Genomic DNA, 71,487 nt, shown 5'->3' with positions numbered 1-71,487 from the left:
CTCATGTAGATTTGATGGGTGAATTGGAGCTGTTGCCTGAAGAAGGGTCAGAACTGAGCAAAGTCTTTATTTTCACATTACTAAAGTGCTATTGTGGGTCCTTACCTGCTCTCATTGTTACTCACCCTTTACTATTTAGCCATTCAGTTAACTCTGTTCCTGAAATCTCAAAATGAGGAGGCCGGATGCAGAGTTTGTTCAATGTTTACCTCAGCTTATTTTCCAGGTTTAAGGCCTGTGGTCACCATCAGCAATCTTGTACTGGTAGTGCTTGTGACTTAAATTTCACCCTTCTCCTCATCTCCATTACTTACTGAAAAAAATCAATAAGCTGTCACAGGCCCTTTCCCCCCTTTGCTTCCCTCAGCAGTGGTCTGTTAAGTTAGTCTCTTCAATCTATTTTCTTCATTCTTATTTTGTTTGTGTTTTATATTTTTTGGGAAGAAAATAGAAAGGATATCATGTTGTAGCATTAAAACAGTTTTTCGCTCCAAGTTTCTCCTTCACTTAACTGTTGTTGTTGATTGTGCTGGTAGCAGAGGTCTTGTCTCTGCTTGATTTTAATTGGTCAGTGATGGAGAACGGACATTAATAACAGCAGCTCCAGAAGTTAAACTTAATTTGACAAAGATCTCGGAGACAAAAAAAGAAGGATAACACATTTATTTTTTTTCTTCACATGTTGGGCTCTGAAAATACTAAACTCTAACGGTGTTGTATAAAAATGTGCTCTGCCAGCATGCTCCAAAGGATTACACAGCCTCTGCAGCCATGGTGCAGCTGCTTGAAATAATTTTGTTTTGGTTTTGTTACTGATTTTCTCTTTGACCCCAGGCCTTGGGCATGCTCATGTGTCACCAGTTCTCTTTGGCCTGTCGATAATAAGCCATTAAGTATGCATGAAAGCGTTACTGTTCCCATACTTAGTACATGTATTATACATGACCATGTGGTTGTATTTTTAGCTAGCATCTGTTATTCAGATTCCTTCTTTTCATTGACAGTAAACACAAGACAAACAGACAAGCAGAATAATCACTGTGATGTATTGTCTGAGAGGGGTTATGCTGGCCTGTAGCTGTTGTTTCATGTGCTGCGGCTGTCATGCTAACTGTTGTTGTGTTGTTGTATCCGTCTCTCCTGTCAGGAGCTGCGGCATCAGCTGGGCCACAGGCTGCAGCTCAACGACCTGCTCATCAAACCCGTCCAGAGGATCATGAAGTACCAGCTGCTGCTCAAGGTGAAAGGCAGAACACTGCTGAGCTTTTGACACACACTCACACACACACAACACCTTTACACAAACACAAACATTCTGGTGTCCACTGTGCAGCTGTCTGACGCTCAGCAGGGCCAGTCATGAGATTGCAAACATTATAAAACCACATAAAGAACAAACCTTTGTGTAGAAACCATGATGACAGGATGTCTACTTTCCAGCCAGAGAAGAAGGGGCAAATTACATAAGACTCTGATTTAAACAATCATGAGTAATAGTCTTTGAAGAATATCATAAAATGACATCCCTGGAACAAAACGAAGCTCCTGATATAAAACTTTGCCCTTTGGCATTCAAATAAAAGCTGGGTTCAGCCTCCATAAATACTTCACCAGATGTCCTCACATTATTTTGAGTTGTAAAACTGGAATTCTCTGGTGACCATGCTGTGTTTATTTGAGCAGGACTTCCTCAAGTATTACACCAAAGCTGGGATGGACACAGAGGAGTTGGAGGTGGGTGTCCTAATGTAAAATATAAGGATGAATTGCTGTTTAATGTGATTTTTTAAACACTGTTTCTTTTCTGTTCTTGTTTTGAACAGAGAGCAGTTGAAGTGATGTGCTTTGTGCCAAAGCGCTGCAATGACATGATGAATGTGGGCAGACTGCAAGGCTTCGAGGTATGTCTCTGGAATTTAGGCCATCCTTAAAGTCCTCAAAACATTTTTCATGCCAACTATTCAGCTCATTAAAATCGCATTGTAACCGCTTCCTCTCTTATTGTGTTTTAATGTCTTTAATAGGGGAAGATCACGGCTCAGGGCAAACTACTTCAACAAGACACCTTCACCGTCACTGAACAGGACAGCAGCTTCTTGTCCCGAGCCAAGGAGAGGCGGGTCTTCCTGTTTGAGCAGCTAGTTATCTTCAGTGAGCCAATCGACCGGAAGAAAGGTTTCTCAATCCCAGGATACATCTTTAAGAACAGCATCAAGGTAGGCGCCCGCTGAGGATCAATGATCCAGATTCATGAGCAGAAGAAAGTACATTTAACTCCCCTGTTATGAGTTACACAACAGACTGAGAACAACAGAGCCACTAATTCTTGCCTACATCAGCTCACATTGCATAATCCCACAGCAGGAGCGTCTCAGAGGCTTGCACATGTTGGTGAAGTGTTTATCTGATCACAGATGTTAATCAGATGTGATATGTTCTAGGTGAGCTGCCTGGGGGTGGAGCCCAGCGTGGAGGGTGAAGATGCCCGCTTTGTGCTGACATCACGCAACCCAGACGGGAGTGTGGTGCGCTTCCAGATGCTGGCGTCTTCCCCTGAGATCTGCAGAGCCTGGGTCAATGATGTTGTGCAGATCTTGGAATCACAGCGCAACTTTCTTAATGGTAAGTCCCTGCTGAGCTGTAAAGACACAGAACATCCTCAGGATCGATAAATCGTGCTTCAGCCTGACATATCTTCCATTTATTGACTGTGCAGTCAGTTCTCATGAATAAGCAGTTCAGCATCAACTGAGAGATTTTTTTTGTTTGTTGGTAAAGTCTTGTTCTGTGTGATTTAAAAAAATATTAAAGTAAGTGTTCTTTTTTAAAGTTGTGGTTTGGCTACGTTCAGTCTACTGAGTCAAATATTGTGCTTGCTCTTAAATGTTTTTGTGAAAGGTGTAAGGTTTTTTTGTGACACAGACAAACACAGGGTATTCTAATTAAATCTCCTTGCATATGTGAAAAGTTTATTAGTGTCAAACAAATGGTTAATGACATGTCTACTAAAGCAGAAAAAAGGTGTTTGTTGTGTATTTTTGCTCTAAATGTTTCTGCCTTGGTCCATGAAAGTCTACTTCTGCCAAAACTACAACAGCAACAACAAAGTCCTATACAAAAACAAGAAAAACCATAGTTGTGCTCCCAATGAGACAGTGTATTAAAGGGACTGTGGGGACTTTCTGAGTGATATTGAGTGAAGTCTCACTTCTAGCTATATGCCTGATCGTATTCCACAATTTAAAATGAGATTATCAGTGCCAAAGTAAGTTATTTTAAATGCTATCCCACAGCTTCCCAACAGGACCTGATTGATTTATGGCACTAGTTCGGTTTTTCTCTAATGAAAACAGTTTCTTGGATTCTACAACTTTACAATTTCATTTAGCAGACACTTTTGTCCAAAGCTACAAACAATTCAAGCAAGAATGGATTCATTTGAAGTAATGGTGGACAGTGGAGCTGGACTGTCAAAAAGAACTAGGATAGAAAGAAGAGCAGAAGAAAACTAAACTGTAGAGTGATAGAACACGGGCTAAAGGCTTAAACATGAGCTAAGTTGTTTGTGATCATGTGCTTCACAACTCACATGCAGCAGTTATTCTGCAGTGGTCTGTTTAAACTTAGACTATATCACTGAAATGAAGAGTAAGGTTATATTAGCTCTGCGTAGAAGGTGAGTGCTTGTAGGACATAACCAGGCTGTGACTTGTACAAAATATAGCTGGCTACACAATTTTACTACAAACTGTTGCAAAGTTTGTCTCTTTACACATCCTAAACAATAACGCTACGTACTATGCGGGACAAAGTTGTCTTGAACAAAGAAAAGTAGTGTCTGAAAGGAGATCCCCCATTCATTTGCTCAAAGAAAGAAAGAAAGAAAGAAAGAAAGAAAGAAAGAAAGAAAGAAAGAAAGAAAAAAGGAAAGAAAGAAAGAAAGAACAGAAAAGAAAAAGAAAAAGACACGCCTTATTAAGAGTCATGTCCTTGCGACAGCAGTTTGAAGTGGTCATGAGAAACAGAGCCTTAATCTTGGAAAAACACTAGCTTTTCCATATAGTCCTCACAGACCTTTTAAATCATTATAGTAAATTTAACTGAAAATTTCTTTTCCCCGTGGAATAAGTGCTTGAACCCCATCCCATCCCCTACCAGCCAAAAAAATCAGTCAAAGCCATCAACATCAAGCCTGTCTGTTTTTATACAGTTATTTTAATGCCCCGTAAAGCAGCTGGAGGGTAATTGTTTGACAGTGATGGAATGAAGACTGCAGATGTAGCCATTTCTACAATTTCCATGACATGTATTCTGAATCATTAATGCATTTGACTATTTTAAGTAAACATAATGAGATAAACTGAATGCTTACCACAGGAGCTTTAGGGGAAGGTCAGTTAGTGTTGTGTAGTTGTAAGTGGATAAATGTTTCTGAGGGGTTTCGTTTTGACACTACAACTTTCAGTTTTGGTAAAGTGTTGGTAGTATCCTGTATGTCTTCCCAAGAGTCTATAAGAGAATATAACCATGATAAAATGTTGTTCTTGAATTCTTATTTCTTAATTTTTTACATTATAGTAAGTTCTAACTCACTGTTTTTACATATATTTTTGTAGCTGTGTGGGGTTTAGCTGTGTCACTCATGTCATTTCTTGTAAAACTTTCGTAAACAGCTGCAGATCGTAAAAGCATTCTCCTCATCCTCTGTGTACTCCAGCTTTACAGTCACCCATTGAGTACCAGCGACGGGAGAGCAAGTCTAACAGCCTAGGCCGCTGCATGAGACCCCCTCTGTCTGCCGCCAGTGCCCTTCGGCCTCACTCCTCTGCCTCCATTGACCGCCACAAGCTGCCCTCCCTCCACTCCCACAACATCTCCTTACCTACACTCTACCTGCCCAGCCAAGGCCAAAGCCAAGGACCCAGTGAGACGTACCCACCGCAGGATGTAGGTGTCCTTAGGCACAAACTGACTGATAAAAACTTCAACTGGTGATATATGCTCGTAATGAGCAAGGTTATAATAGTTTTAGATTTGTCATTATAGTTTAGTTTTAGTTAGTTTTGAATTTTTTTTCCCATTGCAGTCTAGTTTTAATTAGTTTTAGAGCAGGCGTTCTAGTTTTTATTTAGTTTTGAGTTTTGCAACAAGGCTTAGTTTTAGTTTAGTTTCAGTTTAGTTTAAGTTTTTCATACCCTATTAACCAGGTGCAGGATTGAAAAAGGTGAGAGTAAATATTTTGTAATACTGTTTATTTTCCAGTCCAACATAGTGCTCACTGCTCAGTCAATGCTGATACTGAACTGTTGGCTGCTGCCTTCAACACAAAAAAATAATATAAACTTAATATAAAAAATATATACATAAATTATATAAAAATAATGTTAACATAAATTACATAAAAATAATATAAACAAAAACTATATAAAACAATATAATATGAGCTTAAATACTTAAAAACTTGGACTCTCACAAGAAAGACAGACTTAAAAACAATTTAAGTCTGACTCACATGCAATTAAACAATTACAGATGCTGTGATTCATTGCTCCTCTATGTTTTGTCGCAGCACAGCACACAACCAGTCAGTGCAGTAAACAAGAATGTCCCAGTACGTCGCTATGATGGTGCCGTACAACACTGACAACTGCTGAAAACTGTCGTAAAATTGGTTGGGAAAATGTGTTGGATTAATTTAAATCCTAAAGGCTATTACCATTGTCAGAAACTAAAACTAAGGGCATTTTCTCTATCATTTTGGTTAGTTTAAGTTAGTTTTGAGAACACGAGATACAGTTTTAGTTTACTTATCATTTTTGTTTTCTGTTTTTAGTTTTTATTAGTTAGAGTTAACTGCAATGTAGTTTAAATTTTAGTTTTCGTTTTTAGTTTTGTTTTATTTAACTATTATAACCTTGGTAATGAGTGACTGACTTTTCTTTGCATTTACAGCCCACTGTGGCCCAGCCGTGCCCTGCTGACTCCCACGCTGTTTCTCCATCACACGTCCAATTGGGTTTCACTGATCGGCAAAACTGTCAAGCTGTGTCAAATGGACTGTACACTCCCACCACACAAAGTTCACAGGTAGAAATGTCCACATGGTGGACGCTGCGTGACTTATAACATGTTTTCATTTCCATGTAGCTGAACATTGTGCTCCACGGGCCATCATTATTATCTAACACCAGCAGACTGAGAGTTGGTGAGAAAATAAGCTGCAGGGGGCTTGGAAATAATAGAAAAATAATGGACCATTGTAAAAATGTCTGACAGTAATTCTGGTGTTCTCATTATTGTTCATTAAAAGATAAAAGACTTTAGTCATGGTAACCCTCTATTAAGACAAACATACTGTGAAGGGATTTCTGCAATTATGCAAAGAGCTATTTCTCCCCCTATTGGCGAAAAGAGGAATCACTGAAAATCATCTGGCAAAATGTTTGAGGCAATTTATTAATCAAAAAAAAAATGACGCATCTCAGTGTTGTCTAGAAACTATAACTCACATTTCTGTGCTTAATGTTGATATAGATGCATAACTCTAGGTGATAAGGTCTAAAACTAACCACAACATTTGTTTCTTTACAGTTAACAATGCTACAAACACACGAGTACAACTGCCACCTTTTCTTAAACTACAAATAATAACCGTAATCACAGTCCTTTGCTTTAGTGCAGCAGTCAGTTGGGTCGTTTTCTTATATGCAATGATAAATGTTGATTTTGAAGTCTCTTAGTGGGTCTGTTAAACCTCAGAGTTCTGATGAAGCTTGGCCTTCATGACCAGAAATGGGGTCTTTTCAGGCTCCGGGTTTCATACTAAATTCAAGAACGATTACTTTGGCTTTTCTGGTGTTGGGATTCAGTTAGCTTTGCAGATAGTGTCTGGACTTCCTCATTGTAAGCTAATGGATTGTACATCCTGTTGTTGGCCTTAGATTAGCACAAACTACCCTCTGTCATCACTGAACTTTTTCTCCTCTTTGGGACAGGGTAGCAGGCCAGCTGTTGTTGTTCTCCACCTCTCTCTGTTTACTCAGGCTGGATTGATTCAGTTCAAACTAACAGGAAGCAGACAAGGAACTCAAAGAGAGATGCCTATCAGAGGCAGAAACTGTTTCCTATACTCATGCAAGATAGCAGGAGGGTATAGTGTGCTTTCCAGAGCTGTGCACCATAATTTATCTTAAGACTGAAAATACAGTTAAAGATGTTTGTAAATGGAAGTACTCAATAATCTAAGTGTTTTTCCTTTTCACTCCAGCAGAGGGCAGCAGAGGGCTGCAGACGGGGCCAGCCTGCTGATGCCGGGAGCCAGCCACAAATGTTGGGCCCTTTAGCTGGACGGCGCCCCAGCAACCTTGCTCAGCTGGCCGAGGATGACCTATGAACTCTGACATCATGTATGTCCTGGGTCAGGAGGACAGTAGCTAATGCTACAAATGTGGAGACAGTGATCTCCTGTCTCTTAGTGCCAGGCTGGACCTTGACCTGGTTCAGTCAGAATCTATGGGGAAAAATTGAGAACCTGAAGGATTATGAGAAGGAATTGTGGGCTGCAACTATAAAGTGACTTTGCTCCTGTTTATGGAGAACCATTCATTCGGAGGTAACCAACTTTTGCCACCTTTACTGTACATGAACAGCACCCAGTGTGATGTCACTGGGCTCAGAGCGAAAACACTAAGTGTTATTACTTTTTTTTCCCTGAGTTTGTATACCGACCTCTTCTCTCTTTCAAAGGGCGAGGGGGATTCGTTTGACAAAGATTCATTCCTAACCGGGGCAGTCACTGGAGTTGTGTATGTGCCTGAATGCATGTTTGTGTGGATGTGTATGAATGCATGAGAGGGTGCAAGGAGTGGCAGCTGCTCCTCTTGTACCTTCTTTTATTTTCTGATGCCCCATTGTGAAGACAGCACAGTGAGGTACAGCTACTTTAACACATTTTGTCATTCCCCTGCTGACAACTGAGTTTGCTGTTGATGTTGACAACAACGGGAAAAGCAGAACACTTGATGTGAAAATGCCACAAGAACTTGATTCACTTGGACTGAGAGTGAAGAACTTTCTTTCAGAGCTCCTGTGTGCTCTCTTATTCTGTTTGACAGGCCCTCCTTTGATCTGGACAAAAAAGGCCTGATGGTGCCCCCTGGAGGTTTTTGTGGGTATGACGTCATATCAGAATACATTTTTTTTCCTCTTTGGGCTGCTCCAGAGGAGCTGCTGGTGCAAGAAGTGTGTTCAGAGGGACTGCTGTGCTGACCCAAAGTGTTGCATGCAACATCTCCTTGGTGATCGACTGTCACAATACTACTTTACACAGATCCTTCTTTACAGGCCAAAGCAAGTCCTTAAAAGTGGATTGGTTTAAACTAATATAAACTGTTTTGCCATGTCAAGGTTGTGCACCACTTTTATTTCCTCTGTCATTTTAAATTCTGTACTGTACATACCATAAAAGCAATCGTGTACATTTTCAGTGATAAAGAATGACCCGTAATGTTTTATTGTTGGATCAAATGAAGGATAATATGTTGCTGGATGGGTGGTGCTTATGAATCTGCACGCTCCCTCTTATTCAGACAACAGTGCCAAAAACAGATGCTCACCACTCAGAGACTCATGCTCTTTCTTCATATTGAGTTTGCTTCTTTTCAACAACCAAACATAAGTGTTACCACGCCTAAGTGAGAAAAAGAGAAGAAAAGTAGAAGGAGTTCTTCTCTGCGGCCAGTAGAGGTCCCCATGAGGCTTTCACCTCCAGTAGAGTTTGATCACACAGCTTCACCAAAGATCAATAGGCTTCATATTTCAGCACTTGCAACGAATGAAAAGCTGCTCGATAATCAGTCCGAAAAAGAAAATTCATAATAAGAGTTCTGTAAAAAAAAAAAGAAGCACATTCAGTGAGTTGAAACATCACAGAATTGATCTGCGGTTCATGTGACCTGATGTGTTGAACGGGAATGAAACTGATCAGAGGGGGTTTACATTTAAACATTTACACTTAAACCACTACAGGGAACCAAAAGAAGGAGACAAAACCAGGAGAGGGATTGTTGATGCCATGTTTGACTGACTATAAACAGTTGTATCATATCGAATAATAATAATAATAAAAATGTGTCTTTTTGGAGCTGAGTACATTGTTAATCATTCACAAAGTCATTATTTCAACAACACTCTATACTCCAAGTTTTGCACACATTTATTTCTCTTTTATGGCTGTTCTTTTGATCTGAAATTTAGTTCTTTTTAACTTTTTGACTTTATTATATGTGCTCATTTCTTGGCAGCCTTAATAATTAAAATATTAGCACAACTGAAGTATTATCTCGCTCTGGGCCCCTTTAAAGCTGTAGATTCCAGTATTGGAAGCCTCTGATGAAGACAAAAGCAGCGCTTGCTCGGGCATCCCCCCTTGGAGAAAGTTCAAACAGGATTAAAAACAAAGAGAAGAAACCCCTGGATGAGCAGACATCTGGTTGGCTGGCCTCTGAATAAAGCCCCATTCTGGGCAGTAAAGCAGAGCCGATCGTAACACGGCTGTGATATATGGAGGGGTCGGGACAGAGAAGGGGGAGTGAAGGGGTATTAACTTTCACAAGGGTGCAAAATCAAAGGGAGTTCCTGTCACCACCGAGGGGGTCTCGACAACAGGGGTCCCATTCACAGGGAATTCTTCTCCTGTGCTCTCTGTTGCATCTGTTGACTCAATCTTCTCCATTGAGAGAAAGAAAACACTCATTAAAGCCACATGACTGTGAACTTGATTGCAGCAGGCGAGACAAACAACCCCGTCAATGGATTGAGCATTTACTTTGAGGTGTGAAAATCTTTGAACAGCCCACCATGTTAGGGCTTCTTTAGGGGCTTCTTCCTTCACACCCGCAGCACAATGGCAAGCATTTGTATTCTGAATGAAATCAGATTATCATTTAAATAAAATGTTAGATCTTTTGGGAGCCCTGGGGGCAGCAGAGATTCACACACTCATTCAAAGAGCTGAGACATTTGAAACCATTGACTTTCATGAACATTGACTTCACAAGTACGTGTCAAAAAGTAGGAAAATAACACTAATGGAAGCAGGAGGATTGTTCCAGCAAAGACAATGTTTATTAAAATTGACATGCGGCCATAACCCAAATAAAACTGTTCATGAGATTTATACATAATTTACAAAGAAGTTAAAAATTTAAAATGTCTGATAATCATATCACTACTTTAGTGCAGATGAGACAAATCTGCAGATCAAAGACTTACATTTTAGAAATGATCTCTACCTTGAAGTGAGCAAATTAGCTTTGGAATCACATCTAATGGATTTCTGGAGAAATGATTTTTTTTATGTATCAACTCATCGCTGGAGTAAGGCTTACACTTTTTTAAAACATAATGAGAGTTTCAACAACAGAGTCTGGGAATCTGTGTGTTTTGCGTATGTCTGCGGTCTGTTACACCATCAGTTATTTACAAAATTAGCCCAAAAATCATTTTCTGTCATTTTAAATGAAAACAAATCTTCTTTGTTTTGTTTAGTTTCAGGTGAAACCTGTTTGTGGAGCATGTTGAAAGCACACTGAAGTTGGTTAAACTCACAATTTCACAGAAAAATCTTCAAGTTGACTTTAAAAGGTGCCTTGCTTCACAGAGCGCACAACAACTTTAGTTAAAATTGTCTCTTAATATATTTTTATTATTCAACTGAGAGTCCGAAGTAGAACTTTGGAACAGAATATGTTAAGGGAGCTTGATGCTTACCCTCTAGTGCAAACCTGTGTCATGAAGTGAGAGTCACAGTCTGTTCATTGATTATATTTTACGAACACAGCAGAACAGACAGTTTACTCTCTTTTGATGTTTGCGAGCAGAGGGTCCGTGCCCTGAGACGGCGGCCCTGACCGGCTCTTTCTGCTCTGGTGGGTTTTGACGTGTTTGGAAAGATGGTCACTCCTCATGAACCTCTTCCCACACTGCTGGCACCCGAAGCGCTTCTCACCAGTGTGCGTGCGAAGGTGCCGCTGCAGCTCGTCTGAGCGGGTGAAGCTCTTACCACAGAAGAGCCAATTACAGATGAAGGGCCTCTCGCCGGCGTGCCACCGCAGATGTGCCTTCAGGTGAGAAGTCTTCTTGTACACTTTGCCACACTCTGGGATGTGGCAGATGTGCAGTCTCTTCTTTCCAAATTCCAACCCCCCGCCGTTGGCCTGGCAGTTGGGGCACTTGCACCGGCGACAGCGGCGGGTGGAGCTAAGCAGACCCTTGGATGTGCCCTGAAGGAGGGCAGCTATTTGAGGTTGGTGGCCCAAAACCAGCTGCCTACCTATGGAAAAGGGGTGGCTGGATGGGGTGGCGTTGGTTTGTGGAAGGCTCCACCACTGCTGTGATTCCTCCACATGGCCCCCAGACAGGTGATGCCTGGTGGAGGAGTTCTGGAGGAAGCTGGGGAAGTTTTGTCCTACACTGTTGTGCTGAGGATAGTATGCACTGTTCGCCTGCGCCTGAGAGGACAGGACTTTGACGGGTGAGAGTTCAAAGGAGTACGAAGACGGAGGTTCAGCTGGAGGGGTGAGAGGCAGCTCATGGTGGTGGTGATGTGGGTGATGATGATGGTGGTGGTGACCCAGGCTGGACTGCACATGTCCAGGGAACTGCACCTTGGGCACAGTGAAGGTCATCTGGTGGGTGCTAAGGGCAGTACTTGGCGTCATTTCATTGCTCCACAGTTGGAACATTCCAGAAGTGGAGCTGACGGTGCCCTCGTATGGAAACTGGGAGCCTTCTGAGCCCATGGTGCCTCCAACTTGCCAGGCCTGGCTGCAGGTTGTGGCCAGGAAGGAGAGGGCGTTGGGTGCTCCCTCTGGAGAGGAGCTGGGCGTCCGGTCCTGGGAGGAAATACAAAATTGCGTATTAACACATGGGCTACTTCAGTGTAAAATATATTCTTTTTTTGTTTTTCACCCTACTTATTTTTTAAAATGTTTGTTTGTTCTTTTTTCCTTGATAACAGGAACTTGTGAATCTTCAATAAAAATGTTGGTATCTGCCACACTGTCAAGTTAACTTGAGGCTAATAACAATCAGAGGAAACGTCATAAAAGTAACAAGGCATTATACATTTAATTACTTCATCAAAGCTTTTTCTTTTCAAAGTTTTGAGCCAGACTTCTTTACTTTTTGCCTCAAATGCTTATTTGTTTACTAACTCAATCTTACTCTATGACTTGCAGCTCCTTGTAAAAAAAGTTAAACCATTTCAGGGGAGTGAAGCACGTGCAGCATATTCATTCTCTGGTAGCTACAAGAATTACAAAGCGTTTCAGAGAACAAACATTAAAGTAGAAAGGTTAAAACAGGACCTACCTGCAAAAAGGTGTGCAAAAAGTTGTCAGTCCTTTGAATCGCCAGCGCAGCCATCTGTCCTCGCGCTCCTTCACGCACCTGCAACACAAACTGCGCCGAAAAGCGACGACGCACGGATTCAGAAGTAGAGCTCACGAGGAGGAAAAGATGCTCACATTCGCTAATTTGGTGACTCAGACTCTTTGGCAGAGCAAACTGTGAAATCCAGCATCATTTAAATCCCTCTCTGTCCTCTGTGTTTATGTTTTGAGTGCGCTAGCAGTCCAGATAACAAGGTGTCGGAGCAGGAGTGTGTGAAGTTAGAAGCAGAGAGGCGCGCGCAGTAAGTCCTCGCGATCATCTCAAAGGCGCCTGAGCTGCATCTTCTCTTTATAGAGAGAAAAGATCCTCTCAACGGGGTCTCCAGTATGATGCACGAGAGCCAGTCAATAGAGAGGAGATGAGAGGGAGGAAGGAGGGAGGTGGGCTGTTAGGTGAAGGGGTGGGCTACTCATAATTTCAGTGAATTTCAACCAAATGCTGACCTTAAGAGCTGACTCCTCCTCCAATCGTCTTAATAAAAAGTTGTGTCATTCTCTCAGAGAAACTTGTTCGCTTAAATCGTTCGGACTTTTCACGTACTGTTCATTTTAAAATACAACACAGAACTTTGTGTAATACAATTTAAAACTCTGCTTAGTTTTTTAAAAAAGTGTATCAGCAACTATTAATGTGCACATTTAGCTTGGTATTTTGATCATGCGCAAAATGCTTAGTTTGCTAAAAAGATCTAAGTTAATACAGCCAGCTTAGTCAAAATAACTCTCACTCCGGGAGTATTTGCATAGTGCTTCAACTCCACTGTGGGATTTCAAGTAAAGATGGTAAATAGATGGATTTTTATTTTTGGATTTAACTGTTGGTGCATTTTTTAATAAAAAGCTATATTTAAATAAAACTATGACCTCTAGGAAACATATTAAAACAGAAAATCTATTCCCCATCAGTTACTAAAAAAAAAAGCTAACAAGCTGCAATTTGCCAGTCATCTTTAATAACTTAATGGATTACTTTAAGAAATCTTTAACTTTTAAATCTGTGGGTGTGAAAATATAAGATAATTTTGTTGAGATTTATTTCTGTATTTACTCAATTGGAACAAAGCACATAATAAACATTAGTAAAAATATCATAAATGGCATCTTTCCCCTTGGACTGTCTATGACTTATTTTTAGGATTTGAAACTGCATACTCTTAAATGACAAGGAAAAACATTTCACACAGATCACATGGCAAACTTATTGTTTTAACACTTCAGCAGCTTTGCAGGTGTGAAGCTCACATGCGCCATGAAGACAGTCTCAGTGTTTTTCCTCACAAAGGTAATTGATAAAACTCAATCAAAGCCTCTGAGTTCTCACCAGTGGGTGACACGTCAAATAGGCCGCCCTGTGTGACATTCTCACATTTCAGAGTTCAAGTAGAGGCCACTTCAGATCTGCTCCACTAAATGCAGATTGAGGCTTAATCTCATTCTGTAAGTTCTGTTCACCATTACAATGTTAAGAGTTTAAACCCAGGCTGGGAACCTGTTTCTCATGTAAATACAGAGTTCCTCACTGAAGCACAGCTCCCTGTTTCACAGACTGTGATCCTTAAATAAACACACCAAAGGAGAGGCCAACAAAGGAGATAAAAGAATTAATACACAGGTTAAATTTATGAATGAATGAATCGGTGACTGGGGGCATAATTCTGATATTTTTTTGTAATTGATTTACAGATCTGAAGAATATATATGTGGCAGCATAGCTATTTACCAAAGTGTACCTGATGGTCAAAGACTTTTTTAAGACAAAGTTTTTTAGTTTGTCCTTGACAGAGACTCCTCAGCTTCAGATAAAAGATTTCACAGATGTAATGAAGTCAAACTTCAGTTTATGCTGATCATAAATGACTCAGAGTTTCTTATTATTTACATTTTGTGGTAGAACTGGGCAAATCTTTGTTTTGAAATGTCAAACATTTTAATCATGATAAAATTTTATTCATTCTACTACGTAAAAGATGTAAAACCAAATGAATTATTTCATGCATCACTGGATATGCAACAAAATGAGCAAAATGTCCAATAAGTCATTGTAAATAACTTTAAGTTTTTAATTACTTTGGGCTTGAAAATCAGTTTTCTTCAGTTATTTTCAGAAAGGATAACATCTGGAAGATGACCCTGCTTCTGAAAAGTGACGTACATGATACAAATCAGAAAAGCAAATATTGATTAAACCATGATGTAACTCCTACAGCAGTGAGTAAAAGGTTCTTATCCCAAATTAAACTGAACGTTTAAGATGAAAGAGAAGAACAAGAAAAAGACAAGAGCGGAGGACATGAAAACAGGAGTGTATCTTGCAGGGAGATGTATAGGTGCCTGTGGTTTATTACGGAGCAGAAGTTGTTAATTACCCTGATTCTTATTTCCTGTCCCCTCTCCCTCCCAACCACCACCACCACCACCACCACCATGCCACCCCTCCCCCACTGTACTGCCTCCCAGATGAGTGGCTTTGAAGTGCAAAGTACTCTCTCCTCACTTTGAACTGTGAAAACAATGCTCATGTGGTGGTGCTTACCTTCCCCATGTTACCTCATTTAAATAGACCTGGATACGGCTTGCACCGTTTTCAAGGGAAAACTCATTTCCAGAGAAAGAGGTCCCTGTGTTCATTAAACAGCTGGTGAGATTGCTGGTAATCAGGCCCCGCTCCGTCATACGCTGCAAGCTGCTCCGACTGAGCGGCTACTAGGAAAATCAAACTTCAGAACTGACACAGATGAAAGCATCGCAGACACTTTAATATACTTATACATCCAAACAAACTAAATATTAAATACAAAAAAGGGATTTTTGGGGAGAGTTCATTATTCTCAAATCTCTAACAAAAGGGGTTTTGGTTGCAAACATAACCTTCCTCTTGAGCTCCTAAAGTAGAATAAGCAAGTGGCTTTTCAAGCTGTTTTTATCATGCCTTGGGGGCAGTTTTAAAGTCTCAGATCACTAAATTGTCCCAGCTGTCTTGACCATCTGCACTCAAAAAAAGGGCAGCCACAGAGGAGAGCAGCCTTTGTGCTGGTGGCCATGTCAAAAAGCCAATTTTACAGCACTGTGCCGCTCACTCAATGGCCCTCATGTGACAAATGTGGCCTAATGGATGAGACAGACAGCATGTAAAAGCCTGCTGCTAACTGTAGAGACTCAGCCTGTAACCATTCAGCAATCCAAGACAAGACAAGATGGGGCCTAATTACCATGACACTCAGCTTCTTTATCACGAGGAGCAATGCCGACAGCTGGACTTTATAGTGCAGCTATCAGAGAGCTCGTTCAGGAGTCTATTTCCTGAGTCCTATAGAGTCAGGAGGTTGGCAAAGTTTGGAGAGCACCAAAAATGAACAAATCTCAGATCATGAGCCAGGGTTGAAACTTTTTACATCAGGGACTTGGCAGTGGCATTTTTATTTAATCAGGTGTGGTCCCTCATGAGCTACAAATATTTTTTCCATCATTGAAAACTCTGAAGAATGAAAACCTTACTTTGACCTGAGGTGTTTTCTTTCATCTACTCAGGGATTTCAACTCATGGGACTTATTTTGATGTCTTCGCAGATTTCCTTTTGTAATTTAAGTTTCATTCTGGTCTGAGTATCTTTTTTGTGAGCCTTATTTTTGCGCTTGATAAACACACAATTATATATAAAAAAAGATATCTGTAATAGCTTTGAAACCCATTTATGGATTTATCTCAATTGATGTCTTCTTGGAAAATCTGTTCACATATCATCATAGAAAATGCCTTGGTATCCTCGGTTGGAAAAACTTACAAGAGTAACTTTCTTTCTTACCTTCTTAACCAAATCATAAAATCCAGTATTTGGCCTTTAACACTTTTTCATTCTTGAATAAATACCTCAATATACAAAACAGCTTTTAATGTGAATTAAGAATCAATAAATAATTCTTCTTGCAATCAAAGAAGCTTTTTGATTGCAGGATCAGAAAGGATTTAAGACTTTATCTTTATCTTCAAATAACATAAACTGATGATTTCTGTTTCATATAGTCAAGAACTATTACAAAAGTGTAAATAACATAAAAGCAGAATTTGTGTACATCTACTCAGGTATTTTCAAATCTAAGCAGGATTCTGTAGCGTTCCCCTCCCCAGCAGTTTACATCACTGTGTGTGTGTGTGTGTGTGTGTGTGTGTGTGTGTGTGTGTGTGTGTGTGTGTGTGTGTGTGTGTGTAACTATAATGATTCCCTCATCTCTTGTCCATTAGCATGTACGAAAACCCCAAAATCTCCACTCCTGGGCAGACACAGGCAGACAGCGCGCATCTCCACTTGTCAAAGAAAACTTTTATCAATACCAAGAGCACTTGAAGTTTGTTTGCATTTTGTTTTCCAGCACTCTTAACAACTTCAGAAGTCAGATCACAGGAGTATCTGATCAAAGCGCTTCGTGGTTAGTTCTGGAAACACAGGAGTGCTACGCCACGCTTTGATACTCCACATCAATATTTCAATTCAACAATCACTTGACATGCACCCATACTCCCACAGACGAAAGACGAAAGGAGGGTGAGAGGGAGAGAGGAAGAGAGGATGATGGAGGGTTTTGGGAAGCTCATATAAAAGAAATGGATTGAAGAAATCAATGCCTTCTTCACCTTTCTGGCAACATTATATCAAATAAACCAAGATGCCTTTTTCACTTTTCACTTCTGAGGCAATCTTCTTAAATCTCATGTATGTTAACCCAAGTTTAGTCGCTTAGTTTCATCATGCAGTTTCCTCCCTTGGGTTAGCTTCCGTAGGCATGAAGCTCAAACTCAAACTTTAACCATTCTATAATGTATATAATGTATGTCTTTCTCTTTCTCTTTCTGCCTTTCCTCCTATCCCACTTTCCTGGGCATTCACTTAGGCTGATGGCTGTCCAATGAGTGAGTCTGGTTCTACTTAGGGTTTCTGCCTGTTGAAGTCAGTTTCTTTTAACTTTTAGAGTGCTCTCCAACTTGTTGGTTGATGTTTTGTATGGTCTTATCAATAAGGATACTTGATTTGAACTTCATTGTTATTACACACAGGGGCTGGGCGATGTGCTTTTCACGTGATTTGATTCTATTACAATTTTGAAAGGTCGATTTGCTAGGCGCTACCCTTTTGGCTATGGCTGCCTTTTGCAGCAGCTCTCTCTTCTTTGTCCATTTCTTGTAATTTTTTCGTTTCTTTTTCATAATCTTTGTATTTGGAGTGGATCATTACTTTGTATGGTTCATTTGTTGGTCATGGACACCAAACTTTTTGTGTCTTCAGTGATATTTTTACTACTTTTTCTCCCGTGTTTGTCTGGAGATCCTACATGTAACCACGGCTGCTTTGTTTACATGTGAACTGAGCCGTTAGCAGCCTGTAGCATGTCAATGCTAACTGGTGTAAGGCCGGATGTCTTCCCACAAGGTGAGGAGAAGGAGGTGAGGATGATGTGCTGGTTCTCAGGTGTGAGCTAAGAAGTGACGAAATGGACCTGTCCTTCCATCCATCTTTATTGGTAAGATCTATCTCGAATAAGGTGGATAGAGACTGAACAGACTGCTGAAGAAGCTCAGTCCTGGACCCTGTGGAGGTGGAGGCTGGCTGAATTGGACAATGATGGACAAGCCGTCATTATCTATTTTCTTATGGACCTTTTTGCACTTTATATACACTTTCTTACTTTTGTTTTCTTGATTGCTGCTGACTTCAATTTCGTTGTACTTGTTATAATGACAATAAAGTTCTATTCTATTCTATTCTGTTTTAGTTTCTGAAAAGTCAATTTGATTTAAATAGCGTTTCTTCGACATTTACCATTTTTAGGATTTTTAGTTTGCTTTTTTAAACACCAGAACACATGAAAAAGTTATAGGATGGTGGAGCCATATTTTCCCATAAAATGTACATCACGTGAGTCACAGAGAAACATTTCACCCTCTGCTGGAGAAAAGTGGTAACTTTTTCACAATCCAGAATTTGAATTTGAAAAAAAAAAAAAAAGATTGACAAAGAATCCAGCTATATCGGTTTTTGATTTTTTCTCCCACCCCTATTACACACACACACACACACACACACACACACACGCACGCACACACACACACGCACACACACACACACACACACACACACACACACACACACACACACACACACACACACACACACACACACACACACACACACACACCTGATTAATCAAAAACAGCTGGAAATAAATCATAGAGCCAGGACTAACTTTTAGTTTGAAGGGTTTCAGATCCAGACTATCCTCACTCTGGGATGAGTAGAGAAGCTAAGAACCTTGTCACAGACTGAAATCTGAAGTGAGGATGTGTTTCATGTTTTATCAAAGGAAAGTAGTACAGGAACTCTGCGGTGATAAAGATGAAGACAGTCCATCTGCCAAATGTCACTTTCATGGTGCTTCATAATCATTTCATCATCTCCACAGAATATGACATGCTTTGAAGGTCTCGGCCTATAAAATACCGCGTTTGATCAGAAAAAAAGAGAGACTCATGGTGAAGTTGCTCGTAAAGACGTGTAGTCAGAAATAGTGACACTCGCACTGATAAAACCCAAGAATGGTTTACATCACACTGTGACAGAATTGAGTTGAATTATTAAGATTCAAGAAATTAATTGGAAGTTGTTGTTTTTTTAATATTTAAGGAAACTGTCTTTACATACAAACATGACAAAGATACTCAGTGAGCACAGACAAGTTGTTACCCTTTAAACTAAATAAAGTCAATGGATGTTTAACCTCCAAAGTTACATTTTTCTCCCAACCAGCTTACATTACATTATTACATTTGCTGTCTTCCTAAGTTATACTAAACTAGTAAGAGATCAATATGGTGATTTTTTTCCCCTACACCAGCACTGAGTTAGAGCAAGCTATTGGGGAGGCGCTTTTCTTCTTTGTTGCCTCTCTCTTTCTTTTGCTGCTCTTTTAAAAGTAGCTGACCCCAGATTTAGATGAAGTTTAGGAAACCGCCTATATCTAGCTTTGTCTATTTATAAAATTTTTACTTTGACACAGAGAGTTAGACACGCTGTACAATCTGATTCCTCTTTTAATACTGTGTATCTTCAGTGAAGCTTCAGGAAGCGGCTCAGAGACTGTACAATTAATGGGTACAGTCCCCGTAATGTCACCCGTCTGTTTCTGAAATGGAATTTTTTTGGAGCTAATTGGCTGGTGCGGCCATATTGGAAGTGACGTGGGCTTTTAGTCTTCACACTAACATTCATAGGAGGGCGCCCCTCAGTCACGTGAGCTGAACTGTTCCTCTGGTTGGACAAATTCACAATCTTAATATCTTCTAAACTGCCAAGTTAGAAAAAAAAATCACCCCCATACAGTATGTGCTGTTAGTAATGTTAGCGTTTCAGACCCAAGCGTTTTTTTTTTTCTTTTTTTACCAGGCAGGAAATATGTCTATTTCTGGCATTAAAACAGCATTTTTGGCTTGGCGTGTATGGGACTCCCGGTAATTCCAGCCAAGTGAACACCCAAGAAACAGCAGATTTCAGCACCTCTGCATTGTCTCATAGTTTCAGACCGCAGGGCCCTGCTTGGTTTAACTACAAGATGCGATAAGCTTAACTTGGGTTTCACCAGAAAAAAAGACTAAGACAGAAAAAAACACAATGTGGAGAAGACCGTAGCCAGTGACTTAAGAAATGTATAGTAAGGCCAGTCAGTTAACAAACTGACACTAAGTGGTGATCCAAAGATGATTTTATTGATTTATTTTTTCACAAAAAACAAGCAAACAAGAAAACAAGAGCAACAAAAACAAAAACAAAAACAAAGAACCTTTTTTAATAGCACCCTTATGTTGATATTGTCCTAACTGGCTTAACATTGTTCTCAACACTTCACTAATAGTAAAGTCTAAACATTCCCCTGCTTTACTGTCGTAATCCAAAAATACAAAATACATGAAGTTTTTCAAATATGTCCAATGTCAACCATTTCTTTCTAATACAGTGACTCCAAATCCATCCTTGGCAGATGCCAAATACAATAACTCTACCTCAGCCTGGTTTTGTTTAAGTTAGGATGAAAACAAGAGGCCAGAATTTAAGGTGCGGTCACACTGGCCATCCAAACCGTGCCATACCCAAGCAATGTTTTAAACAATTGTTAAAGGGCTGTGTCGAAACCAAAATGACACAACATAAGAGGAAAAAGCCACTAAAGTTGTGTCCATGTTCTCTGTGTTCTCTGCTGTGCTGACTCTGATGAGACCGCTCTCCATGTAAACAGATGCTCCACAATGACATAGGCATACATCTGGTTCATATTGGAGTAGAGTGACCATGGGCTGTGCTGGCCAGTGGGGGAAGGACACATCAGGCGGGGGCAATCATGCTTGAGTATGGGACAATTCAGTGGGACCAAGCCCCTGAGCCCCCTTTCCATAGGGAGACGGCGCTCAGAGGCTCAGTTTGATTTTTATTGGTATGGCTTGCATTCTGTGGCGTTTCCATTGACTCATTCTGGTAGAGGTCCCCAAAATAACCAAACCAACTCCCAAGGTGGCTGCTTGGTTACAAATCCTGTTGATCTTAACGGTTGTGTTCATCGATGAGTCAAAACATTGGTGCTTTTTTCTTTTCTATTATTATCTGATGCAGATAATAACAGAAGCACCTGTGGGTCTTTTTCCTGTAACTTTTGTGTTTTTTTCTCACCCAAACTATCCTAAAGACCCAAACTGTGATGCTATCTCTCCATGTCTATTTTCTTCATAATGGCTGATTCAGCTCCTTCCGGGTTTTCACATCCTGAGTCAACTTTTGTGCTGTTTTACCACTGCTTGTTCATTTTCTGGCTGGTGAATAAAAAGAGAGAAGTATTGAACTTGTCTGTAATTGTCTGCTGATGCCACCGAAAAGCGTCAGTATCCTACAAAAAACAGTGAATTGAATTAAAATGGATTTCTGGGGATTCTGGCTGATCAGAATCAATAATTTAACAGCTGGGTGATATGTAAGTAAGTAGGTTAAGATGTTGTTCACTACAAAAATTAACACAGTTGTGTTGCATACTACACATAGGACATTTTTGTACATTTCTCACCGTGTGTTAGTCCACAGATCTCTGTGAGACTTATTCAGCTTGTGTGTCTATACTTGTATCTGGAGAACTACCGGCACACTGACTCAGCTGCTCACATATGTCAACACAGTTGTGCAATAAAGTTGATTGTGATTGCTGTTTACAAAGGCAATGACACTTTGTCAGTCAACTGTCTGACATCCTTTGTGAATTTCCTGTCGGTGCTTTAAGTATCCACTGCAGCATCCTGTCTGAGCACAATACGTTTATGTTAATCCATATCCCCCGAACAACATCCAAAATTAATGACAACTAATTTACCAGGAAAAAATGAATTGTTTATTCATAGGGTTTGCTTTGTAAATTCCCTAAAAAGATGAAATCCCCACAATTGCCTGTCTGTACAACGCCACATAGAATGAATAATAAAAAAGCCAACACAGAGACAAAAGGAAAAAAGGAAACAATGGGATTATCAATCATAAAGAGTCTCCAAACACATTGTGACAAAGACGAACAAAGGTAAATAATTAGCTGTAGCATTTGATGATATCATTTACAGGCATCAGAGTAGTATGTGTAATGTAGTATGCAGGGACCTTTGCCGATTGATCTTATCGAGGTGTTCGGAGGCTGTGGGAGATGTGAGCACCTGTCAGCGTAATATCTGACAGTCTGATCTGAACCACTGTGCTCAGATGAGACTCAAATCCAGAAGGAAACTCACCACATCCTTACAAAGTTTCAGTATCTTCATTATGTTTCCCCCACAGGTGAAAACTATTTATCAAAATATAATTTTCATATGAAAAGAAGGCCCAGGTTAGCACTGAGGAAATAAACCAAACTTAAGATGTCACTGATCCAATTTAATAAGTATTTCTCAGCCCCGACATGCCATCTGGGAAGAGGGACTCTTGCCGGTCTGGTATCTGCACCTCATGGCAGGGCTCCAGCTGAATTCAGAAATGCAAAGCAGCAGTGCTGATACAAGGGCTACATGTGCAGAGGAGTGCCGCACAGCCAGAGCAGTAGATTTATTTGTAAATGTACGCCTGCGATGCCACTCTCTGTTAAGCCCCTCCGTCAGCTCAGCCTGCGTAATGTGAGGGGAAGTGTCACCCTGTCACCGCCAAGCCAGGGATCAGCCCGCTGTTTGTGTGTACCGCAAAACCGAGCCAAGCTTTGAGGAGGAGGAGGAGGAGGGGGGAAGATGACACAGAGGCTCTTTCATCTAATCCTTGTGGTGTAATTTGCACCTCAGTAAGTTTAATTGATGACTACTGATCAAATGCTTGCCTTTGAAAATAAAAATCTTTGGGATTGTTATTTTCCCCTTGAACCTGCAAAAAGAATTCTTAATGCAGCCGATGAGAGGTTGGATCAGATCTGGAGGGTTTGAACTTTGCTACAATGTGTTGAAAAAGTCTCACCAATATTGTGTTTTTGCTTTTATGAAAGAGAATTAGCTCTAAAACTTCATTAAGAAAACTTGGTTTAAGTAGACTTTTCTATCTTCTGCACACTGCCGCAGCAGAAGCATATGCACCTGGGCTCTGTGTGTTCATCTTCCTCCGGAGATGCAACCTGAGCATCAACGTCATTCAGACAAACGGATAGTGACAGGCCCAGCTTATCGGTGTCAACGTCAGGCTGCTCTCTGGGACTTTGATTCCGCACTTTTCCCACAGCTCAACAGAAGGCTGTGCTTTGCAAAACAAACCAACAAACAGGCAACCTGAAGAGTGTGATGAAAGAGTAAACAACATGGCCCCAGTAACATGCCCCACAACCATGACACTTCCTAAGTAGGTTAGCATGCAGGGTAACCTAATTTAGCACGTGTGTCAGATTGGAGTGAGAACATGCTGAGAACTTCAGGAAGTTCACAGAGGAGCAGATTGAGATTGATCTGTCTCAGGACCTCGGCCTGGAACATAAATGAAATGGCCCTCCACTAATGCCCCAGCACGTGTACAAAGCAGTTCATTATCAAGAAAAATTATAGGGAGTCAATCTATTGATGTTGCCCAACTAATTGTAAAGCAGGGGATTCAAGAGCAGATGTTGCATTTCAAAGCAGTTGTGAGCAAGGAGACAGGTTATGATTTATGCTAAAATGTGTGGCTTCAAAGCGTCGAACGCGGCTTCTAAACAAATTGAACAAGTCAAGCGCTATTCACCCAGGACCAGGAGGGAGCCCGGCGCATGTAGATCAGAGGCGCACGGCTGCCGCTTGTAATATCACTCAGTGGAGGAGGGGTCCCACCGGGGGGAGGCAGCACAGAAAGGAATTATGTACGAATGCAGCTGCAACACCTGCACAGACCCCCCCACTCCCCACCCTCTGTTACTCTCCTGGAGCATCCTCCACACAGGGGGGAGTGGAGAGGGGTGGGCAGCACCTTGAGACTTGACATCCTTTCTGTGGATGGCACAATTATTTGGGAGGAGATCGAAGAGTTGGTAGAAGATGCGAGGCCTGTGTCAACATACTGATGCAATTTTAGTAAACACGGATAAAGTCGGGTTACTTGTAGGGAAGATTGGTGGATGGGGGGGCATTAAGATGTGTTTATCACTCTTGTCTTCTAAATGAAGCAGGCTGCAGGGAGTGTGTTTGAGAAAACAGAAGATATTTGACTGGACAAATCTCTGATCTTACTCTAACATCACAGGCAAAGCTTATAGATTCGGAGAAGAAGAAAAAAGGGAATTGAATAAGTGGGAATTATGGTGCAAGTTTAATTTAAATAGAAATAGATATATAAAAGATTGAATATATTAGTTAAGGATACACCCTGTTTGAAGAATTGCAGAAAGGTGTACCATACTGAATTTTACATCACAGAAGTCTTCCTCCTTGTTGACGATACCATACATGGAAACAGACAGCCTGCACGGACTTCTCTCATAAGTCATTTTTCCGTCTGTTTTCTTCCATTTGATGCTCCTAAATTGGGACGGGAGAAACGAATCTCTAAATTTTTAATTAACTTCACAACATCTGCACTTGTGCTTTGAGAGCAGCGAGATTTCCTTTTAACCTATTCCAGCACATTTGCACACCAAGGTAAATCTTGATGCTGGCACTCTTACAGAAAGGAAGGGAAAAAAATCAAAAATGGAAATGAACTCTCACTTGTGTGTGCAGATCAAAGAGGCAGAATTATTCAACTTTTTGCCATAGCTTGATCTTCAAAAAAGAAGAGAGAGAAAAGTAGGGAAGATCTAGATGGATGAGTCGGTTTGAGTTAGAGTGTTCTTCACTTCTTTATGAGCTTCCTCTTTTTCATCCGCTCTTTTTATTTGTACATCATAGTGACTTTTATGATTCATTACTCGGCTGGATGAATGCACAGGTAAAACCTGTAAATGCTCAGGCCCTTCTTTGAATTTGCTCTAAACCCTGTTTTAAAAACTTTCTTTCCAGCACTGTTACAGCCTCTCTGAGACTAAACGAATAAAAATCAGGCACTGACTCACTTTCATTTATGAAACATACTGGTATTTAAAAAATGATATAAACAAATGCATGACGAATCAGTGCTCTATAGACATTTAAATCAAGTGGAACATTATTATTTTTCTTTATTTTAAACCCCACGTTACTTAATATCATATGTTTCTGCTCGAGTTCTCCTCCAGACTTGTAAAATGCTTCATAAAACATAAAAGCCCCACTATTAAATACAAAGAAATGTTTGAATGGCACAGCAAGGAATAAGAAATAGAAGATGAACAAGTGTCAAATTAAATATAAGGGGTTGGATTGTCTGATGAATTAAATGGGAAAATTATAGGCAGGTGCTTTGATAAAAATACTAGTAAAATGTAAAATACCATAAAAACAAAAACAGAAAAGAAGAAGAAGCAGAAAAAAATAAAAGAAACCAAAAAAACAAAGAAGACAAAAATAGAAAAAAATAAACAAAAAGAACCAAAATGCCTCCACTGGCACCGGCATATTGAGCTGGTGATGTATTTTGCAGCAAAGAGATGCAATGTAATGATGTGGCGGGCTGAGATCACGCCCCTTCAGCAAACCAAAACATACATTACACTAACCAAAGACATCAAAGGTCTCTCAGGTTGGTCCAGTCCACAGCAAAACACATCCTTTGTTGATCCAAAGAGGGCACTCTTTCTGTATTTGCCCTCTCTTCTACTCATATGATACAATGCGTTGCGTATGCGTTTGTCAACAGAGCTTTCAGTCATGAAGGTACGTCCCTGCTCTTTGACATAAAACACGTGATTATAAGTCTGACAAAATGCACACTTACACAAATACAAAGCAGTGAGCCAAGGCCAAACTGTCGAGACAAAGGCAAGGTTGAAAAGAATGGCATGTATTCTGAATAAATTGTACTCCATTTTTTACAATAGAAGGGGCAGGTTTTATAACGTATACTTCTCATGTAGTCACTAGGAGGAGCTCTCAATACTTAAGCTTCACTTATATGGAGTGGTAGTGCTGTTCATTGAAGAAGATTTTGTCCCTGACAATACATGACCTCAGATAATGAGTGACTGATCTTTTATTTATTTATTTATTTATTGCACAAAAAATATATAAAACGAAACATTTATTAACAATGACAAGAGCAAGCATGATGCAGTCTCATGAGGTACATTTAATAGTGCAATGTGCAGTGCACAATGAAAAGTGCAGGGGAATCCAAAACAACGCCCACACCCATAAGGACATGTGGAGTGATCCTCCTATTAATTGAACTAAACTTTATTTTTTAAAAATCACTCTGCTGCTAGAGTGTTCGCCGTCAGGTTTGATGTTTCTGAAATCAGAGCAGGTGGAAGTGCCCCCCCCCCCCCCCCCCCCCCCCCCCCCGTTCTCCTTTCAGGCATCTGCACGGGCAGTCCTGACTGATGTGGTGATATCACAGAACACCAAAGCTCCTTTAACAAGTCTCCCTTTGATAGTACACACACAATGGTGTCTTTATAAGAAAGAGCCCTCTTTACCTGTGTGTGTGTGTGTGTGTGTGTGTGTGTGTGTGTGTGTGTGTGTGTGTGTGTGTGTGTGTGTGTGTGTGTGTGTGTGTGTGTGTGTGAGTGAGTGAGGTAGTGTGAGGTAGTGTGAGGGGCAGGCAGAGGCTCAAAAGAAAGCAGCACAGAGAGAAAAAAATGCTAAATGAGACAAAGCTGGTGCTGGATGAAGAGAAAAAAACTTTGGTGTAATTGCCTTTCCTTATCTGTCCACAAGAGGACGCTGCTCTCTTAGTTGATCCACTTTGCTGTTACTTTGTATAAAACTGTATGGGGAAGTAAAGAAAAACTTGTATTAATTAGTGGAATAATGCAACAAACATTAGAATTGACAATTAGAATTGTCATTAAAAGGTTAAAACTGTGTGTACAGTATGCATCACTAAGCAGTTGATCATCCAAAGAAAGGTTCTGAGTTCACCACGGTCATCATCATCATGGCCGTGGTAATCATTAATTAATTTATTGAATTATTATAACCATGATATAATTATGTGGAACAAAGGGATTTATCTCACCAATATAGCTCTAAAACTTGAAAATCAATCCTAGATTATACAAAACCTGATATTTGTTTAGTTTTAATGCTTTAAGGAAGAAGTAAGCATATGTAAAAAGCAAGGGTGATTATTGAAAATAGTTTCTGCCTCCTAACCAGACAAATACCAGACATGAAACTCCAAAGTATGTTCATTTAAACCTTTACAGTAAGGATTTTATTTTATATTTTCCCAGAACCGCAGAAGTGTTAGAAATAATTTATCTCTTTACATATGCCCAATTTGAACGTGATATTAATATTGTGTTATTTTTAAATCTGTTGTATGTGTTCCCTTTATATGACATAAAAAGGAACATACATGAAAAAAAACTTAATAAATTAAAAGGTTCAGAATAACAAAGTACATTTATGATCCTGTACTAACTTACAGAAGTTATTGTCTGAGACCTAATACTAACACATCCTGGAAATTTGTGCAGATATTGACACCCAGATTCCTGACATTCTGACTCTGATAGAGAGGAAATGATCATGCTGAAAGCAGAAACCTGAACAAGATAAGGCCAGTTATCCAGTTTTCAGGATAACCTGAAGGCATTTCTGATGAAATAGTGAAAGATTCCTCTAGAGCTGAACTCTGTTCACTGTTGTTCTAACAGGTCATCTAACCTGCTGCTTACAGGCTCTGCCTGTCTCCTTTGTGTTTTTATTTTCCAGTACCATTTCCTTTTTATATCTATTGGAAAAGGATGAAGAATTTTTTTATACTAGATCCTTTTAGCTGAATTTGCCGTTTTGTGAGGTATAAATAAAATTGACCTGACTTGAATAAATGTGAGCACTTCTTTTTGGCACAAAGCTGCTGAGCAGTATTTTCTGTCTTTTGAAGAAAATCTCTTGAGTTACAGAGCTCCCACAAAACATTAGTGCTCCTATTTTTAACTACAAGTCATCAGATTTTACCATGCTACAAGATGACAAAACAACATACTGATCTAATGAGTAATACAATATGTTTCTACTGTAAAGAAAGTTCAGATTGCAACATTAAGGCTCTTAACAGGGATTTGAGAAAAGTGTCCCTCAATCACTGGCCTGTTGGTTCATCCTGGCAATGGGTTCACTAATTCTCTCTCATATATTATTTATGCCAAACATCTGTCAAAGTTAATGTGACAACAAGAAGTTTGGCAGCGGTTCAGTCATGATTAAACTCTGGGGACAAAGCACAACAAGACCAGTAGCTGCTTTTTATCTCAAGTCATGTTAATGTTTCTGAAACCACAGCCTCAAAATGGCAGTTATAGAGGGGTAATGATAACATTGTGGAGAATATGTTTCTCCCAGCAGTCGTTGACATTAAGGTGTCTGTATGATGTAAAATATTCACAATCTAACCAACAACGGCATCAGTGACTCAGCTTCTACCACCAACACATGAATGACTGACATTAGTTTGGAGAGTACGCAGAGTTTGAAGAAGGGTTGCAAAATCCCTGAGATTTTTTAAGTTGGAAACTTTCCATGGGAATTTTCGGAATTAAGAGAAATTAGCAAGAATTAAGAGGAATTAACAGAGAATAATAGGAATCTTTGAGGAATATTTGGGAATTTATATTAATTGCATTTACCTCGTTGTACACATAAATAAATATTAGATATTTTGGTTTGTTATACCCAGACATGCATGCAAACATTTGGAATTAATATATTCCTAGATGACATAATAATTTAATTTTCAGAGAATTCTGGGGAATTTTCACTAACTGAGTACAAATGTCATGATAAGTACAGACATAAATAGTTGTCAAAAGCAAACATACACACAAATACGCCTGATGCAACATTTGTAAATGACACCAATGAGTTTTTTGAGCTGTGGAACTTAAATGGTCCAATATTCACAAGCTTGAATTATTTAAATCTTAAGGACATTTTCCTGAAATTTACTGAAGATTTTCAACCCTTTACAGCCCTAGTTTGAGGACCTTCTGGCTGACTGAAGATATTGCAGAGAGTACATAAGTGCTCTTATTAGAGGTAAAAAAATAAATAAATCAACAAACAAATAAAAACTGAGGTCAGTTATACTGCCAAGGTTGGAATACTTATCTAGAAGAATCTTTGCTTTGTCTCCAAGCCTTTCCTTACTCACATTTCTATATTGTTTACTAACTTGTCCAAAATCTAAATGACCTTTTTTAAAATTAGTATTACGCTTTTATTTCTTACTCCCTTGACCACAATAGTTTTACTGTTGTTCTTTTGATAACATTCATTTTAAATCAGATTTATTTTAATGTAGTGTAACTACACTATATCTTAGCTTGTTAAGGTTCATCCTTGTTACCTTTGTCAATTATCATTTTGATCATATCTTTATGATCTGGCAGGTTATGATTTTCTTTGAAAAGACAGTAAATGTGTAACACTCTTATGCATCAATCAGTGTTTGCAGAGCTCCTTTCTGAGGCCACTGACATGCTCAACAATAAAAGAAAAAAAAAATCCAGAGAGCCTCACACAGCCAGTGAGGTGGGGGGGAGCCCCCAGGCTCTTGGCTTTGTCTGCCTGTTGAGTGGGGCCATCAGATAACAGCCAGGACAATGGCGCTCCATTCTGAGGGCTCTCTTAAATGAGCAGGAAGCGGCGGTGAGCGCCTAGCTGAGGCTTCTGGTGGACTCCCAGGGGTCCGCTCAGCCCTGACGGAGCACGCCACCACTGAATGGCAGTAGAACAGGAGAGGAAATGAGAAGCTAGTGGCCATCCAGCTGGAGCCACGGGCGCCCTTTGATGCTGGAAGAGTTTGGATGGGAGCAAGGTAGAAGTGATGGAGAGGTAAAAGGAGAGGAGGGAAGGGAAAGGTGAGGTGGTGGCAAGCAGGGAAAGGAGAAATTTGGGAAACTGCGGATAACAGAATGAAGACCAAAATAACGTGTATCTGGAGTGACATCGTAAAATATTAGAGATGAAATTGAAACAAAAGAATGGTGGTAACGTATGCGTCTTACAGGATCCAGCTGGAGAAACATTGTTTCTCAGGAAAAACTTAGTCACAAGTTACGATGAAAATACGCCCTTTGACATTCCACATTCAGAGTTTCATACATCTGACTCACCATTCAAGGCTGTGATAAAATTTCACTTTCAAAATAACAACACAGCTTTTCTTTCAAGTATCACTTAATGCAACTAGGCCTGATAGGATCTCTGTCACATGACTCCCTGGATGTAGAAAAGAGCGCAGACTCCAAGACTGACGGAATAACAATGCATCAATAAGACCTCTATAAATATACATTTTCTGGCAGAATGTAATTAAAAACAAAAGGTTTTTTTTTCTTTCCTAGCTTTGTTTGCCCGGGCTCAGATGTGAATGCATGAGTGATGGCACAGCACAGCAGGAAGAAGGTTTGGCAGTGGCCACCAGTACAGTACTTTACCCACGTCTCCATGCTCTCCACCCTGCTGCTTTCAGCCTAGTACGTGCCGCAGAGGACGTCTGGTGACGTGAACAACGCAGCAGTGATGTAAGAAACTCCAGTGTTGGAATATTTCTGAATGGTAGAAGGGATGACTGGTCGATGGCATTCTGAGCCTGTGACAGAACTGAGGCGGTCAGGCTGAGTTATCTAAATATGCAACTTACAACTTACTGTACACACATTTTCATGTCTGGTAATGCAGCTGATATCCATGCACAAATGAAAAGTCATCCTACTGTCCTGCAGCTCTACCTTGTTGCTTAGACTAGAAAGCAAGCAGGTTATGCTAAAAATTTACTTGAGTCCTGAAATTTTCTTTTTTTTTTTTCATTTGGAAACAGGATAAAATAAGACATCTAATGTATTTGTCTAGCACAGATCTTACCGTCTATGTTGCCTCACATTTATAACTTTCTCTCAAGTATCTCTTCTACGAGGACCCTGTGGGTTTACACAATGTTTCATCTGAAAACGTTAAAACGCAGTGAAACGCCCAGACTAAAAACGCTGTAGTAAGCATGCCAGGCCTGTAGTCGGCGCTATAACTGTCTTGTCCAGAAGCGGCTTTTGGGAGATCTCCACCAAAGTAGAGTTGAGCCGGTCATCTGGTGTTTTGGGGAATACTAAGTGCAAAAGTGGACTAACAGATGCTAATTTTGTTGAAAGACAGTCAGCAGATTCAGCAGATTGAGCAGCACAAGCACAACACGGTAATTCACTATGACTGTAACAACGGTCCTGTTGTAAGCGCGCGCGTGAAGCAGAGTGTGACGTCAGCGTTTTCACTGAAAACACCGGCATACTGTTTACACGGCAACGGTGACGGGAGCGTTTCAGAAAAATCCCACTCTGAAGGCTGTTTTTAACAGTTTCTGTTTTGGGTCGGCTGAAACGCAGTTTCCGTGTAAATGCGAGGCTGAAACGCAACAAAACTTTTGCGTTTCACCATAAAACCGTTGTCGTGTGAATGGCTCCAGGGCTAATGTCAGCCTGTCATGAAAGGGCCTCTGCATTATCCAGACCCAAGTGAGTAATCTTTGGTTAAAATGTCATAAAAAAGTCACACACCGACTGTGGAAAGTAATCAGAAAATAGTTCCCAAGGTTGTTTTTCACAGACATTAATTTAAAGGCCATGTAAGTGCTTTATATAAGATATTGCAGTAGTCTTTCTTCTATACTTGCCCTTATCAGCGCCAAGATCTGTTATTTCTAAATGTTATTTCTCTGTTTCTGTGGACATTTATGGCAAAGTCCCTTTGACAAAAACTATGCCAACGGTGAGAAGAAGTACAATGTGCCCTTTTCTCTGCAGAAAACTATTTTTCTTTAGATTAATTTCATACTGTCAGACAGAAAAAGGACACAAGACCAAAAGAAAGCTCAACAGGAGAGTGTTAGATCACGGGCCAAAACAAGAACCAAATTGTTTGTACTAATGTCCATCCCAACCCACAGTCAGAAGTTATTCTGCAGTGGTCTGTTCAAACTTGAAAGTCTGTCAATAAAATGAAGAATGAGGTTACATTAGTTCTGCTTGGTAGATGACTGGCAGGACATAGCTAACCAGGATTCACAAACATTTACTGTTAATAGACACATCTCAGCTCTGTGTGAATTTGAAATACAACATCAATGTGCAACCATGATGAATAACAGTCACACAGACACAGCTTCTAGTTCAGGGGTGGCCAACCTGTGGCTTGCGAGCCGCATGTGGCTGTTCGCCTTTTGGTGTGCGGCTGTTTGATCCATTCATAAAAATGTATATATAAGTTATGAGTGGCAATGTGCTGATCAATCAGAAATATTGATATACTGATGCCAACGTTGGGATCAGTGTTGATCAATATTTGGGTGTACAGATTGATACTTAAGTTTCAGTTTCTCTTCTCTAGTGCAAATTAAAACACACTAACAAACACAATAAACCTCACTTTGAAAATTGGAAATGCATTGATTTTCATTTTATGTCATTTCATTTAGGTGTGAGAGGAAGTGTGTTTGCAAGACCTTGTGCGTGACGTGGCTCTCTGTAGTACCATGGTCATTTTTGTCGCTCTTGGTCTCTGACTGGTTGACCACCCTCGTTCTAGTTCAACTGAACACATTATCTGTCTGTAATGTTTATATCAAATGGAATAAAACAGATGCATAATAATAATAATAATATTTAAAATTTAATCTATTCTTTTATTACAAAGGCACATGTTTTTTTTCACAATGTGACAAGTCAACATTTTTGGGCACTGAGGACTACACACCTGTGCTGAACTCACTGTGAGGTAAACCTGGTTGCACTGCTGATTCTCAAGGATCCACTCCACTAGAGGCTCACGCACAAGATGAAATACTAGAATCACTACACAGCACAAAATCCTATTCCCTTTCAGCTGATCCCTGTGGCTGGTCTTGCAAGACATGTTGGACAACTTTACGCATAGATTTATTTATTTCACCATGCAGACCCCTCCTCTTAAATCTACCACACATTTTCATGTGGCTTACACGTGGGAGTTGCTGTTTATATATACTTCTGAAGCAGCGACACACACCACAATGTACAGTCAGGCGTTGCCAGAGTTCTTCGAAAGACAACACAGGGAAATACTTTTTTTTCCTCTGTTGAGACGAACACTTTGAGAGCTCTGCAGCAGAAAGTGAATCTAGTGTTGACAGAAGCGTTGGGCCGAAGCAGACAATGCAGCAGCAGCACTTTCAATGCAGTTCAAGGCTGTGTCGCTGTTGTATACTTGAGCTGCACAATGCTTTGGCATGGGTGAGGAAGTGACACATCCCATAAGCAGACTCTCCATCTGACCCTCTGTGGATCAAAAGTCCCTCCATATGATTTGATACGTTTTCTTGTTGAAGTGTTTGAGAAAAACAAACAACTTTAACAAATGAGAAAATGTTTAAAATTGACCTTCAAGGAAGATGGAAGATAGATGTGATACATGATATTTAAAATGAACTAAAACTAAAGAAGCTGCTGTCTTTAAATGTTTTTGAATCTAAAATTAAAGACATTACAGGAGGTCCTCAACTTACATGGTTTTTGACTTACATCTTTTCTACATTATGACCCCAATAAAATATGTACGTTAGAAAATAGAGAGGGTTTTGAAGTTACGCTGCTCTGTTTGTAAGCTCCTAAGATTGGTACTAGTTTTTGACGGGTATGAATACACAGCTACGCACTGCTACGCAGTCATCAGCATTGTCCACTTTGTCTCGAGTCATAGTGTAGATTGTTTGTGTTTGTGCACCCTAATCCTCACTTTTTTTACCTCATGGACACAAAAGGATAGCAGGATCTTTCTTCCCATGAATATGAAGTAAAATACATGTATTTGAATAGTTATTTAGAGATCTCGGGGGTGTTTAGGGTAAAAAAACAGACTCACCCGGAATTTGGGGTTACGACTTGTGTAGGAACAGAACTCGTTCGTAACTCCAGGACCACCTGTATTCAGACGCTATAAGGTGTCAGTGTTTCAGCCTGGTTGTTTGAACAATAAAAGATGCTATGAGGAGGAACTGTTTTGATTGCACTCCCTCGCCCCCTTGTGGCCTGGAGTCTTCGCACACTGTTGTAAATTACTTTAATTAAGGAGTGTGTTTTGGAATTAAATGGAGATTGGATCGAAACAAATCTTCTTTGTTAAAGAAACTTCTTCCTGGATACAACGCAGCAAGGTAAGGTATTTATCAGTACAGTTACGCAGCGCTACAGTTTGAAACGTGACATCAAGCCAGCTATGTGTTAGCAACATTGGCAGCCTGGTGCTCTGACATATCTCTAGGCTAACGTGACAACAAGTAAACACTGTCAGTTTATAAGTAGTTTAGTAGCTGTCTATATTTATCGCAGCTGACAGTCTGGTGCTTTAAGACAAGTCTGTAATGTGAGTAAATCCTGGTTATGTTCTGCAAGTCATCTATCAAGCAGAGCTAACGTAACCTCACTCTTCATTTTATTGATAGACTCTCAAGTTTGAACAGACCACTGCAGAATAACTGCTGACTGTGGGTTGGAATGAACATTATCACAAAAAGTTTAGCCCCTGTGATCTATCACTCTTCCGTTAAGCTTTCTTCTGCTCTTCTATCCAACCCTAATCTGTCTGACAGTTAGGCTCCTGTGTCCACCATCACTACAAAATTAGTCATAGAAATACATTTTAAGAGAGAAATAAATATAAAACAACATGTAACCAGTAATGTTGGTGCTGGTTATCTCATTTTAAAGTAAAGATTACAATCGGGCATATGTCTAGAAAGGAGCCTTTTTTTTAAAATCACTTTCAAACTCCTCACAGACCCTTTTAGCCCAAGATTTGAATCATAGATGATTGTACTTTTATCAGATTAAAAGAGGGGCCTGAGACACCCTAAAAATTGCCCCCCATGGATCTGCCCTTGATAATTTAGTTGAATGATACTGATTCCTGTATGATCAGTTACTTGTTATATGTATTAACACAACTAAAGACAAGAGTTTAAATTAAACAATTTTAACACATCAAATTCATGCTCTGTATTGACCTTTGCTAGATTGCACTATCTCAAATAAACACATTAATAATGTCAACTTCAATTTGAGAGATATTTCTTTTTTTCCACAACTATGGCACCATGTCCCGACATGGGGACAGACAGGATGGTGGCTGTCTGCAAGGAAAATAAGGTCAGATGTGAATCCACATCTCACCTTTTGTTCTCTTTAGATGATAGACAGGCTGCTTCGGAAACGCTTTGACCTTTTTATTGTCTGCTTTGGTTTGTTTGGTCTCTTCGTGGACGAGCAGCAAACACTAGACTCTCTTAAGTGCACCTCCCTCACCAGCAGCACTCCAATAAATGACTTTACATAATCCACCTTCCACCTCATCATATGGAAACCGGCAGAATGATCGTGTGCTTAACCTTAGCTAAAGCATATTACGCCCCTAAGACATTGTCTTTGTTGTTCCCTTAATGAGAACATAAAACCTAATTATGGAGGATGCTTGGTTTGCGTACACACAGTTCCTTGGGGAGCCTGTGGATGTAGGCGGGTGCTGCCTCTACCGCCCAGGAGATGGATGACCCAGATGTTTGATGAATGGACCTGACTCGTTTAGGTGTGGTAGAGGTCAGAACACGTTCATCAAGTGTAACAAAAGGAAAAATTGGGAGCTCATTTTGAAATCAGCTGGACACACGCAAAGTTGATCGTGTCTTTTAAAGCTACGGTAAAAACAACGATTCAATCACTGTGGTCTTGCATGTACATAAATTATGAATGTGAACATAAGAGAGAATATTTCCACAGATTTTTGAGAAAAAAATCAAAGACATCAAAACATGGATAATCCCATAAAGAGTCATGAACAAAGTAAAGCTAATACTGGCTAAAGAATGCAACATTTTTTTCTATTATTGTATCAGCGAAATAATACAGCCTGACGAGCAATTATAAATAATTAACGTTCAAGCACACATCAAAGGGCTGTGAGACAAATTCATGGGTTGTACTTGCCTATTTACCCCTGCAGAAACTTTGTTTGGCTGATAGGTGTGACAAATTTCCACTGAATCCATGAGCCAACAGGAAGAATTTTTTCAGTGGAACATGATTCTTGAAGTCAAACAATGTACATACACGGACAGCTTGAGTAGACGCGCTAATGGATGGAGAGGAGCGATGAAACGGAAAGGGATGGGAGAGGTGAGGAGACAGGGGACACAAGGAGAGGGTTTGGCAGCAAGCAGTCAGACTCATAGACAAGGTCATTTCCAAAGCAACATGCCATGGGAGGTCGGGACAAGCATCCCATAAAGTAGATAAAGAACAATAGCAGGAACTATAGGCCACAAAATGACTGGAGCCTCTCCCTGGACGAAAATAATAGAAAGACCCTGGAAGATCAGGACACACACTCAGCGTGAAGGAGACAGGGTGGATGAGATATTTTTGTAATGTGATTATTTGCTAATGCACCATAGTGAGCGAGGTATGAGAAATGTTGCCAGATACAACTTTACTTGCAAAAAAAGGTGTTTTTACAAGAATTAAATTAGACTTAACACTTTTTTTTAAATCAACCAAAGTGCATTCCAGGAAAATGCAGCACTTCATCGAAAATGGTCACACTGTTGTGACTTGATATTTAAAACTCTTCTTGAGTATTGGTGAGTCATTCACTTAGGATACATTCTCTAAAAAAAGTTAATACCAGTCATGTTTACTCTTCTCTGATAACTGTATTCCCATTGGATTGTATAAAGGACACATTCTTTGTGGTTTGGAATGCTTCTCAGGTATTTTCACTCTCATTGTTTAGATTTATAAGGGGGCTGTCTGTGTTATGATGGAGCAGAAGGGTTTCGTCTAGTTTGGGGTTAACACTCCATATCCTTTTCCATTCATTGTTCCTTTTACCACTGATTAATATCTTGTTTAAACAGCCCACAGACACACAACACGCTGACGGTATGTTCATAAATTCTCCTGAGCTGATCAACACAATGGCCTGCATTCCTGGCATTTAGAGTCCCTTATATCACTGAATCTCCTCTCCAGCAGAGACACTGGAAATCTACGAGTATGAATCACAACAACTCTCGACATGCTTCTCTGTTTATTTGTTCTAGGGAAAACATTAGCCAAACAGGGACACATAACACTTTGGGGGCTATGCATCACCCTTTCACCTACACGCTGTTTGGCTCCAGTGTCTTACTAAATAACAATTACATCCACAAAGCGTCCACCTTGTTTTCCTTTTTTAGGAACCACTGTTAGTCATTAGTGAAGAAATACAGACAGTTATCAGGGTTAAATCATGACCTGATCCCAGCGTTGTCACTGTATGTGGTATTACCAAACAGACCCCTGCAAATTATGGCTCCATCTGGGTTGATAAGGTGACATGCTGTAAAAAGATACAAATGATTTCATATCCATAAAAATAAGGCTTAAATTTCATAACGGTGAAAAACATGAGCACATGTTTTCAACAGATAAACAGAGACAGTGCTTCAGATCATATCATGCAAGGTCTTAAATAGCTTGACATTGCACCACTGTTATAATGTATCTTACTGCATGGTGTTGAATGGTTTCATATGGTGTGTGATGGCATCCCAATAAATCATATCGTATCAAACTGCACTCTACTGCAGGGGTTCCCAACCTGATCCTTTTTGTCACGCCATGAGTACCCCCTCATTCATGGGTGTTGATGATTCTTTAAAAGTAAAACATAATACAACTGAGTATTAAATGAAAATCATTTTCTTTTATCTTCTTAATTTGAACATTTAATTCTTTGGCATTTTCTTCTTTTTAACTCAAATTAAACATAAAAATAAATCATGTGTTGCATTGAAAATAAACAAGAGCTGTAAATAATTAAACACAAAAATCGAAATAATCAACCTGCCTTTGTTATAAATAACTTTGGTAACATTCACCAGAAATGAATGGAGTTTCATTGAATGAGTCCTGATCAGGAGCAGAACACTTTACAAAAAAATACTTAAACACACTGTAAAAGTTTTACTTTCCCTTCATCCGTCATCAGAGCTTTAATGAAACACTTGGGCCTGCTTGTCTTTCATATTTGCCTGGCTGCAGGTAAGCATCTGTTTTGATTTTGGTGTGGCTGTGCCACAGATTATTGTCCCCAAGGGAAACGATGTACCGCACATGTCCCATTTCATTGATGGGCTTATCTCAGTACTTCCAAGCAAGGTTAAAATAGTTAACTAAAACGAAACTAAAAAGGAAAACTAAAATTTAAAATACATTGCAGTTAACTCAAACTAGTAAAAACTAGAAAAAAAAACAAAAATGACAAGTAAACAAAAACCATATCTTATGTTCACAAAACTAACTGAAACTAACCAAAATTAAAGACAAAATGTCCTTAGTAATTGTTTTTGACAATATTAGTAGCCTTTAGGATTTAAATTAATCCGACAAATTTTCCCAACCACTTTTACGAGTTTTAGGCAGTTGTCAGCGCCGTACGGCACCATCACAGCAACGTACTGGGACGTGCTTGTTTACTGCACTGACTGACTGTGCTCTGTGCTGTGACAAAACATAGAGGAGCAATGAATCAGCATCTGTAATAGTTTAACTGCATGTGAGTCTGACTTAAATTGTATTTGAGTCTATCTTTATCGTTACAGAGTCCAAGTTTCTAATTATTTAAGCTCATATTATATTATTTTATTTAATTCATGTTTAAATTTTTATATCATGTTTATATTATTCTCTTGTGTTTAAGGCAGCAGCCAACAGGTCAGTGTCAGTATTGACTGAGTTAATAAGGTATGAAAAAACTTAAACTAAACTGAAACTTATCTAATACTAAACGTATACTAAGCCTTGTTGTAAAAATCAAAACTATATAAAAACTACAACGCCCACTCTAAAACGAATTAAAACTAAACTATAATGCGAAAAACAATGTCAAAACTAACTAAAACTAAACTATAATGACAAATCCAAAACTATTACAACCTTGCTTCCAAGTTTGAAACAAATTATGAAATGTCTTAATGTACCCCTGCAATTTTTCTGCATACCCCTAGGGCCTAGGGGTTCACGTAGCCCTGGTTGGGGATCACAGCCCTACTGATCCATTTTACATTTAGAGTTTCATATTGTTCCATATCCTATTCTTCTGCGATATCTTCATGTAACATCACAGTGTGTCATATTGAAATATATCATGTTGTATTGTATTGCGCTATACTGTACTGTTTTGTATTATATCACATAATGTCACATTATATATCTTGTCTTATCATTTTTGTATAGTAGCTGTTTTGCTATGATGCAACACATTATATAGTACAATATTTTGTATTGCATTTTTGTATCATATTTTTTGCACGTTACGTCACACACTGAATAGTATGTTATGATAAGGTATCATGTCACAGCATATTGTACCGTTTACATTTTGATAAGAGATTTAGGAAAATAACAGTCGTCATGTTAGTCCTGTCAAGGTGAAAACTAAAGAAAATAACTGTAAGCTTGAACATAAGTCACCTGGCTGTATAATCAAAGTTATGTGCTTTATTTAAACAAGGAACAACAAAAAAAGAGTTTTATAAGTGCAATCTACATGATTCATCCTCTTCATAGTCATGTTTTACGTATATTTTGAATGTCTAAGCTTTCTACCTTATAGGCCACAGACTCTCTTTCTTTTACAAAACAAAATACTGAAGTTTTGTCAGTGGCTAGTATGTGCTTTTATTTTGTAGCCTTGTGTTATTTGCTAAAGCATTCCCTTCATGCAGACCAAACCTCTCTTGAATCTGTGATCTTCGCTCCCTCTTGCTGAAACTCAAAGTAAATTTTTATCATGCGAGTATGAATTTCAGGTTTTCAGGCTAGAGTTTTTCTAATTTTTTAATTGCTAGAATACCCACATCTACTGCTTTTTATCACTTATATCATGTATTTTTGCAAAGTTCCCTTGTACTCACTGCTGTCTGAAAGAGAACAACATCTCACTCATCGCACACAGTCTCTGAACAGCCGAGTCAAGGTGTGGTTTGATCCATGAACCAGGCTGCCATGTGTGATTGAGTTTCACAGGATTCCCATGGGTACCAGACTCTTTTCCTTATGGCTACACGGTTTAAACGCCCACCTATTACAGACATCCATCCTTCTCGGAAATGAACTCCTTGCTAACAGACATGGTTTGGGGTTACACCTCAAACATCACAATACAACTTTGATCTATGTGGGCTGTTCACAGTGGTATACATTGTATGACTTAATTGTGCCTCCTCTTAGCTTTACCTCCCGCACAGCTCTCTGGAGCAATGTGTGTGTGTGTGTGTGTGTGTGTGTGTGTGTGTGTGTGTGTGTGTGTGTGTTCTTGGAAAGAGGGATTTCAGGAAAAGGCCTGACATTCTACTTGTTGACAGAAAACCCTTTTAGCAGTAGGACCCAGAGGGATTTTTGGGGGAGAAAAACAGAGGACCAGCACACCTTTATGATGTTGGAGGCAGGACAAAGATGTGGAAAAAAGTTGCTGAACACTGTAACAAAGCAGGCTGAGCTTTGAGCCATGTCATTGGCTAAGGAAAGTCAGACAGGAAAATGCAATGGCTCTTGAGGTCAGGGCAGAGTCTGGTATAAATCTATTGGCAGAGGCATCACTTCAACTGACTTTACAACAGCGTGTGCATGGTTTCTCATAATCACTCTTACCTACAAGGACAGGATGAGCGCTTCTGTGGCAGTGTACAGGAATATTTACACGGAGGATCGCTTCAAACAGGCCTTCGGCTCCGATGACAACGCGAGTGGAAGCGTGGGGCTGCGGGAGAAGCTCGCCGGGAGGTGCAGGTGTTCGAAGCGAGCGTGCCTTCACCTGTTGAAGGAGAGGATCCCTATTTTCAGCTGGCTGCCGAGATACAGACTGAGGAAATGGATTTTAGGAGACACGATAGCGGGACTGACAGTCGGTATTCTTCACATTCCGCAAGGTAAGTTCGTCAACAAGTCAATGAATTTAATAAAGAACTAACAAACGACACAATTGGCAGAACAAGATCGTCCTCCCAATATTATGAGGTTTAAGCCCAGCAGCAAGCAAGCAGTTGAAAAACACATTTTGACCAAAGTACCCTGGACATTTTATAACTTTAACTTATTTTATTATTATTTTTTTTAGAATAGAATAATAATATTAAAGTGTTATTTTATTTTAAATGAGAAAAGTTACAAATATACCGATTAAAGGCGTTCTAATGCAATAGCTAGCTACTATAAAACATGATGATCATTCAACAATGTGAGCATGTTTCATCAAACAAAAACAAAATATGATAACTCTAAGGTCTAACTAAAGGAATTATAACAGTCTGTGGTCTTTTTAAAACATGACACTACCAAAAGTGCCCTGAATTGTTTTTATTTATTTATGAATAATAAATTCTCATTGTTACTGTCTTTCCTAAACAGGAATGGCCTTTGCTTTACTTACATCTGTGGCTCCAATATTTGGCCTCTACACCTCCTTCTTCCCTGTGGTCCTCTATATGTTTTTTGGCACTGGTCGACATGTGTCTACAGGTAAAACTTATCATCCAGTCTTTTTTTTTCTTTTTTTACAAGGAATAACAGCAAAATTTATTTTTTTCATAAACAGTTGTTGGCTTGTTAAAAATGCTTTTATGTGATATAAAGGAGTGTGTAAATGGTTATGTGATTTTCTGAATGCTCTGTAAACGCCATGTTTAGACTCATGTGTTCTTCGCTGTCACTGAGATAATCCATCTCCTCCCAGGTACCTTTGCAGTGGTGAGTCTCATGACTGGCTCTGTGGTGGAGCAGCTGGTTCCCACTCCCCTGGAGATGAACTCCAGCTCGCCTGAAGCGGCTGAGTTTGAAGGCCAGAGGATTGGAGTGGCCTCTGCTGTAGCACTACTCTCAGGAATTATAATGGTAAGATTGTTCATGGGGTATATACATTGTTAAATGAACTACTTGTGGCTCAAAACCTAATTTAATATCTTGCTGCCCAGCTGTGTATGTGTGGCCTTCAGCTGGGGTTCCTCTCCACGTATCTGTCAGAGCCTATTGTGAAGGCCTTCACTAGTGCTGCAGCCTTCCATGTCACCATCTCTCAGCTGCAGAGCATGCTTGGGCTTCGGCTCCCTCGCTTCACCGGGACATTCTCTCTGTTCAAGGTGAGCAGTATTTTATGACCATACCATAGGGATGGGAATTGATAAGATTTTGTCAATACCGATGCCTTTATCGATTCTGCTTATCAATCTGATTCTATAACGATTCCCTTATCAATTCCTTTTCTTGGTACAAAAAGTAGCTTTACAGGTTTTCTCTGTCAAAAATATCGAATTGAGTTTATACTGTAAGTGAATAAAATGCAATTGGTCCCTGAGTCTGGATACTTCTGGGCATAATAATACAAAAACAGGTAAAAATTGCACATAATGTGACGTTGATGTACTGTGTTGTAATATAATAATAATTCAAGTAGGCCATCTAGTGTCTCAAAGTGGTTATAGCAATGGTTTAAGTTGTTTGGAAGCTTTCCGTAGTTATGAAGTCAGCCATGAGCCTTTCAGTTGCCTGTTAGCTTTTGACATTTGAAATTCTCAGTATTTTTTACAAAGAGTTGATGTGATATGTTTCTGTGATGAAAGCTGAAATTCTATTCTGAAGCTGAAGTTGCACTGATGTATGCTAACTGCTAGCATATCAATGCAGTTTCCCATATACGTTAGCATCAAGCTTGCGCTATTTTGTTATTTTTGTAAATAAGGTGATTTATACCATTTCAAATGTACTGAATATGAATCTCCTGAGAGAGAGTAATGTACATTTCTTTATGAAGTCAGTTCTTCAGTAAAACTTCAAGCTGAAAATCCTGAATCAGAGTTTTCTTGGGAAACGTTATCTAACTGCTAAGCTAAGATAGCTAGTAGTCAAGGTAAGGCCTGGCGGCTCCGTAACAATGTAAAGAATTGATAAGGGAATCGTTAAGCACAAAGGCTAATGATATCGATGGATTGAAACATTTCTTATCGATTTTCAACAGGAAACCGGTTTTCGATTCCCATCCCTACCATACCACTTGTAATTATTTCAAATGTGCTTTTATTTTGTTACTTGTTGCTATTTTCATTCAATGTCTCGTTTGTCTAGACTTTAGCATCAGTGATGGAGAACCTGCCACACACCAACATGGCTGAGCTGCTCATCTCCTTGGTGTGTTTGGCCATCTTGGTGCCGGTTAAAGAGATAAACATGCGATACCGGCAGCGCCTGCGGACACCTATACCTGTGGAGATCCTCACAGTGAGTCAGCTGGATTTCTCAATCCTGAGGGTGCATTTACAACATAAGTAAAGTTTATGATTCATGTTCTTACCCTTTATTCTTCAGGTGATCATTGCTACAGGTGTGGCCTATGCCAGTTCATTGGACTCTTACTATTCAATTGAGATAGTGGGACACATCCCAGCTGGGTAATTTTCTATGCTTGAACAAAAACATAACAAAACATAACAAAATACAAAAGCAGTTTCCTGTATTTGTGTTAACTTTCAAACTCTTTTCCTTAGGTTCCCGAAGCCTCAGATGCCGGCCTTGCACACTTTCCCTGACATAGCTGGAGACACAATAGCAATCACTTTTGTTGGTTATGCTGTGTCAGTTTCTCTTGCAATGATCTATGCAGACAAACATGGTTATTCCATCCATCCTAACCAGGTAAAGTGTGGGGCTTCTTCCATAGCTGTATTTAGACATGTTTTGTTTGTTCTGATCTGTTAACATGTTTTTTAAATCTGTGGGTTTTTTTTCAGGAGCTCTTGGCTCATGGCATCTCCAACACAGTGTCGTCTTTCTTCACCTGCTTCCCAAGCTCAGCCACTTTGGCCACCACCAACATACTGGAGAGTGCTGGTGGATACACACAGGTAGTTTCTGTCATTTTACAGGAGCTACATTACTTCTTGTGCGGCTTTTAAAAGTCACTTTTGTTGCAAAACAGTAATCATTGAGGTTTGACAAACTTTTACCTGCACAAATAATCACAAATAAAACCAGAAAACAAACAAGAAAAATAAATAGATTTCCTGCTGTTTCAAAATTTTGATTGCAAAGTGTGCTACTTGGATAAAGGTTAAACAATTATCATAAATCTGTGAAAAAGTTTTTTTTTTGTCAATCTGTATAGAATCACAGAATGGTAGAAATCAGGATATGCTTTCAGTGTTGAATAAAACAGTCACAGAAACAATTTTTTCATTAAAAAATAAAATGGGGGCATAAACAAAGATATTACCTTAAATCAAAGTATTTTATCATAAGACAGGTCTTTGGGAAGAAATACAATATCTGGAATACCTCATTTTTCATCACTATTTGTGTCATATGTATTCCTGCAGCTCTCTGGCTTGTTCACTAGTCTGGTTGTTCTGATCGTTCTGTTACTGATTGGACCGCTGTTCCACTTCCTGCCCAAGGTGAATATGTCCGAGTGTATCTCTACAAGCATAAGAGAGAAAATGAAAAGGAAAGGCATTCATCTCTTCCTTTTTTCCCTCTCCCCAGGCAGTTCTGGCATGCATCAATGTGACCAGCCTCAGGCAGATGTTCCTGCAGTTCCAGGACTTACCCGAGCTGTGGAGAATCAGCAGGATCGACTTTGTAAGATCAGTAATAGCATTTGTCCAACAGAAAGCATTGAAGTAAAAAGATTTCATCCACTTCCTCTATGAATGCTTGGCTAGTATTACCATTATATTAAGACCTTAAACAGTTACATCCTGACAAGGACCGTGTGGTATTGTCTTTGTGTAGATGGTTTGGGTGGTCACCTGGCTCTCTGTTGTGATACTGAACGTTGACCTTGGCCTTGCCATTGGGGTGGTTTTCTCTATGATGACTGTAATCTGCCGCACACAAAGGTACATTTTCTTTCTTCTATCCTGTCACTAAGTATAAATACATCAATGCTATCTGACCACAAAAGACAGTTTAGACATGAACTTAAGAAATCTGACCAATCTCAAGACAGCTACGTCACAGATGTCTTTGGATGGTGTGCTTTACATCTGTTTTAGAGCTTCAAACACAGAGGTGTAGAGAATTATTGTTAACCTGTCAGGCTTTGTAAATATGACGCTTTATTTTGCATTAATAGTGATGTGCCATGATTTAACAGGGCTGGTTGTTCAGTGCTTGGTCAGGCCAGCAACACAGAAATCTACAGACCGCTGGAGAACCACAGCAAGGTAAGCAAAGATTTACATCCTATCTAATTCAAATATAAGACACATTGTTACCTGGGTCCTTTGCCTTAAATTGAGGCACATAAAATATTTCCTAACTCAACACTGACAATCTTAATCCTAGAAATGATTCTGCCCGTCCTGAAGTTGACGTGATTCTGTTTCCTTTCAGTGCTACGAGGTGCCAGGAGTAAAGATCCTGACTTACAACGGGCCTATTTACTATGGCAACCGCAGCTTCTTCAGAGAGGAGATGAGCAAGCTGCTGGGCCTGACGCCAGAGAAGATCCGCAGCCGCGAGAAGGCCAGGAAAGCTCTGGAGAAACGGGAGAGAGAGACCGCAGTAAACACCGTGGTAAGACTTTCACTTTCACTGCATGAAAAGAGTTTGAGTATGCTGTTCACACTGTGATTTTTAATTCAGTTATCTAATTTATTGTTGTTTTTTTTCATCACCCTCCATCATTGTTCAGGAAAGGGGCATTGCAAACACTTCGTTTTCATCAGAGAATGAGTTCTTTAAATCTGGTAAGTAGAGATACTAAATTTGAAAAGGAAATAATGTATAGGTTGTGTAATTAAGGACGAACACTTAAACTATTTTATGATGTCTTTGTTCAAAATTCTTTTTACGCTGGTTTTCCATTATGTGTGAAAAATACATTTAATAAATCCAGCTTTTCTCCTTTCTAAAGAAACCACTGAGAGCGATGTTCAGGCAGTGTTGATCGACTGCAGCCGCGTCATATTTGTTGATGTTGCTGGAGCAAGACTCTTTACACAAGTAAATTAAAATACACACATCATTACATGTCCATATCAAACAACACTCCTCTATCCACCATGTTCATTTGAATTGTGTTTTTTTTTCTTTTTGCAGATGTGTACTGAATGCCAGAAAGCTGGAATTAACGTTTATTTGGCAAACTGCAATGGTAACTATTCATATATATATATATATATATATATATATATATATATATATATATATATATATATATATATATATATATATATATATATATATATATATATATATATATATATATATATATATATAATTTTGGGAGAGGTGTTGGACTGTTTTAGAATTGATCTTCTTGGATTAATCAATCATTTCTGTTCCTTTAGAAAGCGTCTTAAAGATCCTCACATCAAGTGGTCTCATGAACTTCATGAACCCTCAGCACATATTTGTCACAGTTCATGACGCTGTGATGTACATTGAACTGCAGAAGGTGAGCTTAGTTACAACACTGTTTAACAAGTATGAAATAAACACAATGATCTTTTCCAGTGATGACATGTTGTTTTGTGCTGTAGGAAAAACCTCTGGAGAACAGCACCACAGTCTGGGTATGAGGCAGGACGAGAGCAAGGACTCATGAGCCCGGCGTCTGGATCCATCACGGACAGAGGACTTTAGCTTCTGTTACATAAGAAGGGTGGATGTCTCCCAGCCTGGCAGCACTCCAGTGTTTGGTCCAAACTGTACCGTAAATCAGGATTAAAAGATGCAGTAGCCTGATGTAGCACTATGACATGCGTTAAGAATACACTACAGTGTTACTGGTTTCATCAGAGCTGCTTGACTTCAAGCAAGTTCATCAACACAAACTTAACATTCAATGAGAAAAAAAGTCTGATTTTTGGCTTTTGGTTTTAAATTTTGTCCAAAAGATATGAACTATTTCTGCTTATCCATTGTTTTTTTTGTTGTCATATATGCTGGATTATTACTATAGTGATATTTATTTAGTTTCTGTTTGCTATCTGCAAAACAGATAAATTGTAAAGTGCACTGAATAGTTTTATGAAATACTTTGTATATTTATATCTTTATATTGTAACTGTGTAAATACCATCATACAGTGTCTCATACAGATGTTGTTTTTACACTCTCCGAGAGACTTCACAAATAGTTAAATGGATGATTTTTTTTTACTGGCCAGCAACTGTGTAACTCAGCGGCTGATCTGACAATAAAATGTGTCCAAAAGAAAAAATCCATATAAATCAAGCTTATTTACCAAAAGTGGAAAAGAAGTTTGAATTGTAGGTTTTAACATAGTCACCTGAGTTATTTTTTGATACTGAGAGTACACAGTTTGGAATGTGAAGCATTCCTCTCTGTCAGATCATGAAAAAGGAGAAGAAGAAGAGCTCTCTTTGTATTTTTGGAGGCACTGTTGACCTGTGTTAGGATTGACAGATGATGAATTATTACATCACAGAATTGAAAAAATTAAAGGAAAGTTGGGGAAGGTACTTGAGGAGAATACTTAAGAACACTGAAACATTCTTGCTGCTGTCAATTTCATATCTGTGAGTAAACAAATTTTATATTTTAGTGAAAATGTTTGTGGGTTGTAAAAGAAATTAACAAAACAAACCCCTCTGTCATCATGAATACCTGAAGGTAAGATGTTCATCACATACAGTAAAGCTGCTGTTGTATTTTACCACCATGCTGCCCTCTGCTGTCCATCAATTAAAGGTTTTCCCCCTCACTCCCATTCCTCCTCCTCATCGCCATCCTGTTACCTTGACCTGATAAAACTATACTTAGTGTGAGTTCAAAACCAGGACAGAAAAAGCGAAAAAAGTAATTATTTCCGTGTTTGATGTTGGACAGCCCAGTTATTAATTTTTTCCAGTGCATATTTCAAAGAGGCCTCCAGACACCTTACCCTTTGGGTTTTCCCTTTAAAGCTAAAGGAGTGTTTCACTAATTGGCTAGAAGTAGTCCACTTCAATTAGAACATGGTACACACAGCTTTGGCCAAATGTTTACAAAGATCTTACCAGCAGACACACACACACACACACACACACACACACACACACACACACACACACACACACACACACACACACACACACACACACACACAAACAAAGGTAAAACGTGTAATGACAAGGCTTTGCTTTGCTTTATTACCATAAAAGGTATGTGACTAGTTTTTAGCGGTTTTGACCTGCACGTGGCTTACAGTGAGACCAAGAAAAAAACAAACCAAAATAAAAAATTCAAAAAGATACAAACACAGCACCAATGGGGTGTGATAGTTTCACAAAGCTTTGCATTGCTGACATTAATTTGAAAGAAACATCTTACAGAAATATCAAAACAACAAATATTTGAGATGCTTTAAACCAGCCATGCATACTTGTAGTTTGTATGACAAGACAACTACCCTGACCACTACTGATGATAAAACAACAAGTATGATAAAAGTAACAATTTATTTTCTACTAAAGAATTGGAGAATGAGTTGACTATTCTTGCTCTGATCTTTTGTTTCCATCTTGTGGTGAAACGCTGTAATTGACTCTCTGCAGGACTCCTGCAGAGTCACATGACTCAAAGAGGGTCGCCACTATGGTGAAAAACTAAAAGACAAAACAAAATCATACACTCTTTACACCATCAGATGAAGATTTTTTTTTTTTTTTTTAAAGCCTGGCTCATGCTACAGGATTCTAGTGCTGATTTGGGCCAGAGGCACTTAGATCTTACACTCTTTTCAATTTAAAGGGGCTGTGAGGAGTTTGAATGTGATCTTTAAAAAGTCTCCCTTTTAGACATACGCCTGATCATAACCCACACTTTAAAATGAGATTATCAGCACCAATATTGCTGGTTACATTTTTTTTAAATTTGGTACTTCTTAGCTTCCAGTTCAGGTCGACCAGGACTGGATTGATTTACGGCACATCTAGGTCTCTATGACAACACCACGCCGGCTGACGAAGTTTAGTAGTGAGAAGAGATATAACACAGAAATCTGTGTTTTTCTCTGTTAAAAACGATTTTTGTGATTAATTTTGTAGTGATGGTGGACACTGGAGCCTAACTGTCAGACAGAAAAAGAACAGAGGAGCAGAAGAAAGCTAAATGGGAGAGCATTACAGCCTGAGCTAAATGCTAATTAGCCTTTAGCTCGGGCTGTACCACTCTATAACACAGGGGCTAGACTGTTTGTGATAATGTTCATTCCAACCCACTGTCAGCAGTTCAAACTTGAGAGTTTATCAATAAAATGAAGAGTGAGGTTACGTTAGCTCTGCTTGGTAGATGACCGTCAGGACACAGCTAACCAGGGTTTATACATTACAGACATGATTTCAGAGCACCGGGCTGTCAGCTGAGCTAAATATAGACAGCTACAAAACTACACAAACTGACAGTGTTTACTTGTTGTCAGGTTAGCCTATAGATATGTTAGAGCATGATCGCTGACGACCTTGCTAACATATAGCCAGCTTGATGTCAGGTTTCAAACCGTAGCACTATGTAACTGTACTGATAAATACCTTACCTTGCTGTACCTTGCTTGTATCCAGTAAAAAGTTGTCTTGAACAAAGAAAATGTGTTTTGATCCAATCTCCATTTAAGTCCAAAACACACACACACACACACACTCCTCACTAAAAGTAATTTACAACATTGAAGATTACAGGCCACAAGGGGGCGAGGGAGTGCAATTAAAACAGATCCTCCTCATAGCATCTGTAAGTGTTATGAGGAGAAACTTTTTTCCTCAAACTGAAAGTCAGGTGGGTATCCTGTTTTAGGTGGTGATAAACCACACAAAAAAGGAGACCACAACTTCTGCTGAACTTTGCTTGAAAAGTTTTCTCAGGGTATGCTCTGTACATCATGCACAGGACAGGATAGTGAGTATGTTTAAGCATGCAAATCTCTTAAACAAACAAGCTTGTTGTTATGTGTAGCTCATTTTTAGTTGCTGTTATCCATATCTGGGTTCATTTGTTTGTCAGATGTACCTTTGGACCTTGCAATTAAACACGACATCATTCCTATTTTATTTTTTTTATTTATTTTTTGGAAGGAATTGTTTTTAAAAAGTGTCACATATATAAAGTTATAAGTATTATTACACAACCAAATGGGTTCAATCACTCAGATCAACTACAAGAAAGCAGGACTGTAACAGAACCTGTGATGATGACACTGCTGTCTGGACAAGTGAATGCCTTACCTTTCTACTGGGTAAAAAGCATGGGCTGTCAATAATAAGAATGATAATAATAATAAGAAGAGCCCCTATACTGGATGTCTGGAGCCCTTTAAGTTGCACTAATGCATTTACAACATGAGGTCAGACTTCCAGAATACTTCTACTAAAACCTTTCTTAAGGATGTCAGAAAAAAAGAGAAGTTTGCTTACAGGCGTACTGAGTTCAGGATGTACCAGGGATTACAGATTATGTTTCTAATGCATGCGAAGTCTGACAAAACACATCAACTATTTGTTCCTGTAAAGTGCTACATAAGCAAGAACAAGTCTGTTTGAACTCTACAGCGAGATTGGAGAATGATCCCGAGGCTAGTGATGGAGGTTATGATGTCATCTAAGGCTGATGCCACATTAATAGGTCAACAACAAACATGTATTGCAGAGCTATTGCACACACAACTTTCATAAAAGCCATATTGAACTGAAAGGTTATGTTTTGGTCAGTGTCCACACTTCCATCTGAAACAGTTGTCAGTCACAATAAGTCTGAAAAAAAGCTCTGAAAAGCATCATGTAAAGATTTGTGCTGGTCTCTGTTTAAACTGTAGGTTATGATTTTATTTGGAGGAAAATTGGTGTGGTTTTGTTCTTGATTTAAGTAACTCCAGATTGTCACACCTTATTTCCCCAGCTATCTAAGTTCACATTGATGCTACAAGGCTGGTAATTTGTATTAATGTTTAACTACAAATAAAATTGAGCAAAGCCTTGAAATACCATTTACTCTGGTGTGCTGACAAAGGACACAAGTCTTTTGGTAGAGATAAGATACAGCAAACATGGAGGTGTTTTGTAACTTTATATCAACAGCCAGGAGATCGTTGGATTTTTTTTTTTGCACTTCTGGAAGTCAGTGAGGCTGTGGCTTATCAAAAGGTAATCATAAAATGTATTTAAATGGGGAAGAGGAGGCTGAAAGATACCAACAGAGTACATGTGCGCTATAAAGTAATAATAGGCTGACATTAGGGAAATCAGATTGAATTGAATACATTGGATAAAAGAAACTTCTTCATATAATATGATGACATTGCACAGCAAACTGTAGTTCCTTCTGCACTTTTATTACTTAAAATAGTTAAGTACAAAGGATGAGGTGCTTTTCAAATGCTCAATGACTTAACACTGTACAACAGTGTCACATAAGACAAACCACACAGCAAGACACAACTAAGAGCCAAATAAATAAATAAAGTCTTATATTACAACTCATTCAAAAGCTTTTTAAAACAAGTTTAAACCTGAGTAGCAAACCAGAAGTAATGGCTGCAAGTACTTTAAAGTTTTATTTACAGAGTGTGATGGTCGAGTTTCAAGATGATGAAAAAGAAAGAAGGTCCTGTGGTCAGTTTCCAACATCGACTGTTGCACCTTGACATCAAACAAGTTCACAAGCTTCGGTGTTGCTACCACTCCAGTGCATCAACAACCTAGAGCATTATGGGGGGAAAGACTGAGCCAAACCATTAACCACAACTGGGTCACTTTTCCTGTCTTTAAAGTTTGTGTGTAGCCACGGCACTTTTCAGCCAGTTTCTGCGCTGAGTTACTGTCTCACAGTTCCAGGAAATTTAAGTCAGACTTAAAAGCTAATGAAGCAGTAAAGGAGATGTCATAGTAAAACAAAACTCTTCTGTTTTAAAGACACAATAGACATGGAAACTTAAAAAGAGGAGGTCCAGTTCTGAAGAATTTAAAGCAAAAAGACTAAAATAACAATAAAAATGAAAATGATCATGATAATGTAAAAATAAATAAACACCCAAGCAACTTTTAAGTGCACTTTGTGGATAAGGTTAATATTTTGACAGACAGTTCAAACAAATGATACTCTGTTCACAGAACAAAATTAATTCTCACCATCTTTTTTGCAGCGTGTGCTGAGGCAGTAAAAAGGTTAAAACATTTCTTTTGGGTCTCTTAAATTCTTCCCCAGAGTTAGGCAGCATACAGACATAAGCAACAAGAGGTTTCACTGGCTTGTCATGCACTTGAATCTGTTTTTGAAGTAGAAGATTTCATTCTGTAGGTTCTTGTTAGAGTGAGCGGATGTGTAGCGGAATTTGTCGTACGCCTTTTGTATCTCTGTTTTAGTCCAGGGTAGTTTGATCTTCGACGCATGGTTTACGATGATGTCGCTACAGGAGCCGATGTGGAGGGAGCCCAAAGCATCGATGAAGAACTCTGCAGAGTCAACAGAAAAGTGTGATTCAAAAAGCTTTTCTTTTCTCTAAGCTTTTCAACGTAAGTGAGGTAATTAATGTCATAGTCAAACACCAGATAGATAGTATTCATGTTTGAGTGACTCACCCAGGTGACCCTGGCGTGCTAAGCGAGGATTGAAGCCAACCTGCTGTAGCTTGTCCGTCCTCCCCATGAAGAAGTTGATGATAGCATCAGCGACCACACAGTTTGGATAACCATTGATAACATGATGGTAGCCTTTTCTGATGTGTAAACAGTTGCCCTCCTCTCCACCTTCCTCTACTGAGATGGTGTGACGATATGTGGCAGTGTAACCGGTTACCTCTTTGACTGCACCTCCAATCTAAAGACAGCAAGACAGAGAGTTTCCTTAACCCTTTGAACACTTAAAAATGAGTTTGTTGATGGAAACAATGAGTTTGTTGATGGAGAATGTGTAATCTGTTTCACGCAGATAAGCTGAAAATAAAACAGATGTCTGACACTTAGATTCCTGCACTTTTCAACACATCCTGTCTAGATTGCAAAAAGGTCAGCAGGTGAGCAGCAACACAAAAACTTCTCACTGTCACAATGAAGGAAAGATATGGTTCTTTAATGGCCATTATAATTTGACGAAAAAACCTAATGTGTCCTCAACTCTTTAAAGGCACAACTATTCTTAAAAGAAAAGGGAACTCCTCACAAAAGCATCAGGCTTTGTTTTTCTTAATCTGAAATGGGATTGGGGGAATGGGGGTTGAAAACTGTATTTTTTCCAGAAAACTGTATTTGAAATAAAAACTTGAAAGACTCTAATTTAAAGTGCTGAATTTTAAAATTACATGTCTTTACAGCTGTTCTCACTTCATAAACACAAAGTAAAACAAGTTTTCTTTCTTTCTTTTTTTTTTTTTTTTTTAGGAAGGACTGTCCTTTTAGACTGAAGATGAGTCACATTCACCTGACCAGTCCAGGAAACTGCCTAATTTCAGTATAATAAAAACCAAAAGAGATGTCTGAATTGTTTGAAAGGAGAGAAAAAAATCAGTCATTTCGGTAAGAAATGGGTAAAATTGTGTTACTCAATTGGCACATAAAAAAGCAATTCAGGTTCCATTTTTGTGTATTAATGTCATTACATAAGACATTTTTCTGGACTTTTCCAGTGAATGTGGCTCATTGTCAGTGTACTTTGTAAAGACACAGACACTTTCTTGGGTTTCAGTTTTCATTTTTGCCGTGCTGGTATTATACGGGAGCCCTAAGTTATCAACATAGTTCCACTTCCAAGAGGAAAATGTAGAGTTAAAAAAATGATATTGAGAGTTTTTGATACCTGACCTTGATTAGCTTGTTTCTTTAGCTGAATGCAGTGGCCAGTTACTGAAGGCAAATTTCCAAACTAAACTCAAAAGTTGAAAATATCAAAAATCTAACAAAACGCAACTGCAGACGGAAGCAGAAGAAACTTCTCTGTACTTATCCCAACTACCATGGACTCATCACTTTAAGGTACATTTTCAGTAAGTATATGAGGGACCTACGTTTCTACACTGAGGTAGTATTCATTTAGGTTTGGAAAAGATGCTGAATGTAAACAAAATAGGAATGGATGTGATAGCCATAAATGTTTCGAGGCACATGATGCGAAGTGAATGATATATACAATATCTGATGGAGTTTCACAGGGAGTTTTCTGGTCTCCGGTTTGTATGTCTGGCAGAACTGCCCTGATATCTTGCTCTGACGTCATACAGGCTGCTGTCATCAACTCTTAACAAGATGATTTAGGTAAAAGTCGTCCGTTGTGTCATCTGCAGAAAAATTCTGATTTCTGCTCCTCTGCACCGGAATGCACAAACGTTCTCACCCACAGAATATTTCTCAGTCATGAAATTCCCATCAAACAGAAACAGGACAACGAAGAAGACGATCAGTTAATAATATTGGTTGGATCACTAACCTCCACCATTCACATGGTCAGGTTTTCTGTTTGGTTTAACTCCTCTCTCGAGACCAACTAAAAATAGTACTTGATCAGCTAAAACAAACTGAACTCACCAGATTGAGACATTTTTACCCTTTTTTTAACATGACAGATGATTTTTGTTCTTCATTGCATTCATATGCATGGAAATCCCTTGGGGAGCCAGATGGAGCTTATGAGTGGTTTACTAAAACCAGCAAAGCCTTCCCCCCAAAAAAAGGCTGCAGAAACATACGACCAGCCAAGAACGCAAAGAATCAGGACAGAGAGCAAGACGAACAGCCAGCGGTGTCCAACTCAGTCCTGCTCTCTACCATGGAGAGAAGTGGGAGTATGCAGGAAGAACCACTTAGATGGCTGTTAACACTTTAAGTTACAGTTAGAGCAGTGCGGATCCTGGCTCCCATGGACAATGGCGATGACATAAAAACATAAGGAGGAGGTGGAAAACTTCGGAGAGTAAAATGGATCATTACAATGCATTTTGAGATAGGGTCCATGTAAGTAATCATTTTAACTCATTGCATGTTTGTAGTTGTTCGTTTCTCCAGTTGAATTTTTGTAGATCTATCATCACTTGGATAATGGAGGCAGGGTTTTCACATTTCTCCATTTTTGTGCCACATATATCATTACAACATGTGATGCCATGACAGAGTGCCCTTTCCCCCCACTGTTAAACCCCCACTGCAGACCTGACATCATTCAAGTCCATCAAGGTTCAAGTGCCCCGAGTGGGACTTGGTACAAGGTCATCCTGTATGAAGTGATGTCTGTAGATTATAAACTTTATAGACTCATCAAGAAGTTTTCAGTTTCTCACCATATCCAGGGTAGTCCTCTCCAGGATATCCACCATCTTTTCCAGCTTGGTGTTAGATGTGAAGATGAAATCATCATCGGCCCAGAGTACATACTTGGTGGTCACTTGAGACACTGCCAGGTTTCTCCCAGCAAACCATCCCTGAAGAAAGGAGGATCACACAATATAAACCATGCTGTTTATGGGATTGACTGGTTGACATTGATCAAAGGTGGGAACCTCTGTACCTTTCCAAATGGCATGATGTAATGCTCGATGTAAGGCCCAGTCACTGGCTGGGGGTCTACACTATCATCTGCAACCACTATAGTGACAGTGGGATAATACTGTCGAATGCTGGCGATGAGCTCTTTGAGTTTGTCATAGCGCAGGAAGGTCTTGGTGGCAATGGTAACAAGAGCACTAATGTTATACTCTATATGGGAAGAAAAAAAAAACATGTTTAGACTGTTGTTGTCTCAAGATGTGTCCAGTAACTTTTTTCACATCAGAAGTCTAATAAAGTATAACAGGATTACTGTCAAACCTTTCTGAGAGCCGTGGTTGTAAAGTGTCGGGACTGTCCCATGTCCTACTTTGATGGTGAAAAACGCCTGGTGACCTGAAGTTGAAAATTCAACTGCACAACAAAACAAAAGGTAAATCAAGGTTCAAGATCTTTGACAGATGAAGAAAAGTACATGTAACTCTCATACCAAACTCAAACTGCAAGATTTTCACTTTTTCATGTAAATACATTCATTCCTCTAAAAACTGTCTGGAAACGCTATATTTTAGCTCCATTTAGGGAGTATTGCTAAAAAAAAAAAGGGTGCCAAGCAGAATTACAGTTTGAAAGTAACATTATTTATGGTTTTAACTCATTAAGAACTATTGTTCATTGGTCTGGGCTGCAGGGTGGCGCAATGGTTAGCGCTGCAGCTTCACAGTAAAAAGATCACTGGTTCAATTCACAGCTTGGCTGGTGGGCCTTTCCATGTGGAGTTTGCATGTTCTGTCTCCGGGTACTCCAGCTTCTTCCCACAGTCCAAAAACATGCTCACCAGGTTAACTGAACACTCTAAATTGTCCGTAGGTGTGAGTGTGTGAGTGAATGGTTGTCTGTGTGTCAGCCAGTGATGTCAGTAACGCGTTACTCTGTTTTTACTGCTTTTTTCAGTAACGAGTAATCTAACGCGTTACAATTCCCAAACCGGTAATCAGATTAAAGTTACTTATCAGAAATCACTGTGCGTTACTTTTGTTTTAATTTTTCGGTTTGACTCTTACCTGGAGGAAAGGTGAGTCCTGTCTTTCACTGTACCTCTCTCTTTAACCCCCTCTATTCCAAGAGCTGAACCCTCTGTCTAGCACAAATCCATCCGTTGAGGAGCAGAGCAACATAACGTAGGCTACAACGATACACCCGGTGGCAAGCAGGGGCGTGCCCAGACTTTTTAGACTGGGGTGCCCCGAGCAGGGTACTGAGGATTATGTGAGCCCACACTCCAGCAACATTTATTTTTGCTTATTGTACAGGATCAGCTTTAACAAAGAATGAAACTAAAATAAAGGATTTAAAAAGAAAATAATTTAAATCCAAAATTTAACTGAAACAGTGCTGTAGTGTACCAAAAATAGTGCTGTAAAAGCTTTCAGTTGTATTTAAAATTCAAAATGTATAAAATTATTATTTTTGTTTTTAATTAAGTAAATGTTTTACAACTACCAATGTTACTTTCAAGCAAAACATATTGACTCATATTAATATTCATTTTAATTGCTTGTGCAATTTTTGCCAAATTATGCAGCTGGAAGTGTTGTCAGCAGCTGCTGAAAGTAACTAATAAGTAATAAGTAACATATAATAACCTTTAAAATTAAGTTGTCAGTAAAGTAACTGAGTTACTTTTTAAAGCTAAGTAATCAGTAATCAGTAATCAGTAATCGAATACTTTTTCAATGTAACTGTGACAACACTGGTGTCAGCCTTGTGATTGACTGGCAACCAGTCCAGGGTGTACCCTGCCTCTCGCCCAATGGCAGCTGGGATAGGCTCCAGCCACCCAAATCCCTGAACAGGATAAGCGGTTCAGAAAATGAATGAATGAATTAATGTTCTTTGGTCTCTCTTTAAACGGCTGCATCAAGTTTTCCAATCTTTACTCGGCAAAAGTTGGAGGATTGCTCTGATGGAAGTGGATTTAAAAATGAAATTATGTAACTGATTGTTTTTGTTTCAAACTCAACACCTGGACAGGTATTTTAGCTTAGTTTAAGATGAATATGATCGGTTCCAATTTAATTTCTGCATTATCTGTGCAAGCATCTTAGTAAAAATGATTCTCTAAGCAAGAATGTTCTTCCTTTGTGATCAACGACAAACCATTTTTTAAAACAATGTATATTTTTAAAATATTTATCGATTGTTGTTTCTGCCTTAACTTTTCAATGGTATTCTTGGTTGCCACATCTGATTGACAAACTTGCAGTGAGACTGATGAGTGCTGACATTAAAAAACACTTTCTATTCATTCATTCATTTTCTAAACTGCTTATCCTGCTCAGGGTCGCGGGTGGCTGGAGCAGTCAATCACAGGGCTGACACAGACAGACAGATAACCATTCACACACACACTCACACCTATGGGCAATTTAGAGTGTTCAATTAACCTGGTGAGCATGTTTTTGGACTGTGAGAGGTAGCCAGAGTACCCACGCATACACGACTGCCACCATGCAGCCCAAACACTGTCTATGTCATATTTAAATAATATAAACACTATAAATTACATTTTACTCCAGGGAACTTTTGTTAGATACTCTTATCTGCTTGAGTTTGATGTTTAATTTATAAACAACAGAGGCAGGTCAAAGCAGGTCAAATTTCCTAGTATCTTTTAAGATAATGTAAACTAAGGAAATATATCAAACTTGTACAAAAAGCAAGTCACTGTGAGGGCTGTTATACTTCTGTTCTCTCCAGTTTTACATTCATACAATGAGCAGCTTTGTGGCTTTGCTGTAAGACTCATGTAGGAGGCTTTTTCCGGGGTTGGGGTTTTTTGAAAGTAGAGCATAGTTGTCATTTCTTCAGTAATGTAGGCATTATGTGGGATGGAAACGACACTGCTGAATCTTATTGTAAACTACTTCTTAGATTATTATCTCTCCACTTGAGCCAACACTTCCTTAACTCAAAGAATAAAAAGATGTACACACTCGTATCTGCTGTCCTGGGGTGGAACACTGTGTTTGTGTACGTGACAAACTGCAGCTGTCTGTTCAGACTGGAAAGGACAGGACTTGATAGAACCATGTGCTTCTCTGCCGCTCCTTTCACAGTGACCCTGTCGACTGAAGCTGCTATGTCAAAAGTCCCCAGTGTCGCCGTGAGATAAACCTGTCAGACCATTTGCAGGAGAAAATAAACATAAAATCAACTACAAAATTTGACATGATGGCAGAAAGTCATTGCAATAACAACTGAGAGATGAAAATTACCGAATGGTTAGATTTCTTTTCTTCTTTGAGCCCAAGACCTGAAGGAAAAAAAGGTAATCATGAAAAGAACAACGTTAATATAAATGACCAACTTTTTAAGCAACAGCACCAAAAAGGGTCAATAATGTGATGTTACAGATGTTACTGATGTTTGCTTCTCTGATATAATGTTTGATATGCTGTTACCAGGAATGATGATGGTTTTGAGGGGTTGCACCTTCACACCCTGGGTTGGATACTGAAGAGGACTCTGGGCCTCAGCGACAACCAGCACCTCTGAGGGGTCAAAAGACCTTTGGAAACAGGAGTATGTTGGGTGAGAACATATGTCTCTTGTTCACTTTGAAAAAATAATCAGCTTCATAGACTGACCCAGCTAACACAACAATTCCCAAAGCCCAATAAAAAGACTCCACTGTGACTTCTGTGTAAAGAAAACTACAACAAGCTGCTTTGGTTCTCATTGAGTCTTGTCAGGCATCCTTCTATGAAAATGGTATACACACAAAAAGAAAGAAGAAGAAGAAGAAAACCCATATTCATCAACACCAGCACCAACAGCTTCAATTAATAATGGCATAGTTTATTACTCTGGATACCTGGCTGTTACTGTAGCCCTGGATTCCTAACAGGGTCCAAAGTACAGATATGATAAAAATTTTGATGGCAGTTTATCCCTAGTATGACCTTGGAAGATAAAACCAACTCTAAGTAAAAAATCAGACAACCCGGAAACACCAGTTTGGCATCTACCCCCCTGGGCAGCAGAGATGTGTCCAAAGTCAGACAAACCAAGAGCAAAGTGAGCTGCAGTTTTAAAATCCTGATTTGACACTATGCAAATCCATCTCTACTTTGTAATTGTAACCTAATTCTTTTCACCACATTATAGTTTATACCAAAGTTATAAAAGTTTTGGATTTGTTATTTTTGTTTAGTTTTAGTTAGTTTTGGCATTTTTTTTCCATTACAGTTTAGTTTTAATTAGTTTTAGAGCAGGCATTCTAGTTTTTATTCAGTTTTGATTTTTGCAGCAAGGCTTAGTTTTAGTTTAGTTTCAGTTTAGTTTTAGTTTTTTCATACCCTATCAACCAGGTGCAGGATTCAAAAAGGTCAGAGTAAATATTTTGTAAAACTGTTTATTTTTAAGTGCAACATAGTGCTCACTGCTTAGTTAATGCTGATACTGAACTGTTGGCTGCTGCCTTAAACACCAGAAAATAATAAAAACTTAATAAAAAATGTAAACATAAATTATGTAAAAAATTATGTTAACATACATTACATAAAAAATAATATAAACAAAAATTATATAAAAAATATACTATGAGCTTAAATAATAAGAAACTTGGACTCAAATACAATTAGTCAGACTCACATGAAACTCAACTATTACAGATGCTCTGATTCATTGCTCCACTACGTTTTGTCACAGCACAGAGCACAGCCAGTCAGTGCAGTAGACAAGCAAGTCCCAGTACGTTGATATGATGGTGCTGTACGGCGCTGACAACTGCCCGAAACTGTTGTAAAACTGGTTGGGAAAATGTGTTCATTAATTAATTTAAATCCTAAAGGCTATTAATATTGTCAAAAACAATAACGAAGGACATTTTGTCTATAATTTTGGTTAGTTTCAGTTAGTTTTGTGAACACAAGATACAGTTTTAGTTTACTTATCGTTTTTGTTTTCTTTTCTAGTTTTTATTAGTTTGAGTTAACTGCAATGTATTTTAAAATTTATTTATTTTTTTGTTTTGTTTTAGTTAACTTTTATAACCTTGGTTTATACAGAGGCTTTCTCACTTTCATCGAACATACAAGGACGTAATGTAAAATTGCTCTTTTTTTTGTTACCCTACCCAGGTAGGCTCTACGCTGTCATGATAGGTCAATAAAAATAAAATATGTTGGAATTGAAATATGCCTCTCAACAGATTTTAGTCTCCAAGACAATCACTCTTAGTGCCTTTATGTATAAAATTCTGTGTGGTATGCTTCATCAGTGAACTGAAGGAAACAGACGACTGATTTATTCATCTACTGAATAAATCCCTAATTTGATTAGTTGAGTTGTCTCAGTTGCATCTGCGTGTAACAAAATATCTGCTCTGGGGGCAGCTTTTTTGGAAAAGTGTGAAACAATTGTCTGCTTTCAGGTTTATAACAAATCTACCTTTAAATGAGGGAATTTCTTTGCTCACGTTCTGACTCAAGACATGAAAGTCTCAGACGCAAAGGGGCAGTGTGTACGTGCAGTGGGAGAACAAAGCGCCTGTTACATAGGGAACAATGCTTTAACGTCACATGGTAACTCCTACAGTTCATACAAACCCACTTATTCTATAGTAGTCCCAGCCAAACCTGTTTTACAACAGGATGTTTGTGTACTCTTCCTGCATGAAATCCAGTTTGCCTGTGTCTGTCTGTTGCATGTCCTAAAACCGCCTCTCCCTCTCTTCTCCTTTATCTTTCCCTCCAGTTTCAATTTGTATCTTTTTTCTGTTGTTAATACAGTATAAACATTGTCACACAGTGTTGAAGACAAGGCTTCATGCTTCCATGCAAGTAAGCTCTGATGTAAATAACACCAGTACGTGTATCCACCAACAGGACTTTGTGTATCAGTAGTGTAAGAACGCATGCAACTATTAATGCATTGAGGTGTTTAGAGAGGGAAGAAATGATTCACCTGGTGTTAAACATTATGACTCAAAAAAACTATTGCAAACTGAGGTCAAACTTTCTCATGTTTTCTTTCACGCCATGAGAAAGATGATGATGATGGAAGATGCACGATTAAACGTGAGTATTTACTGGCAGTAAGATGTGTCAGTGGTTAATCTTTACCTCCTCTGAAAGCTCCTGTACTCCTGAGCTCTGTTGTGCTTTACACCCTCTGGGTCAGGTTGAGACTCTAAGAAAGCCACACCAAGGTCATGGGCCCACACACGAGGCCACAGCAGATTGGAGAAGGGCAAGTGGACAGTCTCCTTATCGGCCACACACATACATGTATTCTGAGCTAGGCGTCTGTGTCAGGAAACAAAATGGAACAAGGTGAGTAGTTTGGGACAGAAGCAGAAATAGACAACATGACAGACAGAAAAAATGATTGCATACCCTGCCACATCCTCCTTTATGTGGTAGGGAATATCACGGTAGGCACTGGCAATGTTTCTGATTTTCCCATTGAGGTGTGAATCTATTGGACCCAGCTCTTTCGGCCAGATGTCGACTCTGGAGCTGCTCCCAGGACTCCAAACATGACATAGAGCCATCAGCAGGAACCCAACGAGCAGAATGAGTCCACAACACCTCTTATAGCTTGCACGCATCTAAAGAAAGGTAAGAGTCAAAATTTCATCAGCGTATTCAGCAAGCAAGTCAACATGTTTCCTTTTGTGTTCAACTTTACAGAAAGAAAAAAAGATTCCCCTTTGAGCAAGAGACACAGCTATTCAAGAGTGATACCTCAGCAAGAATAATAATAAAATAAGTAAATCTAAAAATAGATAAATAAATAAAATAATTAGTTAATATTGATAAATAATAATAACAATAATAATAATAATAATAATAATAATAATAATAATAATAATAATAATAATAATAATAATAATAATGACAATAACAATAATAATAATAATAAAACTTCATTATTTATTTATTTATATAGCACTTTTCAATACAATTAACAAAGCTTTGCAATAAACTGTATAAACAGACTTTTTGCGAAAAAAAAAAAAAAAAACTGGCAGAGTCTGTAATAAATTTCATTTCAACTGAATTAATTTGACTTGAATCTATTTGTTGGTTTTATTCTTTTGAATCGTGTGTGTGTGTGTGTGTGTGTGTGTGTGTGTGTGTGTGTGTGTGTGTGTGTGTGTGTGTGTGTGTGTGTGTATGTTTATACACACACACACACTTAAAAGAGGTTATAGGAATCTTAAAATTAATCCTAAAAGCAATGAGCAGCCAGGGTAAATCAGCTATATGTGATATGGGCACATTCTGGTGTTAGTTAAAAGCCAAACTGCTGCACTTGGAACAGTTTGTTGACAGCGGATTATGTTCTAGGCAAGATATGAGTAGAGGAAATAACAGAAAAACAGTCAAAACTGATTCAAAAATTATACCTTGGTTCTTTTGCAGTAGGTCAGACATATTTGGAGAGAGCATCCAGATTGTTAATAATAAGCTCTCTCTTTACTGGGGGCTGAAAGAACTATTTCAGTTTGGGTTTCATTAAGTTTAAAAAAGTTGTCAGATATCCATGATTTAATTTTGGCTCAACAGTTCGAGAGATTGGATTTTGGGTTGTCCCTCATGTTTAATTGGGATGTAAAGTTGTGTGTCATCAGCTTAGCAGTGAAAGTGGACATTTTTCTTGTGAATAATATTGCAGAGGGGGGCATTTGAATAGAAAATAGAGCAGGACCCAAAACTGAACCCTGTGAAAGCCCTTGTAAAGATACACTGAAGAAGAAAGTAACCCTGCTCTTGACACAGCAAGCGACAGATTGTTCAGGTAAGACTTGAACCATTCCAGGACCACTTTACTTAGTCTAGCCCACTTTTCCAGCCTTTCAATCAGTATGCTGTGATCTATCGTAACAAATGCAACAGTTAAGTCCAGGAGGGCCAGAAATGAGCCGCTTTGGTAAAAGAAGGTCACAGCAGTTTTAGTGCTGTGGAGAGATCTAAGACCTGACTGGAACTCTTCAAATAAATAGTTTTCTGTTATATGTGTATTTAATTGTTCAAAACACCTTTTCCAGAATCTTAGATAAAAGCGAGGTAAGGAGGTCAGAGAATTTAGAGATCGATAAAGTTTCTTCGTAGCAGCCATTTTGTGCCGTTATTAAGAAGAAACAGAACACAAAAAGTTTGGCTCTAATTGTTCAATACATAGTGATATATTTAACTTTTATTTTGGGATTTGGACCTGTATCACATGCAAGGTTAATTCTGCTTTGCTGAAGTGCTGTTATTATTGATTTTAAGGTTTTTCTACTTGTTTTTAAATGACTTAATGATCATTGGCCGTCTTATCTCTTAGAACTGCTTTGACCTTACAAACCTTCACAGACCATGCGCTTCTCTGGCAGCTGGTCACAGGACACACACTCACAGTGAGGCGACTTTCCACTATTACAGCCCCCACCTGTGACCTCAGGGCCTCTGTGTTTCTGTTAGTAGCTTAGGTTTCTTTTTTCATACTTATTTATATCAACCTTCATTATTTCATAGTCTGTGTCTTAGTTATATTTTAGTTTCGACATGTTTTTATCCTTTTATCATTTTTAGGACTCCAGTGTTTCCTCTGCGGAGCTCTCAGCACCGGGAGCAGTGGTCGGCTGTGGTGTAGGGGCCTGTCACATTGGCTTTTGCTAGAGGTTGGTGTTTGCAACACCTCTCCTCTGGGCCTGAAATAAGACATAGATGAGATTTTTCTTTTAAAATACCCAATGTGTGAACAAGATTTGACAAATTGTTCCACAGACTCAGTTTGAATGATACTAATGTAAGGGACATGGTTTTGATGTAGGTGGAGAAAATAAATCAGTCCAAACACGCTCTGGGTCTTTCTCATAATTTTAGCGTCTTCTACCCAACAAAAACAGCCAATACTCCACTCTCCTGTCTCTGTCCACTCTCCCCTTTCCTCTTCTTCCTCTCACTCAGACCCCTCCTGTCTCCACGGCACCCACTAGGTGGTCAGATTATTAAAAGTTATTAAACATTACTGTTAACCCTTTAAATGGGAAACATAATAAACATGCTTCTTAAACTTTCTTCAATATCCACTTTTTACAAGTTGTTTTTGCCAAGTTGTTTATAAAGCATTGTGATATTTCTAGCCTCTCTGAATTATCAAACTTAAACAAGCATCCTTATCCTGCTCTGATCTTGTAACTTCTTCCCAGCAATGCAGAGTTAAAGCAGGTCACTGTGCTATCATTATAGATCAGCGTTGTGGGCAGGTTAGTAAACTATCATGAGAGTGGAAGCTTGTTTTGCGTGTTTTGCATTTTTGTTGAGTGTCAACATCTTCGTGTGCACCTGTCTCTAATCCACATTATTGTTCTAATGTCTTTTAGCAGAGGCCCATGAACAATTTGCTTCATCTGTACAAGAAAGTATCTTCAAGATTTACTCATTACACATTCATGATTCCACAAAATAAAATACAGTCAGAGTAAAAATCTGAATTTTGTTTCATTTTGGTTTACAAAGTTAGAAAAGCCTGAAGTTGCCAAAACACAATTTACAGTTTCATCCTCATATTAAGGAATAGAGCGTGTTAAATAAATATTGGTATCAGATCAAATGGGTATTGACTGATATAAAAGCCCTGGTGGTATTGGTAATCTGATTTATTAAGTGGGATTGACACATCCCTGATCTGGTCAAGTCAAGATTTCAAGCCAAAAGCTGTTGTAACTCTTCTCTTGACCCAAACTACATACCTCTTGTCTATCCTTATCACAGCACTCAGAGTGAATCTGCTTTTTCTTAAATTACCAGGCTCTGTTTCTTACATTCAGAAAGTAATTTCAAAATAAACTTTCATTTCACTGGAAACTTCAAAATAAGAGCATGCCAATGGGTAACATAACCAAATTTACTCACCAATAATATCACGCAAGTTCATTAAACATTAGCTACTTCAAAGGTCAGTTCACACAGACTAAACTGAACAAGTTCATCTAGTTCTTCTTACTTTATGCCTTAGAAAAATACATAGATAAAAGAAAACAAAGAAATGAACTGGCTGACATTCATTTTTTTCTACGGTTGCTGTGGTTAGACAAATTTTAAGATTAGATTTTAAGATCCAACTTTAGCATCCAAACACACACAGAAAAATCCTCTGGAAAAAAACAAACCAAAAAAAAAAAACCCCTACAAAATAAAAAAAAAAAAAACCCAAAGGAAGCACTGAACGAACACAAGAAGTGAATTATCCTTGGTTCTCAAAAGTAACATCTCTTAACCACACAGGTTTTTGGTCCCATCTGCCCTGGTTTACTCATAAAACTCCCCAGCTAGTGTGAAAACACACAGCAGCCCTTCACACTTTTTAACCACACAAAGATCTCAGTTCAACTGTCAGAAATAAACAGTGGAAACAACGTAACACGTTCAGGGTTTTATGTTTCCACTGACCCTAACCCTAACCCTAACCCGTAAATATGGAGTTGATGGCCCGTTGACTGTCCAGTCTCTATATTTCAGGAGTGAGAGCTTGGTTCATATTGCCAACAGTAAGTCAAACTTGTTCCCAGTCAGCGTTGGACTCTGCCAGGGCTGCCCTTTGTCACTGATTCTGTTCATTACTTTTAAGGACAGTATTTCTAGGTGCAGTCAAGTGGTGGAGGGAGTCAGGTTCGGGGGTCTCAGGATCCCATCTCTGCTTTTTTTTTTTTGCAGATGATGTGGTCCTGTTGGCCTCATTGAACACTGGCCTCCAGTTCCCACTGGGACGGTTTACAGCCTAGTGTGAAGCAGCCAGGATGAAGATTATCAGGGTTGCCCACTCCAGGTTGGGAGAGAGTCTTTGCCCCACCGGAGGAGTTCAAGTATCTCGGGGTCTTGTTCACGAGTGAGGGGAAAATGGAGCGAAAGATTGACAGACGGATCGGGGCATCGTCGGCAGTGAAGCGGATGCTATACCTGTCTGTTGTGGTGAAGAGAGAGCTGAGCCAGAAGGCAAGGCTCTCAATTTACCTGTCAATCTACATTACAACCCTTACCTATGGCATCGAGTTGTGGGTAGTGACTGAAAGGACAAGATCGCAGACACAAGCAGCTGAAATATAATTTCTCCGCAGGCTGTCTGGGCTCAGCTCTAAGGATAGGGTTTGGAGCTCTGACATCTGGGAGAGGCTTGGAGTAGAGCCTCTGCTCCTCTGCATCGAGAGGAGCCAGGAGAGGTGGTTCTGGCATCTGGTGAGAATGCCTTCTGGACGCCTCCCTGGGGAGGTGTTTCAGGCATGTCCAACCGGGAGTAGACCCAGGGACACAGCGGAGACCAGGCTCAGGACTAGCCTGGGAACACCTTGGTATCCCCCCAGAGGAGCTGGTGGAAGTGGCCGGGGACAGGGACCATTGGTCTTCGCTAATGGTGCTGCTGCCCCTGCTGCCCCTGTGACTCTGCAGGTTAAAAAAAATATGCAGACCTATGGTGTGGGCTAATCCATTTAAATGCTGAAATATAAACCATCATGATCAAATTTCAACTCATTTGCTTTTGTAAAACTAGGAACAGACATGAGATACAAGCTTTGGAAGACCAATTATGCAGCAGTCTCACTAACATCATATCTCAATCGTACAGTCACATCAGGGGGTCTAGTCTTGTCTGCACATGCAGGAAAGAGAATCAGACTTCTGGCTGAGAACGTCTCACTCACAAGAGGCAGCAACGTTCTAAAGATAATGGCAGAGATGGCTGCAGCTGTGGCTCTTTAAGTTATTATTTAACTATGTGCCACAGTGTTTGTTTGTTGTTTGAGCCAGACTGTATGAGCACAGTGACCCTTAATTATCATGGTCATTTACTTCCTCTTCCACCTAAACCCCCAGGCCTGCCGGGCCCAATCCAACCATCAGGTTATCACAGCAATCACGTTATCTGTGTGAATTGAGCTTCACTTTGATTGAGCTGTGCTCTATTTTTGGTCCATACAAGCTGCTTAAATGCATTCAAATAGTCTGATCTCTTGCTGACTCGGCTCATAGTCTGATTTCTGAAGCTGCATGTCAACATTCTTAGTATTCTGTCACACTACCCTCCCAAAAAATCACTTTTGTTTTTGTGTTTTTCTTCTTTTACGCTGCTGATACTTCTATGATCGTGTGTAATAATAATTAACCAGTTGTTAAAAATTCAAGTTTGTGTTCCACTTTCAGACCATTTTACAGCCTTAACAACAAAATACGTGCGGCTTGTTCTAGTCTCAGTGGGTAAAGGGTTAGAGCATGCTCCAGTCAAATCCACTTCATTTGTTTAACAGCATGTTCCCTGTGCTTAAAGTAGGCTGAATGGTTTGATGTGCCTCTTTCACTAATCAAAGATGAATGGATATAACAGGTATGCAATCTAGCTGTCATGTCCATTTCATACAAAAACCCACTTATCTGGAGGATTGCTTTCTTTGACATTAATTTCAGTACTTTTTGAAATCCAGTCTTTGGTTGGACCAGGGCCAATTTCCCTTTCATCCTAACGTTGTCTGAGAACACTCAGACCACTTAGTGGATTATTATGATAGATTGCATTTAAAATCTAAATTGGTCCCACATCAGAAGAAAAAGATCAGTACATCTCCACCGTGACGCACAGCAGCGCCTTCATTTATCTGAATCTACGGACACACTGACGGGATCAATGAAAATGTAACATGATTATGTCAAGGGTAGAGGAGGAGAAAAGATCACCCATCCTTTGACCCACCATGAACTACCCTGCACAACATGAACTTATGCCCCACTGTTTCTTGACGAGCAGAGCTTGACACGCCTAATAGGAAGCTTCTGTCCATCTGAATGGCGCATCCTGTTACATATGAAAATTATAACGCCACTGTACTCAGTCCGGATCTGTCGGTACACAACACAAACGGATTCAGCTCATCAAATTAAAGTCATGCACATGGATGTAAACATGGGAAAGGATCTTTCTCTAACACCCTTAATGTTGGACAAAGTGGCCAAGAAAACGTCACTTGCGTGCGTGGTTTGCGAGAGATAACAGCTGCGCAGCAATGTGCACCTTTGTGATAAGTGTGGCCGATCACTGATCTCTTTTAATTTCTCCTGAAGGGTGTTTTCTCACCAGTATAGTAGCAGAAATTAGTCCAGAGAATAATGAGTTAACTTTTAGTTTGATATTTATCATAGAGAGATAAACGATACCACAGAGTTACAGCCCAAATACAGAAACGCTGACTGATAAAAGGTGTAAAATAATAATAATAAAAAAATAAACTTACTTTCGTTGTTTTCTTGTTGTTACGCCTCTGCTATGAAGCCCTGGTCTAACCCAATGAACCGCCCGGTTGACACAGATGTGCTCATGCTCTGCTCGTGGTACAGGGGCTGGGTGCGGCGGCTCCGTGCCACACCTCTTGTACCATGCGTTATTGTGCTGCAAGTTGCCTTCTTTGCATAGACAGCGAGAGAAAGCAATTGGGATTCCCGGCTTTGTATTTTAAGTGAAAGGCTACAGCTCAGTCAGCTCTTCCTGTTGCTGCGTAATGCTGCGTCCTCAATTGCTCCCCTCTCCCCATACGTTTACACGTTCAAACATGATGGGAAGTAATGCGGATGCATGCATACTGACACAGCTTTAGTGGGACAATTTTTGACGTAAACAGTGGTAGCGTGGCATACTTAAAAAACTCAGAAAACCTCAAATGTGAATCCCTCTCGAATCATATTTAGTGGGTTTGCCTCTTTTTTTTTTTTTAAATGTATGTTTATTCAGAAAATAAAGACATCAATTAAGCTTATCGTCTTGATGATCATCACCATCTATTCTATTTAAATCCTCTGGAAACACATTGAAAGGAACCCTCATTTGAAAGAGGTCGAAGTACATACGATAATAGAGCACAGTCAAATAAAATCAGACAGTTACAAAGTATAAATTAACAGGTTAAAATGTAATTTATAAGAGCTGGCTACAAAAAAAGCAATGGCTTAAAACAACTAGAACTGGTGCCATAGTCTGGGTACTAAAGCAAAGACCATTGTGATCAGGAAGATCAGAACTGAGAACTAGGAAATGTCTCAGCGATATTTGTGTTATCTTAAAGTTGTTCTGCAAATTCAGAGAATTTGTAGCTAAGGGACTGAAAGCAGATCCTCCTGTGTTTAGTGATGGCTACCCACATTAATCGAGAGCAGAGTGAAAAAAGGGGCAGAGTTTTGAAGTAGTGCTCTATAAATGAATAACCAAGGATGCTGGTCTGATCTTAGTGCTAAGGTTCTCCAGCAATGAAACAGCGTGCTGTGTAACATGCTGCATCCAAAGGTTTCCAAGATGCTTTGGTGGCCCTTCCATAAATAACATTTCCATAACTCAACACAGAGAGGAAAACTGCTCCCATCATTATTTTCTTTGTAAATAATATGAAGCAAGATTTATTTCTAAGAAGAAAATCAAGTAGCCTGTGTCTTTGGATAAGAGACTGTCATTGAGCATTTTAAAAGTAAGTTTTTCATTGACCCAGATTCCCAGATATTCATAATGATGCGCACCAAGAACCAAAGAACTGAACCCAGGGGCACTACCTTTGCATTGTGCAGAATGGAGGACTGAGCATCACCTTGACACACTGTCTGTCTGAGAAGTAGTTTTGAAATCCTTTGTAACTATCTTAAAAAAACAACAACACAATATATGATTAAAAGAAGAGAGAAAAACAGAGAACAGAACAGAGAAAACATTTTTTTCATCTTTATTCTTTATGTTCAGCAGGTTAAGCCTAACATTATATATATATATATATATATATATATATATATATATATATATATATATATATATATATATATATATATATATATATATCACAGCTTACGGTCTACGTTGCTTTGATACATGGATATATTAAAGGAGATGCATGTCAGGCTAAGGCCACACACACACACACACACACACACACACACATATATATATATATATATATATATATATATATATATATATATATATATGTATATATCGCCCAATGACAGCTGGGATAGGCTCCAGCCACCTGCGACCCTGAACAGAATAAGCGGTACGGGAAATGAATGAATGAATTCTGTTTTTGTTTTCAAATATTACTTTTGAAATTAAGACTAAAATTTAAATGCCTAAATGCCCAGTCAAACTTTAAAGAAACAACAGTTACTCAATTATCATTTCAGTAACTTCTGGTATTAGAGGTTGCTATTTTGTTTTAAAATGTGTTAGAATGAAAGCAAATCAAGTTTTGGAAACTTAATATGGATGCATAAATAGGACTGAAACCTGTCATTTTCTGAAATATATTTACACAGACTTGCAATGTGTCCTCTACATTTCTAGTTTTTTTTTCATTTTAATTAAGTAATCAATTAATGTTTAATTGATTAATGTATCAATCAGTTTATCAATCAATGATGATAAAATCATGAATCATGAATTGTCAATTAAGTTATAGATAAATAATCGAATTATTTTTTTGTTTTCAGTTATTAAGTACTTAGAGCCTCAAAATCTGTAGTAGTTTCTATCTCATCCCTTTTAGTCTTGTGTGTCTTGTTATCAAAAATTTACACCATTTGAACCTTGCACTATGGGTTGTAACAGTCATCTGCTGTTTTTGGTTCTTGATACACCTTTATTGTTTTATGCATTTGCTGATAGCTGCAAAGGTGTAACCCATATTTCAGTTGACTAAGTGATTAATCCTGCTTGTTGTATGTTTTACATGTTTACATTGTGATGGTTCAGTTTGGCTTAGGCTGAACAGGTTTTACAGCAGGTTCCTCTGACACAGAATGTTGTCCCCTCTTTGCTTTGTGCAGTCACTATTATTTTTACTTCCATCAGACACACAAGGGGAAAAAATCCATGCACACAGTACGTCACAAACTTAATTGATG

The 71,487-nt window shown here is 39.1% G+C and overlaps 4 protein-coding genes across 6 annotated transcripts in view; 2 read left to right on the top strand and 2 right to left on the bottom strand.

Annotated features, from left to right (window-relative positions):
- Nucleotides 1–9,105, top strand: part of arhgef25a (Rho guanine nucleotide exchange factor (GEF) 25a) — a 67,662-nt gene extending 58,557 nt beyond the window's left edge. For 2 of the 3 annotated variants that reach the window (XM_074682268.1, XM_074682270.1), the window contains 8 exons: nucleotides 1,148–1,240; nucleotides 1,684–1,734; nucleotides 1,824–1,901; nucleotides 2,025–2,216; nucleotides 2,442–2,622; nucleotides 4,718–4,947; nucleotides 5,953–6,087; nucleotides 7,268–9,105. In XM_074682268.1, coding sequence (XP_074538369.1) covers nucleotides 1,148–1,240; nucleotides 1,684–1,734; nucleotides 1,824–1,901; nucleotides 2,025–2,216; nucleotides 2,442–2,622; nucleotides 4,718–4,947; nucleotides 5,953–6,087; nucleotides 7,268–7,393 — 1,086 coding nt within the window. In that variant the 3' untranslated portion in view covers nucleotides 7,394–9,105. The remainder of the gene's footprint in view (nucleotides 1–1,147; nucleotides 1,241–1,683; nucleotides 1,735–1,823; nucleotides 1,902–2,024; nucleotides 2,217–2,441; nucleotides 2,623–4,717; nucleotides 4,948–5,952; nucleotides 6,088–7,267) is intronic. The other variant, XM_074682269.1, reaches the window with a different exon arrangement.
- A 1,040-nt stretch (nucleotides 9,106–10,145) lies between these two features.
- sp5l (Sp5 transcription factor-like) lies at nucleotides 10,146–12,765 on the bottom strand. Its single transcript, XM_074681811.1, has 2 exons — nucleotides 12,373–12,765; nucleotides 10,146–11,894 (listed from the first exon to the last, which is right to left on the bottom strand). Exons 1-2 carry the CDS (start codon nucleotides 12,424–12,426, stop codon nucleotides 10,854–10,856), a joined length of 1,095 nt encoding a protein of 364 aa, XP_074537912.1. The 5' UTR covers nucleotides 12,427–12,765; the 3' UTR covers nucleotides 10,146–10,853.
- Nucleotides 12,766–40,521: 27,756 nt separating this feature from the next.
- On the top strand, nucleotides 40,522–47,053 carry slc26a10 (solute carrier family 26 member 10). Its single transcript, XM_074681804.1, has 19 exons — nucleotides 40,522–40,663; nucleotides 40,770–41,035; nucleotides 41,514–41,624; nucleotides 41,839–41,996; nucleotides 42,077–42,241; nucleotides 43,224–43,376; nucleotides 43,464–43,546; nucleotides 43,643–43,790; nucleotides 43,886–43,999; nucleotides 44,471–44,548; nucleotides 44,637–44,732; nucleotides 44,886–44,992; nucleotides 45,250–45,319; nucleotides 45,489–45,671; nucleotides 45,790–45,844; nucleotides 46,012–46,100; nucleotides 46,197–46,251; nucleotides 46,448–46,554; nucleotides 46,640–47,053. Exons 1-19 carry the CDS (start codon nucleotides 40,647–40,649, stop codon nucleotides 46,676–46,678), a joined length of 2,094 nt encoding a protein of 697 aa, XP_074537905.1. The 5' UTR covers nucleotides 40,522–40,646; the 3' UTR covers nucleotides 46,679–47,053.
- A 4,408-nt stretch (nucleotides 47,054–51,461) lies between these two features.
- On the bottom strand, nucleotides 51,462–69,103 carry b4galnt1a (beta-1,4-N-acetyl-galactosaminyl transferase 1a). The gene is made up of 11 exons (XM_074681755.1): nucleotides 68,844–69,103; nucleotides 61,966–62,180; nucleotides 61,693–61,875; nucleotides 59,029–59,135; nucleotides 58,843–58,880; nucleotides 58,561–58,741; nucleotides 55,886–55,978; nucleotides 55,587–55,774; nucleotides 55,360–55,500; nucleotides 52,673–52,910; nucleotides 51,462–52,546 (listed from the first exon to the last, which is right to left on the bottom strand). Exons 2-11 carry the CDS (start codon nucleotides 62,178–62,180, stop codon nucleotides 52,335–52,337), a joined length of 1,596 nt encoding a protein of 531 aa, XP_074537856.1. The 5' UTR covers nucleotides 68,844–69,103; the 3' UTR covers nucleotides 51,462–52,334.
- Nucleotides 69,104–71,487: the final 2,384 nt, after the last annotated feature.

Source organism: Halichoeres trimaculatus, unplaced genomic scaffold, assembly GCF_033239565.1.
Source record: "Halichoeres trimaculatus isolate MK-OKI-2021-1 unplaced genomic scaffold, fHalTri1.1 fHalTri1_scaffold_11, whole genome shotgun sequence".
NCBI classification, from domain to species: Eukaryota; Metazoa; Chordata; class Actinopteri; order Labriformes; family Labridae; genus Halichoeres; species Halichoeres trimaculatus.
The sequence above is the reverse complement of the archived record's forward strand: the minus strand, read 5'-3'. Positions and strand labels throughout refer to the sequence as shown.

What these genes read in the sequence shown, in the direction of transcription:
- slc26a10 (XM_074681804.1), top strand. An exon ending in GAATGAGTTCTTTAAATCTG is followed by an intron (nt 45,845 to 46,011) that starts GTAAGTAGAGAT and finishes TCCTTTCTAAAG; the next exon opens with AAACCACTGAGAGCGATGTT. An exon ending in GAGCAAGACTCTTTACACAA is followed by an intron (nt 46,101 to 46,196) that starts GTAAATTAAAAT and finishes TTCTTTTTGCAG; the next exon opens with ATGTGTACTGAATGCCAGAA.
- b4galnt1a (XM_074681755.1), bottom strand. Translation starts at nt 62,180, where the DNA reads ATGCGTGCAAGCTATAAGAGGTGTTGTGGACTCATTCTGCTCGTTGGG. An exon ending in TACAGGAGCTTTCAGAGGAG is followed by an intron (nt 59,136 to 61,692) that starts GTAAAGATTAAC and finishes CTGTTTCCAAAG; the next exon opens with GTCTTTTGACCCCTCAGAGG. An exon ending in AGCACGCCAGGGTCACCTGG is followed by an intron (nt 52,547 to 52,672) that starts GTGAGTCACTCA and finishes TTGACTCTGCAG; the next exon opens with AGTTCTTCATCGATGCTTTG.
- sp5l (XM_074681811.1), bottom strand. Translation starts at nt 12,426, where the DNA reads ATGGCTGCGCTGGCGATTCAAAGGACTGACAACTTTTTGCACACCTTT. An exon ending in TTTTGCACACCTTTTTGCAG is followed by an intron (nt 11,895 to 12,372) that starts GTAGGTCCTGTT and finishes ATTTCCTCCCAG; the next exon opens with GACCGGACGCCCAGCTCCTC.